General features: G+C 53.3%; 4 protein-coding genes across 5 annotated transcripts; 3 read left to right on the top strand and 1 right to left on the bottom strand.

The window, feature by feature from the left end:
• Window positions 1-18,081: 18,081 nt before the first annotated feature.
• Window positions 18,082-25,933, top strand: LOC136518264 (uncharacterized). Of its 2 annotated transcripts, XM_066511903.1 has the most exons (9): window positions 18,082-18,294; window positions 19,092-19,173; window positions 23,158-23,229; window positions 23,379-23,436; window positions 24,467-24,516; window positions 24,699-24,794; window positions 25,505-25,538; window positions 25,618-25,692; window positions 25,775-25,933. In XM_066511903.1, exons 5-9 carry the CDS (start codon window positions 24,500-24,502, stop codon window positions 25,787-25,789), a joined length of 237 nt encoding a protein of 78 aa, XP_066368000.1. In that variant the 5' UTR covers window positions 18,082-18,294; window positions 19,092-19,173; window positions 23,158-23,229; window positions 23,379-23,436; window positions 24,467-24,499; the 3' UTR covers window positions 25,790-25,933. The 2 variants fall into 2 exon arrangements, 1 of the variants encoding a protein (XP_066368000.1); XR_010774456.1 differs by lacking the exons at window positions 23,158-23,229; window positions 23,379-23,436; window positions 24,467-24,516; ... (2 more) ...; window positions 25,618-25,692; window positions 25,775-25,933 and adding exons at window positions 19,580-19,679; window positions 20,430-20,441.
• A 5,500-nt stretch (window positions 25,934-31,433) lies between these two features.
• LOC136517785 (receptor-like protein kinase HSL1) lies at window positions 31,434-35,251 on the top strand. The gene is made up of 2 exons (XM_066511427.1): window positions 31,434-34,458; window positions 34,550-35,251. Exons 1-2 carry the CDS (start codon window positions 31,770-31,772, stop codon window positions 35,005-35,007), a joined length of 3,147 nt encoding a protein of 1,048 aa, XP_066367524.1. The 5' UTR covers window positions 31,434-31,769; the 3' UTR covers window positions 35,008-35,251.
• A 38-nt stretch (window positions 35,252-35,289) lies between these two features.
• LOC136517786 (hexokinase-5) lies at window positions 35,290-40,366 on the bottom strand. The gene is made up of 9 exons (XM_066511428.1): window positions 39,935-40,366; window positions 38,395-38,545; window positions 38,127-38,309; window positions 37,689-37,763; window positions 37,286-37,441; window positions 37,036-37,134; window positions 36,811-36,941; window positions 36,071-36,152; window positions 35,290-35,987 (listed from the first exon to the last, which is right to left on the bottom strand). Exons 1-9 carry the CDS (start codon window positions 40,231-40,233, stop codon window positions 35,640-35,642), a joined length of 1,524 nt encoding a protein of 507 aa, XP_066367525.1. The 5' UTR covers window positions 40,234-40,366; the 3' UTR covers window positions 35,290-35,639.
• A 10,191-nt stretch (window positions 40,367-50,557) lies between these two features.
• LOC136516005 (uncharacterized) lies at window positions 50,558-51,256 on the top strand. The gene is made up of 2 exons (XM_066509428.1): window positions 50,558-51,009; window positions 51,175-51,256. The coding sequence occupies exons 1-2, from the start codon at window positions 50,558-50,560 to the stop codon at window positions 51,254-51,256; spliced, it is 534 nt and encodes a 177-aa protein (XP_066365525.1).
• The last annotated feature ends 18,954 nt before the right edge of the window (window positions 51,257-70,210 follow it).

The raw sequence follows: 70,210 nt of genomic DNA on the forward strand, positions 1-70,210 counted from the left end.
CTAAAGAAGTCAATTTATGGATTAAAATAAGCTTCAAGACAGTGGTACTTGAAGTTTGATCAGACAATAAAGAATTTTGGTTTTAAAGAGAATGTAGAGGATAATTATGTCTATACAAAGTTTAAGAATGGGAAGTTCATCTTCCTTGTCCTATATGTGGATGATATCTTACTTGCTAGTAGTGATGTCAGTCTACTACTAGAGACAAAGAAGTTTTTGTCCTCAAAATTTGATATGAAAGATCTTGGTGAAGCTTCGTTCGTTCTAGGGATCGAGATTCACCAAGATAGAAGTAAAGGGGTATAAGGACTGTCACAAAAGGCATACATTGAAAAGATCTTAAAGAAATTATGTATGCACAAATATAGTCTCTCACCTGCTCCTATAGTCAAGGGCGACAGATATGGGGATTTTTAATGCCCCAGGAACCAATATGAGATCGATCAAATAAAAACGGTTCCATTTGCTTCAGTTGTCGAAAGCTTACAATATGCTCAAGTATGTACGCGCCCTGACTTGGCATTTGTTACCGGGTTACTTGGCAGATTCCAGAGCAATTCTGGAACAGAACACTAGAAATTAGTAAAGAAAGTCTTGCGTTATTTGCAAGGAACGAAAGGCCTCATGATGACGTATACAAGATCTGATTCACTCCATATAGTGGGATATTCAGATTCTGATTATGTGGGAGATGATAGAAAATTCATGTCTGGATATGAATTCACTCTCGCAGGGGGAGCTATTTCATGAAAAAAACTCAAAGCAAACTGTCACTACCTCGTCCACAATGTATGCCGGGTTTGTAACGTGTTATGAGGCAACGGGGTAGGTGAACTGGCTAAAGAAGTTTATACCCGGTTTGAAGGTGGTTGACGACATGTATAGACCACTTAAATTTATATTGCGATAATAATCAGACAGTACAGTATGCTCACAACAATAAGTCAAGTGATGCTGCCAAACACATTGACATAAAGTATATTGTTGTGAAAGATAAAGTCCGGGATCATGTCATAAAGTCTTGAGCATATAAGTATAGAAAAGATGCTCGTGGATCCGCTTACAAAAGGCTTACCACCCAACGTGTAGCTAGCATGGGTTTAAGGGAAAGCCTAAAATTCCTGGACAAAAGAAGGCACAAAGATAAGTATTTATTTCAGAACAGAGTCGTGTGTTGTAGCTGTTAAATCCATCGGCAATGTACCGTGACAATAAGACATGATCTATGCGCTAATCTGTAATGGAATGAACAAAAGTAAATGATATAAAATTGAACGATAATAATGAGATAAATGGGGAGAATGTTAGTTGATCTCCACCAATAGGGGGGCCCTTGGATCTGTGTCCTGATCAGGGGCGTCCAACACTAATATGGTTGGTGGGCCCCTATCACACAACACTATAAATAGAGGAGTGGGGAACTAGGCTCGACTAACGAAGTTGACCGGAGCCGCCGTAATCCCACTACAGAGAAACCTAATCCGATCTAAAGGAGTGCTGCCAGCGACGGGATGCCCCACCGCACCGTCATCGCCCTTGCAGCGTCACCACCGGTCCACTGCATCGCCACCACGACGCCAACAACCCCACGGTACCGGTGTCTACCCAGCTATGGTGCAACTACGCAAAAGCGAGGAGGTTTACCCCGGATCTATGTGTCGGATACCGTAAGAAGGGGTACCCTAAGCAAGAACCAAAAAACGACTGCTTAGACTTCGTAAAGATCGAAACCAGCTAAACACCGCTGGCCTCGGCCGATTCTCCGACTCGCCCGAGGCCCTCTCACCGCTGACCTCGGGCGATCCCCCACCGAAGGCCTCGGCCGACCCCCTCCCGTCGCAGGGCTCGGCCGGGCCGCCGACCCTCCGTCTCGCGCGAGGCGAGCTCGGCAGCACTCTGCTGCCTCTTCCTTCACCCATCCCTCTGACAAAACGTCGTGTCGCATTAACTCAGCCAACTGCTGCCCCTGACGTCGGCCGCATGCTCGACACAGTACAGCGGAATGGCCGACGGGACAGGAGGCAGGACTAGGCAGGGGTTACCCGCCACTATGCCAACCACTATGCACATGGTTGACGCCCATGCCTCACTGAGCTGCCAACTCCTGCTCCAAGAACAACGCAGCATGGGGAGCCATGTCTAGGATACTGTGGCCTCGGAATCAGTACCCAGGACCAATAATTCCCTCCAAGGCCTCGGCAGTTGCTTTAGGGGCTCGGCAGCCTGAGGATCGATGTCCGCCGAGCCCCCACGATGGCTCAGCCTCGGCATCTACAGAGCCACGGCTCCCTACGACGTCATCGCACGATGACCAGCATGTCAGCGCTCTGCCATCCACGATGGGACTGTGTAGGGGCTACCAGCTACTGTGCCGCCTAAACTCCTGCACCAAGGACGAACACGACGTGGGGAGTCAGAACTAGGTTCATGTGACCTCGGGACCAGCAAACTGACCGAGTTCCGCCTCACCCGAGGCTCCCGGTAGGGCCTCGGGCGAGCTGGCCATGCCCCGCCTCGTTCGAGGCTGGGCTCATCCCGCAACCTCGTTGCCTTCGCCTCAAAGGTCGCTCTAGCGGGCTATCGCATCCAATCAATGCGCCCAGCTGCACCCACTACGTAAGCCACGATCGGCAGTGCACCGCGACAGGAGCGACGGGACAACGGTCAAATCGCCTTTTTACCATCCCTTACTAACAATACAGGGTACCATATCCTGTAGACACACGTTCCGCACTGTTCCGCCTAAATCAACTACGACGATGGCCGCCAAGACCCCGCATTGCCGCCTGCAAAGGCCTCAACGCGGCAGGTCTCGGCACAACCGACCACAGCAGCCACCAGGTCTCCGCACTTCACCAAGTCAACAAAAGTACAGGAGCGCAGCATGTCGTCAGCTTGGAGACCATACCGACTAGACACCGACGGGAACTCCCACAACGCCGCGCTGCTCCGGGGAGCGGAATACGTCAGCAAATAGTAAACTTCTCATGTACTTCTGGCTTCCTCCTTGTGGCTATAAAAGGAGGTAGCCGGTACATTTCTAGGGGGGCAACGAACGAAAAGACGAACACCCCGATAGAACTACACGCTTCCACGCTGCTTGGGAACAACGCCTCAAGCAGCCCGCACCACCTCTGCCAAGACCTGGGCCTAGCTCCCTCTCTCACCTAGCTTGTAACCCCCTACTACGAGCACTTCGGTGCAAGGAATACAAGATCGAACTCTCAGACTGGACGTAGGGCCTCGATTGCCTGAACCAGTATAAACCTTGTGTCTCTTTGCATCACCATCCGGTTCGGGAGCACGCAGCACAAATTTACTCGTCGGTTGAGGACCCCCCGGTTCCAAAACACCGACAGTTGGCGCACCAGGTAGGGGTCGCTGCGTGTCGTCTTCGTCATCCTAGCAAGTTCCGGATGGCAGACCCCATACGACCATTGCGTCTCGGCACTGTAGTTTGGTTTGGGAGCCTGGAGTTCATGTCTCTAGGGCATGAGTACGACATGGTGCTCCTCACTCCTCGAGCCCCACCGTCCGACGATGAAGTCACGCCCCGGCAGCCTAGGCGCAGGCGGCGCCCGGGCGGCCGCTCTCGCCACGCTCGCCAGGCACGACGCGAGCAATGCCACCCCGACGCTGCGCGAACCCGGGTCGGCACGCCACTCCCCGCCGATATCCTATGGCCAGCTGTTGGTACGGGGTCCCTGGCTGGGGACCTGTCTGGCCTGAGCATGGACGAAGGAAAATCGCCGGTGGCTCGCGCCGATGCCCAGTCATCTAGCTCCGCTCCACCACTCTCTGAAGAGCCGACCCCGGCGGGGCAGAATATGGAGACGGCACTGTCCCCATACCCCTTTGGGTTAAGAAATGCCGCCGCCTCTTATGCCAACGCTTACGCTGCCGCTCACGAGCACCCCTCGGAACGCCGCCAGCGCTTCGCTCTTGACCTGAGCACCCACTCCGACCCCTCGGACGAGGACAAGGCATGGCCCGGGGTGGATTTCTCTGAACTCCACAACCCGGGGGGCTTTGCGCCAATTCTTGGCCGCAAGCGACTACTGCCTCGGCTATTCCGACTCCGACGACGAAGGGCCTTACGATCCATCCCGTGAGTGCTTCCACGTCAGGCTCGGGATGCCAAGGGCGGGCGAAGAGGAAGAGAGGACAGGCAACCATTCCCCGCCCCGGGCAGGGGTGGGCGATGCCACACCTCCGCGTCTCGAAGCCCCGACAGCACGGAACGAGAATCCCGTCCGTGGGGGGCATCGACGCCCAGACCTGGAGCAGCTCCGCGAGCTTCAAGCCAAGGTCGAACAGGACTGACTCCTTCTGCAACAGCTTCGGGACACTCTCGAGCAGGAGCAGCAAGGGCGCGGTGAGGGCAGAGGAGCCCGAGGGAACTTGGAGTTCTCCAACGATCAGGTGATGAACTTGGAGTACGATGTCTCGATGTACGGGGTGATTCGCAGCTCGTCGTCGATCAGGTGATGAAAGAGTCAAGCTGCCATGACCCCAAAATGAAGGCGTACTGCGCGATAGTACGTCGCCTGGAGAACAAGTTTGACGGTCTCGAACTCAACCACGTTGCACGAAAGTTCAACGAGGCCGCGGACGAGCTGGCAAAGATGGCGTCAGCACGGACCCCGGTCCCCCCGAACGTCTTCGCCAGAGACCTCCACAAGCCATCCGTCAACTACGCCTCGGCGACGGAAGAGGGCCCATCGGCCGAGCCCACCGCAGGGCCCGAGGCCCCCTCTGTGGCCGAGACCCCGCCCGCCGAGCCCGAGGCCATGGCGATTGACGCAGAGCCTCCCAAGGCCGACCAAGGAATGGACTGGCGAGTCCCTTTCCTTGATCGCCTTGTTCGAGGAGAGCTCCCTGCTAACAGAACCGAAGCCCGACGGCTTGCGCGACGCGCCAATACTTACGTCCTCTGCGACGGCGAGTTGTATAGGCGCAGCCCATCTGGTATTCTCCAACGATGCATCCCCACCGAGGCTGGCCAATCCTTACTTTGGGACTTGCACGCGGGAGTCTATGGGCACCACGCGGCGCCTCGAGCGCTCGTAGGTAACGCCTTCCGCCAAGGTTTCTATTGGCCAATGGCGGTGGCCGACGCCACGAAGCTAGTACGCTCCTGCGAGGGATGCCAGTACTACGCTCGACAGATGCACCTCCCGGCCCAAGCCCTCCAAACCATCCCCATCACATGGCCATTCGCTGTGTGGGGGCTGGACATGGTTAGGCCTCTGCAGAAGGCACTCGGGGGCTATACCCATCTGCTGGTAGCTATCGACAAATTCTCCAAATGGATCGAGGCTCGTCCGATCGCTCAGATCAAATCCGAGCAAGCGGTGCTGTTCTTTACGGATATCATCCACAGGTTCGGGGTTCCTAACACCATCATCACTGACAATGGGACACAATTCACCGGTCGCAAGTTCCTAACGTTCTGCGACGACCACCACATCCGGGTGGCCTGGTCGGCCATAGGGCACCCAAGGACGAATGGCCAAGTAGAGCGTGCCAACGGCATGATCCTACAAGGCCTTAAGCCAAGAATATTCAATCAATTGAAGAAGTTTGGCAAGAAATGGCTTGCCGAACTCCCGTCAGTCATCTGGAGCCTAAGGAATACCCCGAGCCGAGCCACGGGATTCACACCGTTCTTCCTAGTCTATGGAGCCGAGGCCATCCTCCCCACTGACTTAGAATACGGTTCCCCGAGGCTACAGGCGTACAACGAGCAAAGCAACCACACTGCCCGCGAAGACGCCCTCGACCAACTGGAGGAAGCCTGAGACGTCGTGCTGCTACACTCAGCCAGGTACCAGCAAGCCCTACGACGCTACCAAGCCCAGCGCATCCAAAGCCGAGACCTGAAGGTGGGCGACCCGGTGCTGAGACTGAGGCAGAGCAACAAGGGCCGCCACAAGCTGACCCCACCCTAGGAAGGGCCGTACATCGTCGCTCAAGTGCTGAAGCCCAGGACCAACAAGTTAGCCAACAAGAAGGGCGAAATCTTCACCAACGCTTGGAACATAGAACAGCTACGTCGTTTCTACCCTTAAATTTCCAAACGTTGTTTACATTGTTTCTCGAAATACAATAAAGAAGCGTTCTTAGTTGTTATAATCTTTCGAGGAACCCCCCTTATAGACAAAGTCGATTGTATAGAACCTAAGGACCGTACGATCGTCTCAAGGGCGAAAAGGCCGGCCGAGCCGTGAGAACGGCCTACGCCTCCGGGCTACGGCAGCTCCCTCACCACCTTTTCACCCAAAGGACAGCGTAGGCTCTGAGGAAGTTCTGTGCAAAGAGCTTGTCTATCACTAGGGGCTTGACGTCACAATAGCGCTATAAGGGAGACTTGGCTCTGCCTCTGCAAAGCCGAGCCTCCCTCGGGGGCTAAAAAGGGGGAACCCCCCCTAAGTCCCGAACACCGTTTGTTAATGGTCTTTCAAAAAATTTCTACGCCAAACTCTCTCGCGCTCTGACGGGACCCTCACAAGAAACCCAAAGACCAAAAGCTTGTCTGGAGGCCAAAGGGCCGGTCGAGTCATGAGAACGGCCTACGCCTCTGGGCTACGGCAGCTCCCTCACCACCCTTCGCCGAAGGACGACTTAGGTCCCGAGGGATTTCTTTGCGGGTTCCCAAGATCGAGACAGAGGGCACAGGCTCGGAAGTAGAACAGAAAATGGTTAAAAGACGCACATACGCAAATACTTTAAAGGCCTCGACGGCCACAAAGATGTCACGGTATGACAACTAACCCAATCCGGTTACATGGCCCCTTCTGGCCTAGGTCAAAGCTCCAGGATCGGTGGCCAGCGCGGGAGGGACCACCTCTTCTTCAAATAGACTGGCCAGCGCTGTGCCAGGTGCCTCGGCCGCCTCCAACAGCTTCACGACCTCCGCATCAGCCTCCTCCTCATCTTCTAGCAACACGTAGCCGTCGCTGACAGCCTCGAGGTTGATGGCGTAGTGCGAGGAGACGACGGCCAGGGCGTGCTTGACACCCGTGTGCAACGCCCCCCGGAGCCTCTCGTGGACGCGGCCGCTCAACACAATCAGGCGGCTCCCAAGGGAGCTGGCTGATTGGACCTCCTCGACGTCCAGGGCCTCGCAGGCGGTACGGATAGCGCTGCGCAGCGCCTCGTGCTCCCGGACCTCAACATCCAGCGCCGCTTGCGCTGCGACGGAGGCCTCAGCTGCCTGGGAAGCCTCTTTCTCTAGATCTACGGCGCAACAAGGGGTCATGAGTCAAACGCGAACCAGAACAAATGAAACAAGGAACACGGTTTAGCGGAACTTACCCTCGGCCATGTTCTTCCAGGCTAGGACCTCGACCCGAGAGGCCTCGGCCGCCTTGGTAGCCTCTGCCAAGGCGACTTTCGTCGCCTGATGCTCGCTCTGCTCCGCACCCAGCTGCCCGGCTGTGACCTTGGCAGAGGCCATCACTTCTTGGGCCCGAGACCTGAAGGAGTCTCGCTCCTCCTCCAGTTCCTTGATCTTCGCCACCAGAGGGGCGGACTGCTCCTTAGCCGTGGACAACTCGGCCTGAATGTCAGCACAACGAAGGCGGAGGTCCTCCACTTCCGCACTCCGCGCCGACAAAAGCCCCTGGGCATCGGCAAGTAGGCCCTTCTGCCACCGGAGCTGGTCCCAGATATCCCTCTCATTTCGCAGGAACACCGATTTCCCAAGGGATCGGGTCTCGAGCTCCTAAGGAGGCAAAACAAAAAACGCACGTCAAACACTGCGAGGGGGCTCGGAGAGAAAACAACGCGGTATGAGAGAGGAAAGTACTTACCTGTGTGACACCGGGCAAGTCCCGCCCCATAATAGTCATCGCTGTCTGCAGCGACCGCACTGCCAGTTGGCGGTACTGCTCAAGGGTGTCCCAATGCCCCCCCCCCTCTGCGGTATCTTCAAGGGCAAACACAGGCTCCCCCTCGGGGTTAGCCCGGTTCCGCCAGAAAATACGAGGGAAGTTCCACCCATGGGGCTCAGGCCGTAGCCGAACAAGGGCCGAACTCCCCTCGGCGGGATCTGGGACTGGCTGCTCCATGGTACTAGCCGCCTCGACGTCCGTCGCCTCCTTCCCATGGGAGGAATCATCAGACGAGATTGCCTGAACCAGGGGTGGCGCCAAAACTTGCTCCGTCTCCACCTCCATCGCCTCGGCCTCGACGGACCCAAGGGCTCTGGCCTCCGCCATCTCTACCTCGGTGGCCCCGGCGTCCACCGCCCTGACTTCGGAGGTCTTGGGGGCTCCGGCCTCACCCTCAATGGCCTCGGCAATGGAGGACGCCCTAGCCTCCTTCGCCCCAAGACCCACAACGTCGCGGGGCATAGGCTCCTCCTCCTCCACTCGCTCCGCGGCCGCCTCGGCACCCTTTTCCTGGGCAGCCGCCTCCTCCAAAACGGCCCCGCCCGACGCCGCGCCACACTGCACGCCAGCCTGCGCCTCCGCTGCCTGATGGGCGGAGGAGCTAACGTTCACCTTGAGCACCTTACGGGGCGCCAAGGCAGGATCTTCCACCAGATGCTTCTGGCTGGAAGCAAAGACACTCCCAGGGTCAGCATACGACCAATGGGCAAACAAGAAGTACTACGAACTCCACCAGAAAAAGACGCTTACCGCGAACGGGGATGCAGCCGCTTCGACACTGCCAGCCTCCTCTGCAATGGCGGCAGTGGCAGCAGCAACACGGCCTCCGTGTCCACCGGTGCCAGCTGGCCTCCGTCGGACCCCGACACCTCCTCGACCCTTCACGGAGACAATGGGGTCGCCCCCACCGTCGCTCGCTCCACCTCCACCGTCGAACTCATCGGGCTGACGGCACGCTCCTCCGACACCCGCGCCTCGGGCGTGTCGGCCTCGGCCCCGGGACGGGCCGCCACCGGCCCCGGGACACCTCCTCCTAGGGGCGTCAGGCTCCTTGCTGGCACCCCGGGCACCAGCTCCCTAATGTCGGGGAGGTGTTCCAGGCAGGTCGTCCCCACCTCGCGCCCGTCGCCGTCGCCCGAAGAATCCGACACCGACGACGAGGGAGACGGCTCCAACGGGAGACCGTCGAGCCTCTGACGCCGGCGACGGACGTCCAGCTTTTCGCGCGCGAGGATCTTCTTCGTGCGCTTCACCTCCTTGGCATCTTTCTTCTTCTTCTCCTCCTCGGCGCACGCCCTGTTCACGGATCGCCGCCGGGCGTCCTCGGGAACGGGCGGCGGGGAGCCTCGCACGTCTCTTATCCCCTGTGGGAACGACGAAGTAAGACGACAGACAAAAAAAAATAAAAAAAGGGGCAAAAAACAAGAAGGCCGCGAAAGCCTCGGCAACATCCAACTTACCAGCGAGACATACCCCCGCGACGGGCGCATCGGGAATGGCACCAAATCGTCAATCTTCGGCTTCCCGTCTACCGCCTCTCTCACCCGACGCAGGGTCTCGTCGTTGGTAAGGGCGAAGGCGGACATCTTGATACCGGCGATCGGATCGCCCGGGGTCATCTCAAACAGCCGCCGCCGCCGGGCCATCAGCGGCAACACCCTCCGGCGGTGAAAAGCCGCCACAACCACGGCCGCCGAAAGGCCGTGGTCACGCAGCTTCCCCAAGGCCCTCAAGAGCGGTTCCAGCCTAGGCTGATCGACCATGATGACGCCGTATCCCCATTTCTCTGGTTGACTCTCTACAACCCGCCCGGTATAAGGGGGAAGTCCTCCGCCGTCGTTGCGGAGGTAGAACCAGCCGTCATACCAACGACGGTTGGACGATGACAGCTGGGCCGGGATGTAGAGGGACTGCCGGTCTTGGCGCACGTGAAGGGTGCAGCCGCCGGCCCTCTGCGCCTTCCGGGCCCCCCTCGTTCCCCCCGGCTTGGTGGTGAACGTCGCCCGGAACAAGTGGAGCCACAACTCCCAGTGGGGAGCGATCCCCAAGTACCCCTCACAGACGGCGACGAAGATGGCCACCTGCGCGATGGAGTTGGGGCTGAAATTGTGGAGCTCCACGCCATAGTAGTGCAGGAGCGCCCGCATGAAGCTATCCACCGGCGACCCGAGGCCTCGCTCATGGAAGACGACGAAGCTCACCACGTAGCCGTCGCGTGGCCTCGGCTCTGACTCGTTCCCCGGAGCAATCCACTCCGGCTCATCAGGGTCGGTGATCGGGCGAAGAAGACCGGCCTCCACGAGCGACTACAGCTTCTCCTCGGTGACGTCAGACCGCTCCCAGGGATCTGCCGGGAGGATGACGGGACCACCTGCCATTGCGCGGTGGGGGACGCTGCTACGGCGGTAATCTCTCTCTCTCTCTCTTTCGTTCGGTCTCTCTCTCTCGCCCTTCTCCTCCCCGCTCTATGCTCTCAACGACGGCACGGAGGCAGCGAAAGCGAACGCGGAAAAGGTAAGGAGGGGGAGGGTGAGGCTGTTTGCGTATTTATGCAGGGACGAGTCAAAACCACCGGGCGACGAAATCGGGGAAGTTTTCCCCAAAAAATCCGCAGCGGTTACCTAGATCCGGTCTTACCGCCCACGCGCCCACTCCCTCCTCATTAATTGCGCGTGCAGTTACGTCCCGTCAGCTGACGCCACGTCGCGTCCAACCGCAGCAGCAGCAGGCGCCGTTTCACCTCCCTGAAAAAGCCGCCTCAAAAGACGCACCTGCCGTTGTTAGCCGTAGGGAGAGAGATAGCCCCCACCCGATTCCTTTCAGGCAAAGGAACTGGGCACCGAGCCCGCTACGGTCCAGGGGTTCGAAGGCTAGGCCCTTAGGGGTTTCGACAGCCGCCCCAGGGCAACAGAGTCAGGGGTGACTACGGGCGAGCCTATGCGAGGCCGAGGCCCAAGCAAGCGAAACGCTTGGGACGCCCTGTGTTGCGTCCGAGACCGGCAGGGAGGTCTCCGAATGGGATCCCACCGTAGGGAGGCACCGAGCCACCGAGGCCCAGCGAACGGCCTCGGCACCCACTAGAGAAACCCACCGGTATTCTTGGAGCGCGTCTCCGGACCGCTAGCCGACCCCCAGCGAACGGGGTATGGGCCTCCACTCGGACTCACCCGATAACAGCTCACCGGAAATGTCATCGCTCGCGCCCACCGAGGGTAGCATGGCACATTCCACCCCTCCTTCCGAGCGAAAAGGAAGCGCGAGGGTCGAATAAAAAGTCAGGAGAATCCCTGACGGCCCTCCTGCTCCACGCAGAGGCTAAGGGAATCTTCCTGCAAAACATTGCCAAGGCCCAGCGACTTAGGCTCGCACACGAGGGGGCTCGGCAAAACAAACCCTCCTTCCGAGCGAAAAGGAAGCGTGAGGGTCGTTCAAAAAGCCAGAAGAACTCCTGACGATCCTCTCGCTCCGTGCAGAGGCTAGGGAGCTCCTTCCGCAAAAGACGCCGAGACCCCGCGACCTAGGCTCGCACCCGAGGGGGCCTCGGCCGACAGACCCTCATGCGCGAGGGGCGAACCAAAAGCCAGGGGACCTCTGACCGCTCTCTCGCTCCGTGCGAGAGACTCGGGGGCTCCTCCTACAACTTTGCCGAGACCCAGCGGCTCAGGCTCGCACACGAGTGGGCTCGGCAAACAGCCCCCGTCCGAGTGAAAAGGACGTGAGGGAGGCGGACAAAAAAGCCGGGAAGACCCCTGACCGCCCTCTCGCTCCGTGCGGAGGCTCGGGGGCTCTTCCTGCACCCAAGATAAAGACAAGCGACCCGAGCCCGTTACGGTCCAGGGGTTCGAAGGCTGGGCCCCTAGGGGTTTCGACAGCCGCCCCAGGGCAAAAGAGTCAGGGACGACTACGGGCGAGCCTGTATGAGCGCGCCCTGTGTCGTGTCCGAGACCGACAGGGAGGTCTCCGAATGGGATCCCACCGTAGGGAGGCACCGAGCCACCGAGGCCTAGCGAACGGCCTCGGCACCCACTAGAGAAACCCTCCGGTACTCTTGGAGCGCGTCTCCGGACCGCTAGCCGACCCCCAGCGAACGGGGTACGGGCCTCCACTCGGACTTACCCGATAACAGCTCAACGGAAATGCCGTCGCTCGCGCCCACCGAGGGTAGCACGGCATCTTCCACCCCTCCTTCCGAGCGAAAAGGAAGCACGAGGGTCGTACAAAAAGCCGGAAGAACCCCTGACGGCCCTCTCGCTCCAGGCGGAGGCTAAGGGGCTCTTTCCGGAGCATCGTCGAGACCCTGCGATCCGAACTCGCACCCACGGGCCCGGCAAACACAATAAAAACCCCTCACTCGAAAGAGGAAAAAGCCCCTGGAGAAGTGAAATCACTCCTCCAGGGCCTCGGGGGCTACACCCGGCGGGTGCGCTCGCGCGCACCCACCGAAACCTCGAGTACAAAACGCCATCCCGGCAGGAACTATCAAGAGCCAGTTCTCGTCAGAGCCTCAGGGGGAGTGCCTCCACTCCCCCCAAGGCTCGGGGGCTACTGTCGGATACCGTAAGAAGGGGTACCCTAAGCAAGAACCAAAAAACGACTGCTTAGACTTCGTAAAGATCGAAACTAGCTAAACACCGCTAGCCTCGGCCGATTCTCCGACTCGCCCGAGGCCCCCTCACCGCTGACCTCGGGCGATCCCCCACCGAAGGCCTTGGCCGACCCCCTCCCGTCGCAGGCCTCGGCCGGGCCGCCGACCCTCCGTCTCGCGCAAGGCGGGCTCGGCAGCACTCTGCTGCCTCTTCCTTCACCCATCCCTCTGACAAAACGTCGTGTCGCATTAACTCAGCCAACTGCTGCCCCTGACGTCGGCCGCATGCTCGACACAGTACAGCGGAATGGCCGACGGGACAGGAGGCAGGACTGGGCAGGGGTTACCCGCCACTATGCCAACTACTATGCACATGGTTGACACCCATGCCTCACTGAGCTGCCAACTCCTGCTCCGAGAACAACGCAGCATGGGGAGCCATGTCTGGGATACTGTGGCCTCGGAATCAGTACCCAGGACCAATAATTCCCTCTAAGGCCTCGGCAGTTGCTTTAGGGGCTCGGTAGCCTGAGGATCCATGTCCGCCGAGCCCCCACGATGGCTCGGCCTCGGCATCTACAGAGCCACGGCTCCCTACGACGTCATCGCACGATGACCAGCACGTCAGCGCTCTGCCATCCACGATGGGACTGTGCAGGGGCTACCAGCTACTGTGCCGCCTAAACTCCTGCACCAAGGACGAACACGACGTGGGGAGTCAGAACTGGGTTCCTGTGACCTCGGGACCAGCAAACTGACCGAGTTCCGCCTCGCCCGAGGCTCCCGGTAGGGCCTCGGGCGAGCTGGCCATGCCCCGCCTCGTTCGAGGCTGGGCTCGTCCCGCAACCTCGTCGCCTTCGCCTCAAAGGTCGCTCTAGCGGGCTGTCGCGTCCAATCAATGCGCCCAGCTGCACCCACTACGTAAGCCACGATCGGCAGTGCGCCGCGACAGGAGCGACGGGACAACGGTCAAATCGCCTTTTTACCATCCCTTACTGACAATACAGGGTACCATATCCTGTAGACACACGTTCCGCACTGTTCCGCCTAAATCAACTACGACGATGGCCGCCAAGACCCCGCATTGCCGCCTGCAAAGGCCTCAGCGCGGCAGGTCTCGGCACAACCGACCACAGCAGCCACCAGGTCTCCGCACTTCACCAAGTCAACAAAAGTACAGGAGCGCAGCATGTCGTCGGCCTGGAGACCATACCGACTAGACACCGACGGGAACTCCCACAACGCCGCGCTGCTCCGGGGAGCGGAATACGTCAGCAAATAGTAAACTTCACATGTACTTCTGGCTTCCTCCTTGTGGCTATAAAAGGAGTTAGCCGGTACATTTCTAGGGGGGCAACGAACGAAAAGACGAACACCCCGATAGAACTACACGCTTCCACGCTGCTTGGGAACAACGCCTCAAGCAGCCCGCACCACCTCCGCCGAGACCTGGGCCTAGCTCCCTCTCTCACCTAGCTTGTAACCCCCTACTACGAGCACTTCGGTGCAAGGAATACAAGATCGAACTCTCAGACTGGACGTAGAGCCTCGATTGCCTAAACCAGTATAAACCTTGTGTCTCTTTGCATCACCATCCGGTTCGGGAACACGCAGCACAAATTTACTCATCGGTTGAGGACCCCGTTCCAAAACACCGACACTATGGTTAGAGGTACACTATGATTCTAACGTAAGTTTCTTTTCTCCGGAACCAGATTATTCAGTCGTCCGGATCCGGCATTGCTCGTTTGTTGCTATTCACAGTCCTTCTGCTGAGAGTGTGCAAGTGAAATCCGCTGCGAAAAGTCATCAACTGCTGCGGTAGTGTCGGCCGGGCCACTCGAATGAAAACACAGACCATTGATACAAATATCAAAAGAAAACGTGGTGTCTCTCTTCAGTGCTGCTCCTTTTTCTCCCTCTGCGGTTAGTGCGCTATCCTGCTACTGCTTCTAGATGATAGACATGTTTGTTTCCCAGACGTATTGGACTCAAATTCATCGACACAGCATGCTGGTACAGGCTTACATTTCAGTTCTGTGAATCTCGTGATGCTAACGCCTAACAGTACACCTAGACATACGTACAAGAGTCTTTCCATTCTACTAGAAGGTGTAGGTTTCTTCAGTACGGTCCTTATCCGACGAGTGGTTTACCTCGACAGCTTGTCCGCTCCCCTTGTAGCCATCTAGACTCCGACGAGCACGAGCAGAATCCAAGATGCCAGAGAGTACAGGAGCTTGACACCGGAGAGCGGAGACGGACAGCTCGACTCACGGCCGCATATCTCCTCTGTCTGCATCCATAGCCTCGTGCGGTTTGCTGTCTGTTCTGTAGCGTGTAGTCAAAACTCAACAAGAGGGGCAGGCTAGTCTTCTTCTCGAAGCCAATTATTCAGTCTATAGGTAATTAATAAATGGGTGGATATGTCCGTCCACTGATTTACACCATGTTCGTTTGGACTTGTTTGGCTTATAAATCATATTTTTTCAGCCAACGAACAATATTTTTCTCTCACACTAAATCAGCCAACAGTACTTTCAGCCATGAGTTATCAGCCAAATAAACCCAAACGAACAGAGCACTGGTACCTTATCTCTTATGACGTCCACACCATTTTGCAAAAAGTAAATAAATAAATATAAAATATAAAAACAAAAAGAATGAGGAGGAATGTTGAATTCGCACTGAAAACGCACCATTTCAAAGTGCTGCATCAAAGACAGTGACATGTTTGAAAGACTGAATCTTTTTTCACTCGAACAAATGATAGTATATCAGAGACGGCTAAGAGGCACGCAAGACAATTTTAAGTTCAGTTGTGATGGATTGGCACAGAGACATTATTAGTTGGTGGGTGTGCTAAGAACAGTGGGCGCTGGTGCGACTTTCTGTTCCCGTGGACAGCAGCCACTGCAGCTTTGAGAAGCCGGTCCTCGCACGGCGACTCCACCATGGTCGTCATGGTCAGCAAAGGCGAGCCGGCCACAGAAATTTCCTCGGGTGCCTGACGTCGCACTTGCAGGCGACGCTTCGCACTCGTTTCGCCTTCCCCGCACGGCCGCACCAGCTCACCCTCTGCAATCTGTAGAGTCCGTATCACGGTATGAGCGGTGGTGGGATCGGCAGTTGGCAATCACTGTGGGAGCCTGTCAGTTGGAGACCAGTCAATTCAAATGATTTTGCTAACTTTCTAGAAGCAGCAGGTAATTGGCGTGGAAAACTGTTTTGTCGCCGCGTTTTCGTTTCTCACTTTGTAAGGCCGCGTTTAGTTCGCTGCCGAATCGGCATTTTGCACAGTGTGAGGTGGCGGCAAACACTGTAGCAACTTCGTTTGTATTTGTGAATTATTGTCCAAACATTGATTAATTAGACTCAAAAGATTCGTCTCGCAAAGTTCAACCAAACTGTGCAATTAGTTTTTTATTTCATCTACATTTAGTACTCCATACATGTACCACAAATTTGATATAACGGAGAATCTTCTTTTTACATAGTGTCAAAGTTGGGAGTTTGGGTGAACTAAACAATGACTGTGAGAAATTTTACAGCCTGCTGTTCTATTCCAGAAGACATGACAACTTCACCTATAAATTTTACAGGGCATGCGTTGCTTCGCGGCGTGCTCATCGGCACGTCAATCCAGCCACGAGACGCTGAAAATTGACAGCTTAGGGAGCTAACTTTTTTTTTACAACATCTCTCTTTTAATATTAAAGATATGAAGACACGCCGAATCGACGGTCTTCTAGGATGTCCATGTCAGTTTTTTTATTTGGTGCGTTAGATCGAAATTCCATGGCTCAGATGAGACGCGTCTCAACCGGCCAGGTGAAACAGGTGGCCGCATCAAATGAAGCAGGTGACGATGGATTGTCGACATGCATGGCCGGTGCCTAACGCGTATATGCATGGCCGGTGCCTAACACGAACATGCTGCTGGGGCCGTCCTCGCTTTGCATGCATGCATCACTTGTCGATTTGTGTGCACCCTGGCCCCATCCCGTCCTCGTTTCCGGTTCTCATCCCATATACCCATCCCCATCTCCATTTCTCAGCCGCCTGCGCGGGTGGCAGAGCTCGGCGCGACACGCGCTCCCAAATCCAAACGAGAAAAGGCTCCGCGTCTGCCTGCGCCTCGCTGCGGTTTCCCCGAATCCTCTGGCCTCCCGTCGCCGCCATGGACGACGACCACGACCACGACCAGGACCCCGACGCGTCGCCATCGCCGGCCGCCGGGGAGCGGTGCCCGTGCTGCTGCTCCTCCTCGTCGGTCGTGCCGTGGCGGCGGTCCGTGAAGCGGAAGCTGGGCGCGGAGAAGGGGAAGGAGAGCGGGGAGGCGGGGGACGACGAGGCGGGCCCCGTGGCGCGGGTCGAGGCGGAGGGTGAGTGCGCGGTGCTGCAGGAGGCGGTGGCGTCGGCGCAGTCCGCGGCGTCGGTGCTGCGGGCCGAGGTCGAGGAGGAGCGCCTCGCCGCGGCCAGCGCCGCCAGCGAGGCCATGGCCATGATGCTTCGCCTGCAGCGCGAGAAGGCCGAGGTCCAGATGGAGCTCGGCCAGTTCCGCCGCTTCGCCGACGAGAAGGTGGCGCTCGACGCCACCGACATCGACCAGCTCCGCGCTCTGCTCGCGCAGCGCGCGCGCCACCTGGTGCGCCTCCGCGTGAGGCTTCGCGAGTACAGGCTGCAGTTCCTCCACCTCGGCATCCCACTTCCCGAGGGTGAGGGCGAGGGCGAGGACCTCGTCGCGCAGAGCGCTGCCGTGGAGGAAGAGGACCTCCTCCTGCTCGAGGGCGAGGACGGCTACGTCGATGGCGATGGCAGGTACTACCCTGAGCTCCGCTGCAACGACGGGGAGTACTACTACGAGGACGGGCAGGAGGAAGAGGATGCGGTTGCCCAGCGTTTTTCAGCCACCGAACGGGGCCACTGTCGGCGCTGCCGGTGGTGGTGGCTCGGTCGGAGAACTACGGCGTGGCGTCGGCGGCGAGCATGTCCCGGTACGTCTTCCTGATGACCCATAGCGGCCTGCAGCAGTCGCTCATGGCGGGCCTGTCCTGTCGGACGGGGGCCATGCACCGGAACGCGAGCTCCAGCACCATCTCCAGCGTGCGTTCCACGGCGAGCGTGCGGGCGAGGTGCGGGTCCAGCACAGCGGCGGAGGCGCCGCCGATGAACCTGCCCATGGCCCAGCGCGCGTTCCACGGCGGGCGTGCGGGCGAGGTGCGGGTCCAGCACATTGGCTGAGGCGCCGCCGATGAACCTGCCCATGGCCCAGCGCGCGGTGAGGCTCTCCTTCATCTCGCGCTTGGTCTCGATGGGGCGGCGCGCCGAGGCGAGCTTCACGAGGAGCACACCGAAGGAGTAGACGTCGCTGCGGTCCGTGAGCTGGCACATCTTGAGGTACTCCGGGTCCAGGTACCCCGCCGTGCCCTTCACCTGGGTGGTGACGTACGTGGACACCCTGAGAGGCCACGGTGCACAACGCCGCGCTGCTCTAGTCGGGCTCCTGGGACCGCACGCTCAAGGTCTGGCGCATCGCTGACCTCAAGTGCCTCGAGTACATCCGCGCCCACTACGACCCCATCGATGGCCACCGAAGAGATCCGACCGCCACCGAAGCACACAAGCAGCGTCGCCAGGGAGTGAGGGCACACCACTGAATCTCGAGAGCAGAGGCGATGGCGAGGTTGGACCCGTACGAGAACAACGGCGGCACGCCGTCGCCGGCGCCGACTACTGCGTCGTCGCCGCCGACACCCGCCTCTCCGTCGGTTACAGCATCCTCTCCCGTGACCACTCCAAGATCACCCAGCTGTATGTTTCTGAGCCTCTCTCTTGCCGTCCGTCCCATGTATGTATTGTTGATTTCAGAGTCCATACAGACTTGGGTCGAATTCGGTAGCTCTGAATTGAGATCCCACTCCCCGGCTTTGGGTTCGGTTAGTGCTGTAGGGCCTCGCGTGTGCTTCCAACTATGATTTGTGCCTCCTCTGCCACTGTTTCATTACGGCTGGAAATCAGTTATTCTATTCTGAAATTTAGTGTTCAGTATTCAGTTCGTTGAGAATTTGCAACACTTTAGGCTAAACTTCACTGCTACTAATCTGGTCACGATTTCGAGTGCCTCTGGATATGTTAATGGTCTTCGAAAATATTTAACCACAGCTTTGAATTTAATAAGTTGTCAAAATTACCATTAGTCGAATTGCATGTGTTCTAAAGACGGAGCTTATAGTGGTGCTATCATGACCTATAGTATTTTCTGTATGAATATAAAGAAACTCATATAATGGTGCTATCAGGATCTACCGTGTTTTTGAGCTACATTGTGGGAACAGAACAAAATATGGCGCCTAGTCCTAAATGGGATTTGTATTTATAGATGAAAAAAATGATTAGACCAAAACATCTATCATTATAAACAAATTTTAGAAGTAACCATCATATAATATTTGTTTTGGACTGCAGCTTGGTGATTTTAACATTCTCTCGGCAAATTTTCTTCCAAAGTGAACCTGCCTTATTTTTATAGTCACAGAAACGCCTCTCTAATATTGTCACTGAATCGATGTGATGATTTGCTAATGTTCTCTCTGTTTCCTTGCGAACAGGGCAGACAAATGTGTTTTGGCCTCGTCTGGGTTCCAAGGTGATATCAAAGCTTTGCAGAAGGCTCTGGCTACTAAGGAACAAGTAAGTCACTAAGGCTGTTGATTCCTTGAGCTGTTGAACTGGTTGTGAGACCTCCGTTAAGGTTATTGTGTTTTTGCGGTTGACCACATCAACCTTATTATATTGCAATAACGTGATATTCAGATGAATTATATGTTGAGTGTTGACCATGCCATGTGTGCCATTTTTCTCTTAAATTTTAAAACTGAGAGGTCGTGTATCCTAAGAAAGAAAACTCTGTGCTTGAACTTTCCCTGAGAAAAGGCCCACCAGTTCCTAAGAATGGTGTTTTCAACAGCTCTGTATTATTCAGTTTTGCTCATGACTACGTTGGCAATGTAGCTAGCTAGAATAATGCAGGTAAGTGTTCTGACAGCCAATCCTGTAGTCAAACTCTCTGCTGCCTTTGGCACTAAGGCTCTTGCAGCTGGTGCAGGTGTCTCACTTGATACTGCCACTGGGAACTTAACCAAATACAACGCTGGACTGAGGTTCACTCATGAAGACCTCATCGCATCCCTGACCCTGTGAGTTTTCAAAGTGTAGTAATCTTATATATTTAGGCGCTGTATGCGACTGTTATTTGACAACGCTTAAGCTTATTTGATACTTGTAATTACTTTTTTTATGGTTAAGTGCAAATCCCTGCTTAATGCGTCTCAACTTCAAGCCGTCGTGTACCTGGTTTGGTGCATAGAAGATAGTCAAAATATTAATATATTGTCACCAAGATTTCACCTTCTGAGACATTTCTCAGATGGAGTTTTTGGGAGAAGCAACTTTATAATTTTGCTTCTCTTATATTTGTTTGCAGCAAACACGAGTTTCTAGGTCACTCAGATTATTGCATGTACAGAAATTGGTGAAAGTTACTGACTTTGCTAGGTGTTTTTTTTGTTTCATTGAAAAAAAGGGATCTTTTGCAGTAAGCTGGTGGCAATATGGCTAATATTGAGTCGTGCCTCCAGGAAGGGTTTCATGCTCGGTATTTTGGTTTTCTAATTGAGTGAAAAGTCCTATGTATAATTTTGGGTTTGATGCTCAGTGTTTTGGTCTTCTAATTGAGTGAAAAGTCCTATGTATAATTTTGGGTTTGATGCTCAGTGTTTTGGTCTTCTAATTGAGTGAAAAGTCCTATGTATAATTTTCTTATATTAAATGAAACTGATTTCATAGCTCCTCAACAGATATAATCTCGTTTCTTTTAGGATGTTTACTATCTTATTATTGCAGTGACTTTCCAAATTTCATGTTGCTGATCCAACCTTCTCTTGCAGGAACAACGGTGGAGACAGCCTTACTGGAGCTTACTACCACAAGGTGAGCGAATTGAGCAACACAGATGTTGGGGCAGAGCTTACCCACAGCTTCTCGACCAATGAAAGCACCCTCACCTTTGGCAGGCAGCACGCTCTGGACCCACCAACCGTCTTGAAGGCCCGCATCAACAACTCTGGCAAGGCCAGCGCCCTCATCCAGCATGAGTGGAGCCCAAAGTCACTGGTCACCATCTCGGCCGAGGTCCACACAAAGACCATCGAGAAGAGCTCGAAGGTCGGGATTGCCGTGGCCCTCAAGCCCTGATTGGTTATCGAGACCATTTTTTTTCCTCTAAGCTCCTAGCATGCCTAGTCAAGTCATCAAGTGTAATGAGCCACACTTCTTGTGGCGGAGAATTTGGACTCCACAAAAGTGAAGTGTAACGCGCCACACTTCTTGTGACGAAAACTTTGGACTCCACAATAGCGAAGTTATGGCTATAAAATAAATCTACAGCATGTGAGACGGTGCTAAGAAAACATGACAGCTGAAGTGGTCAAACAGTTTAAAGAATCAAAGACTAAAGATCGCTCGGCGAGTTTGCCCATGAGCCCATGAACCAAACAAAGTCCATTTAGGGGCTGCAAAACTCTTATCCAATTATTTTGCTTGTAGAAAACGAAGAGAGAACATCCAACCGTTCAACCCAAATGTTAAATGACTACTAGAATTGCTCAAAAAGAGTTGACCACTGCTCCATCCAATCCAAATTAAAGATATGAAGGCACACCGAATCAACGGCCTTCTAGGGTGTCCACGTACGCACTTTTTATTTAGTGCGTTAGATAGAGATTCCACGGCTCAGATGAGATAGCTGAAGCAACTGCACCCATTAAATAAAGTATGGCTTCCTGCTGATTGTACGTGACACACAAATGGACGGTGACGCCTAGCAGAGGACAGGAGATTCTCGACATGCATAGTCGGTGCCTAACTCGTGGTGGTCGGTACGCATCCTCGCATGCTGCTGGGGCCTTGCTTGCATGCATGCAAAAGCTGCCGACCCACGCATGCGAGTACTCGAGTGCATGCTGCTGTGGGGCCTCGCTTGCATTGATGCATGCATGAGCTATCTGTTGTCCGGCACCGCGCCACGTAGCTCCGCGGCAAAACCACAAACGACGCATCGCACAGCAGGCTTCTGGTTCGTCGTCGACCATCTGTGTCGCCCGCGCTTCGTCAACCAACCCCTGATAGATGGTCCCGCCGAACGTCCCACCACCCTGCCAGTTGTCCGGCACCGCGGCTTCCTCGCCCCGTTCACACACCCTCCCTCCTTAGAAAACGGTGCACGGCCATGACGCCTCCCGCTTACACGCGGGGTCAGCCTCCCGTTGCGTCAGTGGTAGCCCACCAGTCGCTGACACTGATCTACCTCCTATACCGGTCGAGCCCGCCGTGCCTGCATCGAACGCGCAAAAGCCTAGCCCCGCCTGGAGCGCTCCCACTAACCCCGCGACGCCTATAGCAAAGAGACACCCCTTCCCATCCCCACCCAAAACCCCAGTTCTCCCAAACCCCGCCGCCCCGAATCCCGTTCCGATCCCGAATGGCTGCAGCCGCATCCTGCAGCGCGCCGCCACCGGACGCCGCCGGCGCACGAAGGGGCCGCGGCCGCCCCGGCGGGAGCAAGAGCGGGCGCGGGCGCTCGCGGAGCACGGCCTCAAAGAGGCCCCGACCGTCGTCGCGGTCCCCATCCGGGTCACCGACGGGCACCATTCCCCTCGCCCCGCGGTGGCCCTTTCCGCGCCGCTGCCTCCCGGCACCGACGTCGAGGTCCGCGTCGACGACGACGGGTTCCACGGGTCCTGGTTCGAGGCCAACGTCCTCGACTTCACACCAGCCCGCGGGTACCGCCACCCGGCGTGGTACACCGTCAAGTACGCGCACCTCCTCGCCGGCGACGACAAAGGCGTGCTGGCCGAGCCCTTTGCGCCGTCCCACATCCACCCGCGCCTGCCGCCCCCGTCGCCCCCGCCGTGCTTCCAGACCCACTACATCGTCGAGGCGTTCCAGTTCCACAACGAGGGGTGGTGGTCAGGCATCGTCGTGTCCGCCCCCGACCCCGACCCCCCAGCCGGCTCTGGCTCCGGCTCCGACGCCGCCGGGGTCACCGTCGCGTTCCCCATCACCCGCGAGGTCATCGAGTTCGCGCCCGACCCCGACGCAATATGGTACAGTTGTTGACGTCGACCTGAAGGTCCCCCCAAGGCCACCTGGTTATGCTTTTGTTGAGGTAAGATTCATCTGGATGTGTTGAATAACATGGTCATCTTTTCCCCTCAAAAGATTATCGTGTTTTGGTTGATGACTTTGGTCACGAACAACAAATTTAAGGTGCTTTGCTAATCTTGTAGTTTGAAGATCCTCGTGATGCTGAGGATGCAATTGCTGGGCGGGATGGATACAACTTTGATGGACACCGTCTAAGAGTAAGCTAATCAGTGCTCCGATAAGCTACATGATTGCTCTCTTTCTCTTCAATCTGTTGATCCAATGCCTACTTCTGTGCTCTGGTGGAGGCTGCTCATGGGGGTAGAGGTAATACTTCCTCGTATGATCGTTCAAGTGGCTTTGGTGGTGGTGGTGGAGCGCGTCGTGGTTTGTCGAGATACTCAGAGTATCGTGGTATGGTTTCTATTCATGTTGAACACCAGTGATTGCTCTTCTCTTGTCTGTCTGTAGCCTTTAGCTTGAATCATGGCAACAGTTCTTGTCACCGGACTGCCTTCTTCCGCATCATGGCAGGATTTAAAGGTTTGAGGCAAAACTTTTTCCCTCATGTTCTTCCATAAGACTGTATCGCTGCTTCGTGATTTTGTGTTTTTTATAAATTCATAAATAGATGGGATTACCGAGAACAGAAAATTTCACTTACTTTATTGTTTTTATGGCTTCATTCCTAGGATCATATGCGGAAGTCTGGTGATGTTTGTTTCTCTGAAGTCTATCGCGAAGGCGGTGGTAAGTAGCATTTTGGTTAAAGCCGCTGCCTTTATTACAGTTTGGAAATGGTCAACAGAAATATTTAGAAGCAGAGGTGCACAAATATTTTTGGGGTGCATTTCTTTTTCAAAAGCAATAAGGTTTGATCTTTCTGCCCCTTTGGTGTCATCATCGTGACAAAACTAGTGGCACGTATCCTGTTACATACTGGGGATCCATATATGGCTATACCAGTTGCCCTGTGTTCCATTTTATTTTTCTCTTTGTATTTTCATTTCTCAGAACGGGAAACTATTAGCTCTTGATATTTTGAAATACTGATTGATAAAATACTAACTGTTTAGTTGAAGGTAATTTAGGAACGGTTGAAAAATGCTTGGGGTTGCAAGGATGCTACTGCCACAAGAAAGTTCAAGCTTGCTTGGGTACACAATAACCCAATGTACTACAACAACAATTTTAGCATGCTAGCACCGCTTGAATGGATCAAATGTATTGGGACAATAACTAGAGCTCATAGCCATTATTTAAGTAATGTGCTTGCCATACCTAATCCCTATGATTCAAGCAGCTTGAGAACTGAATGGTTGAGGATATTGCGTTCGAAATTTGCAAATGGGCTCATTTTGTTGGTGAAACTGTAGGCTGGCCACAATTTATGGGGACATTCATCACACATCCTATATTCTCAGTCCCCATAAAAGACATCGTTTCATCAATAATCTCTCTCCCCTTGATCTGGAATACGGACACGTCCATTTTGATGACATCTTATAAAGTTTTAGAAAGAGCGCCTACTTAGCCTTCCCGTATCTGGTGTGTCCAAAAAAAGTACTCATCGTTGCTGTTTATTCTAGGATTTGGGTGCATATAAATGCCCCATAACATGATTACTAGCATCTCTTATTATTTATTGTGGAGGTTTATTTCATTCGGTTGCTTGGTTTCCAACCTTATCTTCTTCAAGGAATATGATGTAAAGCTATCTATGTTCTTAACACTTCTTTTCTTTTTCAGGTTCTTATCATATATTTCTATTTTGTTACAGGCACCATAGGAATTGTGGACTACACAGATTCTGATGATATGCAATCTGCTGTAAGTCCATGATACATTCCCTTCTGTCTTAGGGTGAATCATTTCATTCTATACCTTTTTTTTCATGTATCTACTTTTGCCCTTCTACAATCCCTGATCTTTGATATGTATATCATGTCAAGGGATATATGTCATGGGTAACCTTGTTGATAGCTAATACTAACACGGAATATACTTTTCAGCAAACCACCCAGGACTCGCTGTCCAGCATCTAGATCCCGGTCGAGGTCTGTTTGTTCCCGTTCAAGGTCTGCATCAAAAGGACGTTCTCTGTCTAGGTAACAAGCACTGTTCCAGCCTTTGTGCTTTGAATCCTTATGTGTCGAGTTCTTTTCTACTGTTTTGCCAAAAGCGCAATATATATGCATTAGTGGAGTATCTGGCCAAATTACAAATATGCCTACCTCTGTATCGTAATTACCTATTGCCGACTTTGGGCCCTTTTCCCCCCAAAGATTGCTGCTGCCTTAGCCTAGAACAGTGGTTACCAGTCTTTACTGAAGTATCATCTTTGTTCTGTATCCTTCATTGGTCTGAATATTTGGTATCTAATCATTCTCTAATAAGCAAGTCAGTTAAGCTCAGGTTAACATAGCTACACTCCCAGGCATGCATCAATGATGATGGCTTGCTGTACAGTCTGGTTTCTTTGGGGTTCCTTCTCAACTGCTCAAACTCTCAGTGAACGATATGAACTGCTTGGTCTGTTCTATTTTGTTTTTGAAGACTCAATTATCTCGCCCTTTTATCTGGGATTGTGCGGTCATCTGGGGATTGCGCATTAGGATATTGAGGATGGGATTTCCACGATTTTCTATAGCTCAGTTGGTTTTGTAAGGTGTGGTTATTAATTGAGAGCTTCTATGGAAAGCTAAAATCGTCCCATTATTTTACCTAGTGTCCTGTAACTGGGATTGTGCCTTTTGGAACCAAGTTGTTAAAGATGCGTTTTGGATATTGAATCAGTTGTTTCTGGAACATTTTGCAGATCACCAGCAAGATCCAAATCTCCTAATGCTTCTGTAGGTTCCCTTCATCATTTTGGTAATTTTTTTGTGATTTTTGTTGCTTAATTTTATATCTGCTAAAATGTCTATATAGCCCGCAAATGGTGAAGCAGCGAGCCCCAAGAAGCAGAGTCCAAGCAGGAGCCCATCTGGCTCGCGCTCTCCTGATGTAAAATGTTTCTATTCTTATTTTCTCTACTTGTTAATAGCGAACACAGCTGAACTGACAACAATTCAATCAAACTTTGCAGGCGAAACCTGAATAAAATTGATATGCTGTTGAGGATTGCAGATCGAGTCTAGAGATCGTCTTTTCTAGAAGCTTGTCCTCCATATTGGTCTGCTTCCATCTTTGTCTTACCAACAGTACCAGAGTGGCTGGTATTAACTATCAGTATCAACTTGTATCGATCGACCCCTGTGTTGGCACTGTTGTATTGGGTAGTTCGCTGACGGGCCCATCTACTTTTGCTTAGTTTTATATTAGCGATTGTTGACTGCATGCTGTGGGTTTGTGCTATTGTTGACAGAATCATGTTGTTCTCGACCTCATGCATGTTTTCTTCATTTCCGTAATTTACTTGGCGGTTGCTGCAGATTTTGGTTTTTCTAAAAATGTTGAAATAGGTTGGCATTTGGATAGGGGGCTTATGCGGGTGGTTGGTGTTGAGTGTGGAGTGTATTGTTGTGAAGGGGGAGCTGGGGGGGGCTTTTCATAGGCGGTTGACGGCGGGTTTAGAGGGTGGGTGCACTCCATTATCGTCGGCACTAAGCAACATCGGGGTCTGAGGGAATCAGGTTTGTAGGGGACAGCAGCGGCAGCATCGGCCCAATGGACGTGCCATCACGAGCGGTGTCGTGGTGCGGCGTGTGGTGGGTGGCGATGCATAAGAGACAGTGGGTTTGGAGTAAATATAGCTAACTCAGGCACACCCAAGCAACCGGGAAGTGCAGGCGGCGTGGAAGGGAAACACTGGCGGGTCACGAGGTAGGGAGAGCGTCAGCCATGGTGCGTTCCTTGCATGAGCTTGGGTGGAGGGAGGAAAAAGGAGGGGAGAGGGGTTCGCTCGACGAGAAGGTGTGCTAGCGGCCATGGCCAAAAAGCAGAAAAAGGGATGGGTTTGGTACGGGGGCGAGGGCGAGAGTCGAGAGCCGACAAAGTGTGGAATAGGGAGAGGAAACGAACTGTGTGAGTGAACAAGGCGAGCGCGCATAGCTAAACGAGAGCTGAACGCAAGTGGGCCCCGGTCTCGACAACGTCCGCACGTGTCGATGCGTGCGTAGCGTGGTCAAACCGGACATTGGGATTGGGGCATGGCGATAGTTTAAGCATTTCGATCACTCCAGAGTACTCGAATACTAACTTTTCCTTGTTGCTCTTCTCTCTCTTCAGAAACTGTATTAGCTCAGTTACTTCGAAAAAGCACTACTTCATCAACCAATTGTGGATTTCCCATTAGAACACAAGGATACTTTTTCAAAGGAGAATATTCTGTTGCGAGAGCGATACCGTGGTGTAGCTTGGCAAAGGTGTCTGGCTAACCACCTCAGCCTCGCCATGTGGTAGCTATTCCACAGGGGCCCTCTGTTTCGTCGCGGCGCCATAAGCATTTAACTAGGCAACTTTACCAAATTACGCACGTCGGGTCGCTGTCACCGCGTGCCCCGCGCACACCGTCGGTGTCAGGCGCATTAGCACCCTGTCCTCGCATGGCCGCGACATCGTGCTGCACTCGCCGTCCTCGCGCATTGTGCGCCTCTACTTTTCTCGGCCTCTCGTCCGCTCTTGATACTCGCCCTCGTCCCCGTACCGGACCCCCTCCCTTCTTTCTTCTTTTGGGGACAAGGCCGCCCGCACGCCTCCCTTGTCGAGTGAACCCTCTCTCCTCTCCTTTATTCCCCCCTCCGCTCGCTTGCGTAGGAAGCACGCCATGGCCGGCTGTATCCCCACAGCGTTAACCAGCAGTGTATCCCATCCATGCCGTCTCCACTTCCGGTGAGCTGCGCCACATCTCCGTTCGCTACTATAAGATGCCCTTGGTCCTTGCTCTTCTCCTCCATCCTCATCCTTCTCAAATCCGCATCAGAGCTACGAGATCCAGTCGTCATTGTGGAACTGGGTTCGTCTGACAAAGGTGATGGTGTAATCTGAGAAGAAGGGATCTGATTTTCAATGAAGTTCAGGTCTACCGTTGGTTAGTTTGGTCTTAGGGTTCACGATGTTTGACTTCTCAGTATCCTGTTTCTGGATCTATTGGTCATACGCCATGTTTTGGATAATCATTATCTTGTTGTTTCTCTATTGTCCTCGTCTATCCCGACTTCTGGAGTAAGCCTTGGTTGTACTAGGTTGCTCCTGACCATGTAACTTTAAATCCCAGTGTAATTTAGTGTTCGACGCCGTGTAATCTTTCGTGTGGTTCCAGATTTACGAAATGTGTTATAGTTTCGCCTAAGGGGAGTGAATCGTAATTCACTCTTTTGTAAACCCTCGCGTTATGAGACATACTTGTATTGTAGTTTTTGCTCTTTCCACCTATAATGTAATGCTAGCCAATGTTGTACTTCAAATCTAAGTGTGTTAGTTGCTTGAGTCCAACTCCATCAAATACTTCTTTCCACTAACATGTCATTTATTTGCTGGCCTAGAATAGGCACCATATAATGACAACCAACCTCTATGTTCGTTTACAGTATTGATACCAACCTTCAGTACTAACACGATGAGAAAACATATTAGACATATGAGGTTTCCTATACCAAGCACATCACCCGCAGCGAAGCGCGGGCAGCAGTGGCTAGTATAACGTTAAAGTGCAGTACAACGGTGTGGAAAAATAATTCCCAGATCACAGAGAGAATATATAAATAAAAACTATTGCTGATCTGCTTGCTTATGTAGACATCGGTAATGTTTCCCTCAGGGGTGCGGGGCTGTCAGAGCCACAGGGCCCATGAGAAGTGGTCATGATAGAAGCATTTACGGTCCTCGTTCTCGCACTCCGATAGCACAGCCGACTCTTTCTTCAACTGTCTAATTGGTCTGTGTCTTCGAAGATAAGTAGTCTTAAACCGTAGATAAGATAGCCCGGATTAAAAAAAATAGATCACAGCCACCGGTGCCAAATCTGATGACCTGTTTCGACTTACCTTGGTGCCCGAACACCGATAGCTGCTTTACCGCTTCCATGTTTGCAGAGAAAAGCAGATCGAAGAAAACCATAAACTCGCTCTGTATACGTAGCCTGCCTGCCAAGGTGATCGGAACCGAGCGTCATGAAATATCTTGGCATATCTTGGCAGGCGTGAGTCACCAACGGCTTGCCCCGCTTGCATGTGTCGCACGTAGCATAGACGTGGCCTTCTGCCCAGCAGCAGGGCCCCACAGGATAGGAACCGGGTCCCACCACGAAGCACTGTCGCTCCGACGAGCGTGGGCGCGGCCAGGGAAGTTGGGCGTGGGGTCGCCGGCACCGCCGCCAGCAGCGCCCGCGCCATCTCCAGTGTTGGTCTGTCTGTCGAGGAGGAAGGAAGCCCAGGAGGTTCCCCTCCGCTCTGCCTCCACCACGCGAGTCGGCTCGGCACAGCTTGCAAGCGCCGGACCCCAGATGCGCCGCCGCGACCACGCACGGCCTCGGCGTGGCTCGTCCCGGTCCCGGCGCGGCCTCGAAGCAGCCACCGCAGGCACCACGGCACTGAGCCGCAGCTCGGCGCGGCGGATAGAGGCGTTGAGCCCGCGGCGCTCCGCGTGCACCGGCGCGGCCACGGGGTCGTCGATGTAGGTGACCTTGGCGCCACTGTTGTTGGAGCTGTTTCTGAGCATACTTCTGCCTTGACTCGGAATGGATGCGGGCGGCGCCGTGCAGCCCGCATGGCCATGGAGAAGACAAGGAAGAAGCATACGTGAAGAAGAGGGCTTTATTGTATTACACACCTCGTCGCTGTGGAGGAAGCTCCTGCCGGCCACCATGGCCGCAAGAAGCCTGCCCACCTCCGAGAAGACAAAGGTGAGGAGGAGTGAAGTCCTCGAAACGCCCATCCGGGCTGACTTATTTCACTAGGGAACTCTACTGAAAGGGAAAGGGACCGGCCCACCTGCCCTCAACGCCGGCGAGCTCGCCGGAGAAGAAGAGCAGGGGGGGCCGGGACTGGAAGCCACTGGGGCTCTCACTCACTCGGAGGCTCTGAGGGGGACGCGGTGGCGTGTGCTCAGGCACGGGACGTGACGACCGAATGGGGTGCAGGTTTCGTACGTGGCTGTTTGTGGTGTTTGAAACGTGGCCTAATGGGGTCTTCAAACGTGGCCTAATGGGATGCAAGAATGCAAGATAGCATGGTACAACTTTCGTCACCCACTTAAATTTATCGACCGGCTTATCAAATAAAATCTATAGTATTTTTCTCTCACACCAAAAATAGCTTCAGTCGACTTATCTATGGTTTTTTTATCAGCCCAACAAGAACAGAGCCTAACTTGCAGCCGCCCTTCTTCAACGAATCTACGATAACTTGCAGCTGCAGTCGTTGCACCCATGACAACTACAGTGACAAACAGTGACAAGTTAGCCGCCGCTGCTGGAAAAACTGGCAGCTGAACAGTTATGTAGACTTGTATTAAAAAAGTAATCTCAATGCGTCCTTGATCCCTTGTTTTAAATTCTCGATCAGAAAGTTTTGATCCGCCAGGACCGCCACGAAGAACAGCGAGCTGGCCAAGAGCACACTCGTCTCGTGTCATGATTGCCAGTTTTGCCCCTGCCCTACCACTGCCAAGCCGACCTCCACCTCCCAACGAGTAATGTCACCCTTTGCATACTTAGTGCCTACCACCATCTGCGATGAAAACGGATCGGATACGGACGGATATCACCGATATTACATTTGTTTTCATATTTCTGTCCGGATTTGGATTCGAATACAGACAGTGTCAACTATGTCGGATATGATACGATTGGATATCGACATCATAAATATACGATTTGAGTATTTAGATACGGATACGGTATCGGATGTTGGATATCTGGACTCAGATACGGACAGATCTCAACCCCTCTAAACGGATTCGATTTCGAATACGGTCGGAAAATATCCGTACCATTTTCATCACTACCAGCAGACCTCCTTAAACCTACTAGGGTCCTGTTTGTTTTCCGCTTATAATCGGATTCTCAATGAAAAATACGAAAATTCCACTAAACAATTCGATTATTTCCTGTTATTTTGGCTGCCGCTTCAGAACTTCACTTTGAACTAGATCAATTGAGAGTAAAAAATACCTATGGTACGGCGATTATAGTCAAATCAAGTATAAGCGGTTCCAAACAGAGTCTAGCTTCTATTATCTCCTCACCCAAGCCCTGGACCCTAATTTCTCATTAGAGTTAGAGAACAAACAAGACAAACATACCCAAGAAACACACGGTTGTGAAATAGAATTTTACTTTAAACAGGCACATTCACGTGTTTGCCCCGTTCAATGATAATAACGAAATGGTGAATGCCAAATCTCTTCGGACCGACAGCTACCGGACCATTCCTTTTTGTCGCAAGCGGTCGATCTCATCCCGCTGATCGTTGCAGGGGAATAGTTTGGCCAGTTTTCGTGCAGCCTAGAAAAGAGCCCGCCGCCGCACCATTCCAGTCCAAAGAACCAGAGCAGACTGTGCTATTTTCTTCGAGATGGCCACAAAATCAACGAAGTTGATCTAACAATACACAGTACACAATACTCAACCCTTGCCACTTAGCCACGTACCTACAAGTTTGGCCCGTAGTTTAGCAGGCACATCAAACAACTTCAACTCGAACATATCCTCTCTTCTTTTCATTATTATCATATCAAGCAAACAAACATATTCCTTTCAACTAACCTAAAACTTTGACCCGTCTAAACCCCCTGAAAACAACGTGCACCAGCCTTCCAATGACACCAGCGACTCTGAAGCTTCCGAGCAACCATCGCCCAACAGACCCGCCCAAACGAGCCAATAATTAACGGGACAACGCAAAAGGCCGGGCGTTACCATCCCCGGCCCGTTCCCAGTGACCAGTACATAATGTGTGCCCGCGCACGCTCCAGGGTTCACAGTTCACACACACCGCGTCGCACCACACGGTCCGCGATGGCAGGCCACCACGGCGCCCGCCGATCAAACTGAACGCGCGCGCACCCGCGCCGGCGGTCGTCGGAAAAAAAAAATCACGCGGAGCCAGAGCCATCCCCAAAAGCCACGCACGCCAAATACCATGGCACGCGTCCTGCCCGTGCTGTGCGCCTGCGTCTGCCTCGCCTTGTTGGCGCTGTGCCTCCCGCGCCACGCCGCGGCGCAGCAGGACGCCGAGGCGCGGCTGCTGCTCCAGATCAAGAGCGCATGGGGCGACCCGGCGCCGCTCGCGTCGTGGAGCAACGCGACGGCCGCGGCGGCGCTGTGCAAGTGGGCCTACGTGATCTGCGACGGGGCCGGGCGGGTCACCTCGCTCAACCTCACCAACGTCGCGCTGGCCGGCACCGGCACCGGCACCACCATCCCCGACGCCGTTGGCGGGCTCACCGCCCTCACGGTGCTCGACCTCTCCAACACCAGCGTCGGCGGCGGCTTCCCTGCGTTCCTCTACAACTGCGCCGGCCTCGCGCGCGTCGACCTTTCCTACAACGAGCTCGTCGGGGAGCTCCCGGCCGACATCGGCCGGCTTGGGGGCGGCAATCTGACTTACCTCGCCTTGAACCACAACAACTTCACCGGCGCGATACCGGCGGCGGTATCCAAGCTCACGAACCTGACGTACCTTGCTCTCGGAGGGAACCAGTTCACCGGCACCATCCCGCCGGAGCTCGGTGAGCTGGTTAGCCTTCAGACGCTCAAGATCGAGACGACTCCCTTCAGTGCCGGCGTGCTGCCGGAGTCTTTCAAGAACTTGACGAGGCTGACGAACGTCTGGCTGGCCTACTGCAATCTCACCGGCGAGATCCCGAGCTATGTCAAAGAAATGCCGGAGATGGAGTGGCTCGACCTGTCGATGAATGGGTTCACCGGAAACATACCACCCGGGATATGGAACCTCCGGGAGTTGACGAATTTGTATCTGTACAACAACAATCTCTCTGGCGACCTCGGCATCAATGGCCCAATCGGAGCAACAGGTTTGGTAGAGATCGACCTGTCCGAGAACCAGCTGAGTGGAACCATCTCAGAGAGCTTTGGAGGCTTGATGAACCTAAGGCTCCTGAATTTGCACCAGAACAAGCTCACCGGCGAGATACCGGCAAGCATTGCCCAGCTACCATCCTTGGTATTCTTATGGCTGTGGAACAACAGCCTCAGTGGAGAGCTCCCGGCGGGGCTCGGAAAACAGACGCCGGTGTTGAGAGACATACAGATCGACGACAACTACTTTTCCGGCCCAATACCGGCGGGAATCTGCGACCACAACCAGCTGTGGGTGCTCACCGCCTCCGGCAACCGCTTGAACGGCTCAATTCCATTCAGTCTTGCCAACTGCACGAGTCTCATATGGCTGATGGTCGGAGATAACCAGTTGTCCGGCGAGGTGCCGTCCGCTCTATGGACGGTACCGAAGCTTTTGACCGTGTCAATGGAGAACAATGGACGGCTGGGCGGAAGCCTGCCGGAGAAGCTGTATTGGAACCTGTCGAGGCTTGACATCGACAGCAACCAGTTCACCGGGCCGATTCCGTTATCGGCCACTAAACTCCAGAAGTTCCACGCCAGCAATAACTTGTTCTCCGGCGATATACCGGCGGGGTTCGCCGCTGGGATGCCCCTTCTGCAAGAGCTGAACCTGTCGGCGAACCAGCTGTCTGGGGCAATCCCAGAGAGCACTGCGTCGCTCAGTGGCGTGTCGCAGATGAACTTAAGCCATAACCAGCTCACCGGCGGGATACCGGCGGGGTTAGGCTCGATGCCGGAGCTCACCCTGCTGGACCTTTCGTCAAACCAGCTTTCCGGCGGCATACCGCCGGCGCTGGGATCGCTGAGGTTGAACCAGCTTAACCTGTCGTCCAACCAGCTCACCGGCGAGGTCCCGGACGTGCTCGCCCGCACCTACGACCAAAGCTTCATGGGCAATCCAGGCCTCTGCACCGCCGCGCCGTTGTCGGGCCTGCGCTCGTGCGCGGCCCAGGCAGGCGACCATGTCTCGCCGCGTCTCCGCGCGGGCCTCCTCGGCGCGGGCGCCGCGCTCGTCGTGCTCATCGCGGCGCTCGCCGTCTTCGTCGTCCGCGACATCAGGAGGCGGAAGCGGCGGCTCGCGAGGGCCGAGGAGCCCTGGAAGCTCACCGCTTTCCAGCCCCTGGACTTCGGCGAGGCCTCCGTGCTGCGCGGGCTCGCCGACGAGAACCTCATCGGCAAGGGCGGCTCGGGGCGCGTGTACCGCGTCACGTACACCAGTCGGAGCAGCGGCGATGCGGGGGGCACCGTGGCCGTGAAGCGCATCTGGGCCGGCGGGAGCCTAGACAAGAAGCTGGAGCGCGAGTTCGCGTCGGAGGTGGACATCCTCGGCCACATCCGGCACAGCAACATCGTGAAGCTCCTGTGCTGCCTCTCCCGCGCGGAGACCAAGCTCCTCGTCTACGAGTTCATGGGCAACGGCAGCCTGGACCAGTGGCTGCACTGCCACAAAAGGCCGCCCGGGACCGCCGGAAGCGCCATGGCGAGGGCCCCGTCGGTCCGGCGGGAGCCGCTGGACTGGCCGACGAGGGTCAAGGTGGCCGTCGGCGCCGCGCGCGGGCTGTTCTACATGCACCACGAGTGCTCGCCGCCCATCGTGCACCGCGACGTCAAGTCCAGCAACATCTTGCTCGACTCGGAGCTCAACGCCAAGGTCGCCGACTTCGGGCTCGCCCGGATGTTGGTCCAGGCCGGCACGGCCGACACGGTGTCCGCCGTCGCCGGATCATTCGGCTACATGGCTCCCGGTACGTGTCTCGTCTTGCTGATCAGTGATCCTGATGAACGAACGCCAGTTCCAGTGACACGTCAGCTTATCTGTCACGTTCCTTTGTGCAGAGTGCGCATACACGAGGAAGGTGAACGAGAAGGTCGACGTGTACAGCTTCGGGGTCGTTCTCTTGGAGCTGACCACCGGCAGGGAGGCCAACGACGGCGGCGAGCACGGCTCCCTGGCCGACTGGGCGTGGCGGCACCTGCAGTCCGGTAAAAGCATCGCCGATGCCGCAGACAAGTGCTTCGCGGACGCCGATTACGGTGACGAAGTAGAGGCCGTCTTCAAGCTCGGCATTATATGCACCGGTCGCCAGCCGTCGTCGCGGCCGACGATGAAGGGTGTGCTTCAGATACTGCAGCGGTGTGAGCAGGCGCACCAGAGGACCTTCGACCAGAGGGTCGCCGACTACGACGCCGCTCCGCTCCTGCAGGCGCATGGAGGCAGCCGCCGGAAACAACTCTCCGATGCCAAAGCGATTGACGACGATGGGAAGGTCGGTTTCGACGACTGCGACGTCTGAAGAAAAGCAGAATGAGCAATGACTATAGGAATCCTGACCACCTGAGGCCTGAACCAAGGAATCTAGGATATAGGACCGTTACACCAGCAACCTTGTGCTTGTGCACGGTCTTAGCCTGACAGCAGAGAAAAGGATAGTCATCACAGCTCATTACAACAACACTGATTGATGGACAGTGCCAATACTATAGGTGTGTATGTACTGTAACGGCAAAACTATATAATTTTGAAACTATGAACCTAAATCAAGTCATATATTTAACGAAGCAATGAAGAGAACACATGGTCAAATTGGATCGTGTCCTCCTCTTTATTACCAACACAAAAAAGGTTAAAATTTTCGATTGGTTTACAACACCATACAAGGGGAAAAATGGGCAGAACATGAATGGCACTGTTCAGCTTCCATTTCCATGCTCCTGCCGTCCAAACCTTATGCCATTAGATAACCTCCAAACTCATTGGTTCTATACTAGCTATATCCCGCTGCAGACACTTATGTGCATCCACAGAATAGCCAAGAAAGGAAGCCAAAAAATTCCCCGAGGAGATCTGGAATATTAGGAATGTTTGAAGGGGAAAAAAAGAAAATGAGAGCTACACTCAAAGTTCGATCCACGGCCGTTTTCAAGACTAGTGGCTCTCCCCATACTGGGAGTGTGAGGCTGCAAGAAGAGCAGCTCCAATGCCAGAGCCATCGTTGGCCAGCTTGGCAGCCACGGAGGAAGAGGCCTCTTCGCCTAGCAAGTCTGTAAGAGTTGATTCTACGCAACTGCTGAACTTCTTGTAATGTTCATAGAGCCCACCATCCAAGGCAACTACAGTCCTTGGCATTTTACTGCCACTGCTTGGTACTTTGTCCCGGCCTATCTTCTTCAGGATGCTATATATACCTGCAGCGGCCAAGCGTGCTCCACGCTCTGCAACAAGGTCACAGATGTGACGAGTAATGTATCTTACTTCCAGGGAAGTATCTGCGACCTGAGCATGAGAGCAAATATTTCATAAGTAACCAATAGGCACTGACTATTTATAATAACCAATTTGGCACAATCAAGTCATACCCCAACTATATCCTTCAGTTTAGCTCCAAGAGTTTTGAGGTCATGTGAGGAGTCATGATGCATGGCTGACATATCTGGCGTCCTGTGATACCACAATGAATGTATTCATAAAACATGTCCTATAGATACATAAGAAGTTTCAACTTACTAAGCATAAAACAGCACAGAAGAGCTGGTATCAAAGAAAATGTTAAGCATCACACAAAGATGATGTTACTAATGGCATGGGGGGTTCAACATGCCTCAAATATGCTATAGAACCCAATACAAGTACCTGGTAAATACTTTATTAGCCCTGAAATATAATATAAAGCTCCCTGAAGCAAGCTGTTTCTAGGCACACAATTTCTCATGCCATCACGATAGTTATTCAAAATTTGCAGCATATAAGAGACCATGTTTATTCCAACCAATTCAAACAAAACAGAGTTGACCAAAAATATTTTATCATGTCGCATTCTTTGGATTACTTACTGATGTGACATGTAACTTGATAAGACACGCAACCCCCTGTCTGTTCAAGTACGACTTTATTGCCAGACTAAATATTATCAAGGGAAAAATCCAAACTCTAGATGTCATATGCGTTACAATTCAATGCCCAAGATCATGGAAGCTGACAAAACTCTTAACCAGCTCAAGCTGGTTAGCTAAGTCGAGAAAGAGAAACAACTTTTCCACGCCAGCAACGTAGCAAACAGGCATGGACAGCTCAATGTCCATAGGACAAGAAAGCATACCTCAATATAAATGGCTGCTCCAGCTTAGGTGGAACAACATCCCCAAATAGAGAAGCGTCATGTGCCAACTTCAGTAAAATTCTTCGCACAATCTCTCCCAGATACATCCCAGAAATCATTTTTTCGTATATCTGTCGGAAGCCATACATAAGTTATCCACATATATTCATGCAGTAACCTAATAAAAGACAAAAATGGGAAAGTCAACAGCCAAGGCAACAATACCTGCTCTCCAGGGTTCAAACTTTCAAAGTCCATGGCTTTGTCGTATTCTGAAAGAGGAAGCTTGTCGGATTTGAAGCTCCCCCATTCTGTATTAATTACCTAGAGCACCAAGAACAATTTCAAGGTTACATGCTTCTCATGTGGGTGAATTCCACAACAGCGAATATACAGTGCATTTCTAATGGTGTAAGACCATATGATGGTTTCATAAAACTATGTTATTCCTAGTATAAGGAATTCAAGCACTAACCATGTTTCCAGATTTAGGCAGTAACCCAGTCCATTTAGGAATTGCATTTGCATGCTCCACATATGCTGCATTTGTACCAGTGCCCAATATTACGGCTGCAACTACATCGTTATCCATATATCTCCCACCAGCCAATGTGCCGACCGTATCATTGACCTACAAAATATCAATACTCAGTCTAAACGTTGGAGGTTTAAAAAAAGCCTCCGAAAGAAATGTTTTTCATCATTTAACAGTTTTGGCATCAGGAATTTTACAAAGATATTGTGCAAAAAGTTCAATGGTTTAGGGCCTGTTTGGAATGCAGGAATTTCATAGGAATCAGTTCATTTTCACAGAAAAAACACAGGAACGGATAAAAAATCCCACGTTCCAAACAGGGCCTTAACTGGCAGCTACTTACCAACGCCGTAACTTTCATATCTAGCCCCTGCCTCTCCATGGCCCTGCTCAACTCAGAAACAACATCTTCACCAACCTGATTCAGGGGCAATCAAATACCCAAATCAAAATTATATTATTATGACACTTGACAACTAACAGAGTCACTAATCTATACTAAACCAAACTCTATAATAGAAAAAATGTAGGAGAAACTACATATCATTTCTTTGCATAAGGCGAATGTGGTCAGGATATCAAGTGGTACAACCTGTGCTATACATAATGCTACATAGGTACCCCTAATCAGGTTTATGAGGGAAATATGGAAGAGAAATTCATGTGCTATTAAGAAATTACACTTTTTAGGCAATAAGAAATTCCACTTTGATCCCACCCTACTGAACTACAGGAAGGCATTCAATAGATGGGGTTAGGTAAAAATGTTTGGAAATTTTACCGTGCCGTTGATGGAAAAGCCCTTTGTCCACTTGATGAGTGTTCCTGATGATATTGATGTTTGGTTCACTGGGAAGGAAAAAGTGAAACCAAGTTCTCTCTGCCTACCCTCTGGGAGGTGGAAATCTTCACCTTCAGTATCAACAAATTTAGCCAATGCAGCAGCAATGAAATCAAATAGTTCCTGTATCAATAATTCAAGATACATAAGACAAACAGTGTTGAAAACGCACAACTTCGAGAAACTAAATAGAACAGGGAGTACTCACCATGGAAGTCCCGACCATCAAATGCGGTGGAATGGAAACCTCCTCATACTGTTGTTTGACAACACGTTTCTCCCTTCCTCCTAGTTGGACTCGCAGCACACGGAAGTTGGTACCTCCAAGATCCAGTGCATAAAATAGCCCATGTTCATCTCTGCAGAAGCAAAACCAATATGATTGATGAATGAGGTGTAGCACAAGTGCTAGAGTTAACATTCTGCACTCAGGAGTGGATTGCCTTAACAAACTGGTGTGATAGAATCATTAGAGTAACTCCAAGAGCCTCTTTATACCTTCCGTATTGATAGGAATATAGACTTCGGTGAAAGAAAAAAAAACCTCCAACAGCTCCTCAATTAGATCTCCAAATATCGTCATCATCTATTCCCGGTTTCTCACTAGCCAAAGATGGAGAGCGGGGATGGCTCTCCAAGGTGCGTACAAAATATAGAGAAACGGTTGGAAGGTGGAAGGATATAGAGAGCGGTTTTTATTCAAACGGCTCTCCAAATGAGGATTTAGAGAATTAAATTAAGAAAGGCTCTTGGAGATGCTCTTATATTTAATAAGATTTATTTTTCTGGAGTTGATTGACCATTTAACTACAATGCTTCTTGAGATCATAATGATTTTACCAATTCATTGCACCAGATAAGCTCAATTAGTAGATATAATAAATGCACAAACTGCTAAAATAAACCACAAGTCCTGGAACAACACATTCACATTTCTACAGAAGCAATATAGATAGAGTGATATTAAATCTAATATCTATAGAGCCTGCTTGGATTGCCAAGACTCCGGAGCTGCCTATGCGAGGCTCCAAGCAAACACGCCCATAAGCACATCTGTGCCATAAACTGGCAGTTACCCACGAAGGCCCCAGAATTGCAATGCAAACACAGTACCCAGCTTGTTAGAATGCTTAATGTACCAAAACGGGTACCATCCTCATTGATTCCTATAGTCCTACAAATATCGAAACGTAACAACCCACAGTTTGGCCCATAGCCATGGGAGAAGCGAGGAACATCATATTTGAGGTGGTGTTCCCAAATCGCTTAATCATGATTTATGACAAGCGCAGCCTTCGCGTAAAAATCACAAGGAATCAGCAGATCTCAATCAAGGTTTTAAATAGCCGGACATGCCATTTAGCTTTCTGTGTCCGAAAACAGGCTATAGCCAGCTATAGCGGGCTATAGCGGCAGCTAAGGGCTAACTTGTACATAGAAAAACTTAGCTAAATCCTTCTCAAACAGCTATAGCCGGAGATAGCGGAGGCTATAGCCGGAGATTTAAAACCTTGATCTCAATCCAATTCAGCAAAAGCCATTCCATTGACGATTCAAAAAGTTTCGCCAGGCTTACGCGATCAAGGACGCGCTTTTGAGTCCAGATCACGTCCGTATGTGCCCTTTTCCCACCAGAAGCCGGCATGTCTCGGATCACAAAGCTCACGGCCCAGATCACAACCCGAAGGAAAAGAAAGGCAAGGAAAAGGAGATGCGAGATCAGACAGGGCAGCGGGGGAGCCCTTTACCCAGTGGGGAGGTTGTCGACGTAGCTAATGAGCATCTTGAGCTGCGCGTGGATGTCCCCGCGCAGGCCGCGCTCCATCTCCGTGACCATGGCGTCCGCGATGCTGCGCAGCAGCGCCGTGGGCGTGGCGAGGCTGCTCTCCACCTCCTCTATCACGGCGGCGGCGCGCCTCTTCCTCTCCGCCTCCGCGGATCCCAGGAGCTCGGCATCCCGCTTCCGCCGGCGGCGCGCCAGCACCACGGCCACCCCGACCGCGGCGCACACCACCACCGCCGTGCCCACCACCACGGCCTTCCCCATCGCCGTCGGTCCTGAATCTCCTGATCCCTCTACCTACCTCGCGCGCCCGCGGCCTCCGAGCGGGTCGATCCGAACGCCGCACGAGTTTCCGCGCTCTGGATCCGAGGCCAACTCCAGCGAACCACTTCCTCCTCCTTCCCGGTCCGTCCGCGTAGGAGAAGAGGAAGACGGGAGCCACTGGCACGGGCGTTTTAACCGGTAGCCAACCACCCCTCGTCTTTCCGGAATTCACGGGTCCACCCTCGGATTTGGACGGCCACGATCCGCTTCGCGTCAAAATGGACGGGCTGGATCGGGGACGAGAGGATATTTGGATATATGTGTTAATTACCGGATTGGTATGAGATTAGTTGGAGGACGGAAATAGATAAGCGATTGCGCTCGGCAAGAAATGTCTCACCAAACAAATCGGTGGCGCGTCGTGGTGGCCAGTAGACACTGACAGGTGGTTCCTACCGTCTCGGGGCCACATATCAGTGAGGTAACGGAGATGGCGTTGTGAACTATGAGCCCAAAGCGGAGGGTCTCATCCCACGTGGACGGCCGGGCCCAACGGAGATTCCGGACGTGAGGACGGGATGTCTCGCGGGCCTGTTGGAGATTCGTGTACGGTGCAGCCATCCACGCGGCGGTTGCAAGGTCAACTGCCAGCGACTGTCCGGCTGTCCCCGGTGGACGAACAGCTCTTCTTCAACCATCGATCACGGCAAACACCACCGACACCTGGGCCGTGCAAACCCTAGATACGGTGGATACATATTGGTGAATGGGATCTCCTCAACTTTTTTCTTTTGCAGTGGCACGACATGTTGTGCCTGTACCTGTGTCGAAAAAGGGGTAAAAGAGAGATGAACGTGGATACATATACTGTACTAATTTATTACTCACAGCAAAAATGGCAAGCTTCCTAATCAAATAAAGAAAGGTTCCTTTTTGTTGGAACGATCTTTTACAATTGTTGCACAAATACAGTGGGTTAGCTTCAGTGAACCTTTAAGATGGCAAAAGGTGCCTCTTTTGTAAAGATGAAAACGGACGGGATGAATCTCGTTCCCTCCGCAACCATATACCGTATTTTTCTGTCCGTTTTCGTTTTTGCGGTATAAACGAAAACGGGGCCGAAAACAGGACGGAATACACCGGACCGAAAACGGTTGAGCATTTTTCTGTGCGTATTGCCGGTATTCCGTTTTTTGACCGGGATATTCCCGTTTTCATCCTGTTTATACATTCACCGGGACAAGCGCAGAGGCCGTTGAGCAGAGCTGTGCCGTGAGCGGGCGGTCAGCCAGACTTGCTTCTGCGGTCTGCACTATTCGGCTGCATGCAGAACATGACGTTACTTGTAACTCATACATGTATTTAACAAAAAAAAGAGAGTCTCGTACATGTATGTATATATGTTACGCAAAAACATGTGTCAAATGTCTCTTTTTTCTATGTGGTATGCGTGAAAGCTGCCTACCATAAAAGGGTTAAGCACAAAAAGATTAAGCATGGATATACACACGTGTATTTTAGCAAGTGACGTACACGCAAACGTATCTGAAAAAAAATGTTTAAAAATCATCTTAGCATGATATGTCACGTTATCACAAACATAGCAACATTAGTTTGTTGATTACAATTTACATCATGCATGCAAGTTAGATCTAATAGGATATGGAAATTAGATCTAATTGGAAGATATTTTACCTATTTTGCTAATATATATTTCTGCATTCTGTTACCTCCTAGAAGGTAATATGCGATAAAAATCATCTAGATCGACGGCTCGCATTTATTTGGGAGTAACGCGGCAAGCCCTTTGGTTTGTCATACGCGGCATGTAATTCCGGCTTAAGTTCCCGCATACCGTCCGTTTCCGTCTATTTTCTGATGGTATTTATCCGTTTCCGCATTACCGTTTATCCCGTTACCGTTTCTGATCCCGGTTGTTCGGCTCCCGCTCCTGTTTCCGTTAAAAAATATGAATATGAAAACGGTAGAGCCATTTTCCGTCCGTTTTCATCCTTACTCTTTTAGGATGATGTCTAGGGAGGTTGGAGTGTCGAACCAAATGTTTCTAGAGTTGCTCTCATTTGCCAATAATAGACCAATCTCTTTTCACAACGCGAAAAGAAAGGGATGCACTCGATCTGTTTTCCCACACTTATTGGTTGAAACTTTTCAACAAATGAAATCCTTGGAGCAGCTATGTTAGGCATTTGATGTAACTGGCAAGTAAGACTAGTGGTCATCTATTTGGTGCAATCATCTCTTTTCTTCAATCAAATCATACAGACATTTTCTGGGCAATGATCTATGCATCAGACTTATAATTGGTTATGGAGGTCATGCTATCCAAAAGCAAAAGGTCTTTTTCTTCTTGAGTCTCTTTAAGGACCAGTTGAGCATTTTGTGGAGGACATGACATATGGGTATCACCACAGAGGATGAACCCGGCCTACCAGCTACAAGCTGGGTATCTGCTTTTTACGATGGGCCCAACTTTGGGAGATGTGCTCCTCCTACGCGCGTATGCCCGGAAGACGCGACCACGCACGGAGCCTTCCCGCGCCCGCTTTTCCCTTTTTTTGCAAGCTAAGTTATTTGTTTCCCAAAATGGAATGTGCTGCCGGAAGGTGGGTTTCCTGCACGCCCACACTGTAGTAAAATTCAAGTTTTTTTGTTGGCTTCTCATGAAAGATAAGTTGAGCACCGGAGGGTTACCACAACGCCATAATATGGGCCTGCCTTTCTACCTGTTGGGGGCAAGCCCCGCCTCTGGGCACCCCACGTAGCTCGGCTGCCGCCCCAGCATCTCGCGTAGGCGAAGGGAAGGTGAAAAGGAGTGTACTTGAGTATTGATCTCGCTGGGACGAAGTGGGCGCGTGTGAATCCTCATTTCGCCAAGGAGAAATGAGCGCACTCGGGCCCTCCTCTCACCGAGGCGAAAGGAGGCCACGCAAGCGCGTGTCTCGTCCAGGCGAAACAACATTCGTTTTGGGTTACGCCTTTTCGCAAGAGCAAAATAGGCGACGCCGTCAAACTCAGCGCAGTGCGGGACTATTCGCTTAGGCGAATAGGTGCTAACCGTTTACATGGCAGTCCCTTTGCAGGTTTTGCCATCGGAGGAGCTATGCGCCGCATGTAGCCGATAGGTTCTATCGGCTAGGGGCCCACCTTGTCGGTCGGTGGGGCGACATGACGCCCATGCCCGGTCTGGTCACCTCGGGCAAGCGCTAACTGAGGAAGGCGGAAGCTCCAGATGGCAAGCATGCCCCCGGCGGCGAGGAATATTCTTCGAATTTGTAGTGGTTGTAAGGGTATTTGTGTCCCATGAAAGACCTATGGTGTGTATAAATAGCCCCCGATGAGGGATTGTAAAAGGAGAGAGCAAGTGGAATAAAAGCAACCTACTTATTTCGCTTGTGTCTCGTATTCGCCATCTTTCATGCTCGATTTCGCTCGCGCGGCAACCGATGTTTAGAGGCTTCTGGCCTAGAACAACATTGGCGCCCACCATGGTTGTTGCTCGAGCTTATCATGCCACCACGGAAGATGAAGATGACGATGGATAAAGCAGGACCATCTGTGGCTGCAGCCACCGCGGTGGCTGCGGAAGCAGCCACGTGAAATGATGCAGCAACCGCTCTGGAACCATCCGTGCCATAGCCGCAGATGCATGATACCGCAGCGCTAGGAGGGCGAGAGAAAACGCCGGAAGGTGACGTCCAAGAAGTCGAGATCGACCAAAATGGCGATGAGGTCAAAGAAGACAAAGATGGTGAAATCACTGAGCAAGCAAGAAATCTGAAGACGTTGAATCAGTACCAGCAAGACATCCAGACTCCAAAACAAGAAGGAGCAGCTACTTAGGCAGGCCACTGCCCGTAACAGAGCCAAACAGACACATACGACAATTAGGGAAGCCAAAATCCAGAAGAATAGACTAGTGAGAGAGATTCAAGGACTACAGGGAGCAGGAGTATGAGGTGCCATTCGCGCCGGTGAAAACATTGTAATACCTGGTGACAACCTCCTAGAAGAAGATGAAAGTGCATATGACCCCACCTCACCTTTGTCGAAAGAACTTCAGTTGTATCCGTGGCCAGCCGGCTACAAGCCTCGTATTCCGGCTTTCGACGGAAAGACAAACCTGAGGAAGTTCCTTGCAAGTTATGAGACCACGGTAACTTCAGCAGGGGGAGATGCCCAAATCCTCACAAAGTCACTCATCATGGTGGTCGAAGGTATCGCACACGATTGGTATACCTCATTGAAGCCCTTATCCATCAGATCCTGGGGCCAAGTTAGAGCAGAGCTAGTGTCCACCTTCCAAGGATATCAATCGGGAACGAAAACAACAACAGACCTGCTAAATTGCATTCAGCGAGACGACGAATCTCTGTCTGAGTTTTTGGAAAGGTTCATTCAGACCAAAGCTCAGGTGCCAAATGCGCTAGAGGAGACAGTCATAGTAGCAGCCGTGGAAGGATTAGCCATAGGCCAGTGTGCAGCTCACATCGCCAGGAACTACCCCACCTCCGTAAGGGAGCTGTTCGAGGTGATGCGACAATACGTGAGATCAGATGATGACTTGAAGAAGCAAAAGGCGACAAGGAATTCATGGAGGCAAGCAGGCAAGGCCCATAGGCCTCTACCAACCCTAGGCTAATGAAATATGAGACCATTCCGCACAATCAATGATCTGTAAGAACAACCAGAACACAACTCAGTGGAACCGAGTCTCCAAGGGCCATCGCCTAACCAACAATGCAGAAGTTTTGATTAGTCTCTGCGTCGGGCGAGGAGGTCAAACTCCCCATGGTGGACGTGAGGGCAGAGGAAGGGGACGAGCCCCAAGAACACCCTATTGCGCCGTTTGTGGTGAAAACGCAGGATATTTCATAAAAAGACTGCAAATACAACAAAATGGCTAAAGAACTTAAGGAGAAAGATGTGGATGCAAGGAGCAGTGAAACATCTAACCACATGTTCCACAACACTGGTCACAAAATTGTAAGCAACCAAGGTTTCAGTAGCCACTATTCGTTGGCAAACAGCAGTGCTTTCCAGCACCCTACCGTTTCACACGGATACAGTCAGCATCCGTACATCTGGCAGTAGCCACTGTTTCTAGTATACCAGCATTTCGCCTAGCTCCTAGGGTAGTCAACGGATGCATCCTCGCTAGTTCAACAAGAGTAGCAACAATCAAGTCAACCTGAACCGGCGAAGCAAGAAAGCGCCTAGGAGCATCAAGATGTAAACAACATCTTAGCATCGCAAGGCCACATATTCGCAATCACTGGCGGGTGAAACCAAGAGCACAAAAACAGGAGAGCTAGAAGAGAATTTGAAAAGAAGAGTGCACACTGTCTCGCCAAGAGTACCGCTCAACAGGCTAGCTTGGTCCATGGTGCCCATTACTTTTGACGAAAATGACTTTCAAGTCTGGGACTTTTCGCACACTGACGCTTCTGTAGCAACAACGAATATAGCTAGGTTCACTGTACACAACATTATAATTGACAATGGAAGCTCCACCGACATCTTATTCATCAAGCCTTTCGAGCAGATGAACCTCGACAGGCGAACGTTGGAACCAGCCGGGAACTCGCTCTTCGGCTTTGGTAGGAAAAAGATAGACGCCTTGGGAAAGAAGGCAATCCCTGTCTCCTTCGTAGAGGGTGAAAAGGTCCGCACAGAAACCATAACTTTTGACATAGTCAACATGGATTATCCATATACCGCCATCTTCGGCAGAGGAGTTCTAAGGAGATTTGAAATCGTGATAAAGCAAAGCTACCTATGCATGAAGATGCCATCCCCTTTTGGCATTATCGCCATACATGGAGATCAGGCTGCATCCAGGCGAATAGAGGGCAAACCAATCCTGGGCTACAGCCTCATCAATAAAATCTTCAAAAAATCACCTATCGAAGAAACAAACAGTGAAAACAAAGTTGAACCAAGGGCAGAAGTAGCCGAAGACACTCAAAAGGCCCCATTGTTGAAATTAGTAACAAAAAAATGGGTACACATAGGCTCTAACCTCGTAGAGGATGAGAAAGATAGGCTGTTGCTTTTTCTACACGAGAATCAAGACGTATTTGGCTGGTCAACAAAAGACTTGCAAGGTGTCAGTCGTGACCTCGCGCAGCACTCCCTGAACATGGCAAAAGGGGTGAAACCCAAGAAGCATAAATTGAGCAAGATGTCTGCGAAGAGAGTGGAGGCAGAAGTGCAAAGATTACTCGACGTCGGCGTTGTCAGGCCAGTTCAGTACTGTCGGGTACCTTAAAACGGGGTCCCCTAAGCGTATACCAAAAAAATCGCTTAGACCCCATTAAAATCAAAGCCAAGAGACGAACCATTGGCTAACCCCCGGCCTTGTCTGAGGCCACCGGCTCTCCGCCTTGCTCGAGGCCTCGCACGAAAGGCCTCGGACGGCCTGCCAAATCTCCGCCTCGCTCGAGGCCTCGCACGAAAGGCCTCGAATGGGGGACCGATTCTCCGTCTCGCCCGAGGCCCCGCACGTAAAGCCTCGGACGAGATGCTGATTCTCCGTCTCGCTCGAGGCTGGCTCAGCAATGACCCATCGCCTCTACCTCAATCGATCTCCCCTACAGAGCGTCGCGTCCAATTAATGCGACCAACCACTCCCGCGATGTCAGCTGAACGATGGCTCGACACAGCGGAGCGGCCGACGAGACGGGAAGTTGCATCAACACCATACCATCTAGGACAGGACGGGGCAGGGGTTACCGGCAACTGTGCTCTGGTGCTGTGCCCACGACCAGTGCCCGCACTACACTGTGCTACCTAACCCTTGCCCTAGGAACAACGCGGCATGGGGAGTCAAGTCCGGGTCACAATAGCCTCGGAATCAGTGTACGGGACTAACTGCTCCCTCTAAGCCTCGGTAATCCACTTCAGGGTCTCAGCAACCTCGGGATTCACGCCCACCGAGCCCCCACGACGGCTCAGCCTTGGCACCAACTGAGCCTCGACTCATCACGCGGTCAACACACAGTGACCGGCACATCGATCGCCACGCCCTGCTTCAAGCTATCACTGGAGCTCCCACGTCGCACAGGATCGGATGTGACCGGCGCGTCGCCCAGTGCATCAAGGACAGAACTACATCGTCGACCATGCCGCCACAGCAACAGGCTACATGGCTCGGACATGCCACCTTTGTTCACACGACGCCGCGTAGCTAACACATGTATCACCCCTGTCCCTCCTTCAACTATAAAAGGGAGGGACCGAGGCTGTTTCTGGGGATGGATAGAATTGAACGCCTACGATTAGGCCTACGCCCATGCGATGGGCTCACGCTCTCATGAGATAATGAGCACACACTCGACACTCTGTAACACACATGCTTCCCCGCTGCTTGAGATCAACATCTCAAGCAAACCACGCCACCCCACGTAGAGACCTGGGACTAGCTCCCTCTCTCGCCCTGCTTGTAATCCCCTACTACGAGCACCTCGGTGCAAGGAATACAAGATCGATCTCATGGACTGGACGTAGGGCACCTATCGCCTGAACCAGTATAAACCTTGTGTCTCTTTGCATCACCATCCAGGATTGGGAACACGTAGTACAAATTTACTAGTTGGTTGAGGACTCGCCGGTCCAAAACACCGACAGTTGGCGTGCCAGGTAGGGGAACTACTGCGTGTCATCTTCGTCATCCCGACAGGTTCCGGATGGTAGACCCCGTGCGACCACTGTGTCTCGGCATGATAATTTGGTTCGAGAGCCTAGAGTTCATGTCTCTAGGACATGAGCATGATATGGTACTCCTCTCACCTAGAGTCCCACTGACCATCGACGATGTTACGCCCCGGCAGCTTGGGCACAGGCGGCGCCTAGGCCGCCGCTCTCATCACGCTCTCCAGGCATGGCACGGGCGGGATCACCCTGGCACTGCGCAAGCTCAGGGCGACGCACCACGCTCCACCGGTATCCCACGCCCAGCTGTTGGCACAAGGTCCCTGGTTGGGGACCTGTCTAGCCTGAGCTTGGACAAGGGAAAGACGCCGGTGGCGCACGACGACGCCCCATCATCAAGCTCTGCCCCGCCACCTCCAGAGGAGTCGTCTTCGGCGAAGCAAAGCCTAGCAATGGCTTCATCCCCGTACCCATTCGGGTTAAGAAATGCCGCCGCCACCTATGCTTTCGCCTACGCTTCTGCTCACGCAGAGCCCTCAGGACGCCACCAACGCTTCGCCCTCGACTTTGACACCATGACTTCGACCCACACCCATGCTGACTCCTCGAAGGAGGACGAGGCGTGGGCTGGAGCGGATTTCTCCGGACTCCATGACCCTAAAGCCATGCACCGCTTCTTGTCCGCAAGCGACTACTGCTTCGGCTACTCTGACTCCGACAACGAGGGCACTTACGACCCCATTCGCGAGTGTTTCCACATCGGGCTCTGGATGCTGAGAGCGGGCGAGGAGGATGAGGGGGTAGGCAACTGTTCCTCGCTTCGCTAGGGAGCAGGCGACGCCACACCTCCGCGCGTTGTCCCACCAGTAGCGCGGAATGGGAACCTTGCCCCCACACAACCTCAACGCCTAGACCTGGAGCAGCTCCGTGAGCTTCAGGCCAAGGTCGAACAAGACTGACTCCTTCTGCAGTAGCTTCGAGACACTCTCGAGCAGGAGCAGCCAGGTCGTGGTGATGGCGGAGGAGCCCGGCGGAGGGCCCACGATGTCCACCACCGCATCAACAATGACGAGGGGAGTGAGCAACCCCCAATCTTCAATCGTGCTAGCCAGAATGTCGTGGCTGCGGCGATGCTAGTCCGCATGATGCCCGAGCCCTCTACCACGGAGGGGCGACGGGTCTACGGCAAGCTCTGAGATCTCCTCGAGACTGCCGCGGTACAGCAGGCCGAGAGTTCCACCTCCCGATGGTACGGAGGCACCTCGGAGTTTCCCACGGCACCGCCTCGGTAGGATAGGGAGGCCTCGGTTCGTCCCGAGCCCGCTCGGATGCCGACAGCCAATAGGGTCCCCTTGCTGCACGACTGCCTCGGCAACCGACGCGAGGCGCAGGGCGACCACGAAGTGGTCAGCAGGCGACGGCGCCACGACAATGAGGGGCCCGCCCGGGGCTACCGTTCGCACCGAGGTGGCCGCTATGACAGTGGGGAAGACCGTAGTCCTTCTCCTGAGCCGCCTGGCCCTCGGGTTTTTAGCAGAGCCATCTGCGGTGCTCATTTCCTGGCCCAGTTTCGGCAACCTGCCAACCTCATGAAGTATAGCAGCGAAACTAATCCTGAGCTTTGGCTGGCTGATTACCGCCTGGCTTGTCAGCTAGGCGGCACGGACGATGACCTGCTCATCATCCGCAACCTCCCGTTGTTCTTGGCAGACTCGGCGTGAGCCTGGCTCGAACACCTTCCTCCCTCACAAATCCACGACTGGCGCGACTTGGTCAGGGTCTTTGTCGGGAATTTCCAGGGCACATACGTGCGCCCTGGGAACTCCTGGGACCTTAAAAGTTGTCGCCAGAAGCCGGATGAGTCTCTCCGAGACTTCATCCGGTGCTTTTCCAAGCAATGCACTGAGTTGCCTAGCGTCGGCGACTCGGAAATCATCCAGGCTTTCCTCTTTGGCACCACCTACCGAGACTTGGTTCGAGAGTTAGGTCGGAATGTGCCAACCTCGGCCGCCACGCTCCTTGACATCACCACCAACTTTGCCTCGGGCGAAGAGGCCGCCGGTGCCATCTTCCCCGACAGTGATGCCAATGGGAAGCGGAGGGACGAGGCCCCCGAGACCTCGGCGCCCCACCTCCCCAAGAAAAAGAAAAAGGGTCGCCAGGGGAAATAGGAGGTCCTCGAGGCCGGTCTAGTCGTGGCCGCAGAGCGCAAGAATCTCCGAGGCCCCAGAGGCCCTAGGCTCTTCGACAACATGCTGAAGAAGCCTTGCCCTTACCACCAGGGCCCGGTGAAGCACGCCCTCGAGGAGTGCACCATGCTCCGGCTTTACTACGCCAAGCTCGGGCTCCCCGACGATGATGCCAAGAAGAAGGGCACCGGTGACAGGGACGACGACAAGGATGACGGGTTCCCCGAGGTGCACAATGCCTTCATGATCTTCGGTGGGCCCTCAGCGTGCCTCACGGCGCGCCAGTGAAAGAGGGAACACCGGGAGGTTTTCTCGGTTAAGGTGGCCACTCTCGATACCTCGACTGGTCTCGGGAGGCGATCACCTTTGACCAGGATGACCACCCCGATCATGTCCCAAATCCTGGGCAATACCCACTCGTTGTTGACCCAATCATCGGCAACACCCGACTTACCAAGGTGTTGATGGACGGAGGCATCGGCCTCAACATCCTCTACGCCAACACCCTAGAGCTCCTAGAGCTTGACCGGTCGCAACTTCGGGGTGATGCCATGCCTTTCCACGGCATCGTGCTAGGGAAACGCACACGACCCCTCGGGCGCATCGACTTGCCCATTTGCTTCAGCACCCCCTCCAACTACCGCAAGGAGGTCCTTACCTTCGAGGTGGTTGTATTCAAGGGAACCTACCATGCCATCCTGGGGTGGCCGTGCTACGCCAAGTTCATGGCAGTCCCCAACTACACCTACCTCAAGCTCAAGATGCTGAGTCCCAATGGTGTCATCATGATCGAGTCCATGTACGAGCATGCATACGACTATGATGTCGAATGCATCGAGTACGCCAAGGCTCTCATGGAGGCCGAGACCCTCATCGCCAACCTCGACCGACTTGGCAGCGAGCTGCCCAAGCCCAAGTGTTGTGCCAGGACTTTCGAGCCCGCGGAGGCCATCAAGCTCGTCCCAGTCGACCCCACCTGCCCCGATGACCGGGCGCTGAGGATCAGCGCCACCCTCGACATCAAATAGGAGGTCATGCTCGTCGACTTTCTTTGCGCGAATGCCGATGTATTCGCGTGGAGTCCCTCGGACATGCTGGGCATACCGAGGGAGGTCGCCGAGCATGCCTTGGACTTCTGGGCCGGCTCCGGACTGGTGAAGTAGCACCTACGCCGATTCGACGAGGAAAAGCGCAGGACCATCGGTGAGGAGGTGCAGAAACTTTTGGTGGCCAGATTCATCAAGGAAGTATCCCATCCGGAGTGGTTAGCTAACCCTGTGTTAGTCAAAAAGAAAATGGGAAGTGGAGGATGTGTGTAGATTACACCGGTTTGAATAAAGCCTGTCTGAAAGTCCCTTTCCCATTACCTCGAATCGACCAAATCGTTGACTCCACTGCGGGGTGCGAAACCCTGTCTTTCCTTGATGCGTATTCCGGTTACCATCAAATCAAGATGAAAGAGTCCGACCAGCTCGCGACTTCTTTTATCACACCATTCGGCATGTACTGCTATGTGACTATGCCTTTCGGCCTCAGAAACGCAGGGGCCACATACCAGCGGTGCATGACCTAGGTCTTTGGCAAGCACATTGGGCGAACCATCAAGGCCTATGTGGACGACATTGTGGTCAAGTCTAGAAAGGCCGGGGATCTCGTTGACGACCTGGAAATAGCCTTCAAATGCCTCAGGGAGAAGGGCATCAAGCTCAACCCCGAGAAGTGCGTGTTTGGGGTTCCCCGAGGCATGCTCTTGGGATTCATAGTCTCGGAACGCGGCATCGAGGCCAACCCAGAGAAGGTCTCTGCCGTGACCAACATGGGACCAATCCGAGACCTCAAGGGAGTACAGATGGTTATGGGATGCCTTGCGGCCCTGAGCCACTTCATCTCGTGCCTTGGCGAAAAAGGCTTGCCTCTGTACCGACTCTTGAGGAAATCCAAACACTTTTCTTGGACCCCCGAGGCCAAAGAAGCCCTCGCCAAGCTCAAGGCACTGCTCATCAATCCTCCCGTCCTGGTACCACCAGCCAGGGATGAGGCCCTCTTACTCTACATCACTGCAATGACCCAAGTGGTCAGCGCGGCCATAGTAGTCGAGAGGCAGGAAGAAGGGCATGCTCTACCCATCCAATGACATGTTTACTTCATCAGCAAAGTGCTCTCCGAAACCAAAATATGCTACCCCCACATCCAGAAGCTGATCTACGCCATAGTCTTGGCTCGACGCAAGCTGCGTCACTACTTTGAGTCCCACCCGGTGACTGTGGTGTCGTCTTTCCCCCTAGGAGAGATAATCCATAACTGGGAGCCCTCGGGTAGGATAGCCAAGTGGGCCGTCGAACTCATGGGGGAAGCCTTGACTTTTGCGCCTCGGAAAGCAATCAAGTCTTAGGTCTTGGCCGATTTTGTGGCTGAGTGGACCAACACCCAACTGCCACCTGCTTAAGTCCAGACGGAGTGCTGGACCATGTACTTCGATGGGTCCCTGATGAAGACCGAGGCAGGCACGGGTCTGCTCTTCATCTCGCCCCTCGGAGCACACATGAGCTACATGGTTTGGCTCCACTTCGTCGCCTCCAATAACGCAGCCGAGTACGAAGCCCTCGTCAATGGCTTGCAGATCGCCATCGAACTTGGAGTACGACATCTCGATGTCTGGGGCGACTCGCAGCTCGTCGTCGATCAAGTCATGAAGGAGTCGAACTGCCTCGACCCCAAAATGGAGGCGTACTGCAAGTTGGTACGTCGTCTAGAAGACAAGTTCGATGGTCTCGAACTCAACCACATCGCGCGGAAATACAACAAGGCCGCAGACAAACTGGCAAAGATGGCGTCGGCGCGGGCCCCGGTCCCCCCAAACGTCTTCGACAGAGACCTCCACAAACCTTCCATCAATTACGCCTTGGCAGCGGAAGTGGGCCCACCGGCCGAACCCACCGCAGGGCTCGAGGCCCCCTCTACCGCCGAGACTCCTTCGGCCGAGCCCGAGGTCATGGAAGACGACACGGAGCCTCCCGAGGCCAACGAGGGCACGGACTGGCGAGTCCCGTTCCTTGATTGCCTTGTTCGAGGAGAGCTTCCTGCAGATAGGACCAAAGCCCGATGGCTTGCGCGACAAGCCAAAACTTACGCCCTCAGTAATGGCGAGTTGTACAGGCGAAGCCCATCCGACGTCCTCCAACGATGCATCACCACCGAGGCAGGCCAAGCCCTACTTTGGGACTTGCACGCGGGAGCCTGCGAGCACCTTGCGGCGCCTCGGACGCTCATCGGAAACGCCTTCCACCAAGGGTTCTACTGGCTGACGACGGTTGCTGACGCCACCAAGCTAGTATGCTCCTATGAGGGATGCCAGTACTATGCATGGTAGACGCACCTCCCGGCCCAAGCCCTCCAAACCATCCCCATTACATGGCCATTCTTTGTGTGGGGGCTCGACATGGTTGGGCCTCTACAGAAGGCCCCCGGGGGCTACACCCATCTACTGGTAGCGATTGATAAGTTCTCCAAAAGGATCGAGGCTCATCCAATCAATTGAATCAAATCCGAGCAAGCAGTGATGTTCTTCACTGACATCATCCATAGGTTCGGGGTTCCGAACACCATCATCACCGACAACGGGACACAGTTCACCGGCCAAAAATTCCTGACATTCTACGATGACCACCACATCCGTGTGGCCTGGTCGGCCATAGGACACCCTAGGACAAATGGCCAAGTAGAACGTGCCAACGACATGATCCTACAAGGCCTCAAGCCAAGAATATACAACCGGTTGAAGAAGTTTGGCAAGAAATGGCTTGCTGAACTCCCGTCGGTCATCTGGAGCCTGAGGAACACCCCAAGCCAAGCCATGGGGTTCACACCATTCTTCCTGGTCTATGGAGCCAAGGCCGTCTTCCCCACTAACTTGGAATACGGTTCCCCGAGGCTACAGGCCTACAACGAGCAAAGCAACCGCACCGCCCGCGAGGACGCCCTCAACCAACTAGAGGAAGCCCAAGACGTTGCGCTGCTACATTCGGCCAAGTACCAGCAAGCCCTATGATGCTATCAAGCCTGGCATATTCAAGGCCAAGACCTAAAGGTGGGCGACCTGGTGCTGAGGCTGAGGCAGAGCAACAAGGGCCGCCACAAGCTGACCCCGCCATGGGAAGGACCATACATCGTCGCCCAAGTGCTAAAGCCTAGGACCTACAAGCTAGCCAATGAGAAGGGCGAAATCCTCACCAACGCTTGGAACATAGAACAGCTACGTCGCTTTTACCCTTAAATTTCCAAGCCTTGTATACATTGTTTCTCGAAATACAATTAAGAAGCGTTCTTTAGTTGTTCTAAATTTTTGAGAAACCCCCCGAGCCCATCGCGGGCCTCGGCATTACGATAACACCATAAGGGAGGCTCAGCTCTGCCTCTGTAGAGGTGCCCACTGCGGGGCTCGAACAGGACACGGCTCTGCCTCTGTAGAACCGAGCCTCCCTCAGGGGCTAGATGGGGGGGCTCCCCCCAAGTCCCACGCACCATTTTTTAGTCATTTTTTGAAAAAATTTCTATGCCAAACTCTCTAGCGTGCTCTGACAAATCAGTTGTAAAAAACCTAAGGACCGAAAGTCTATCTCAAGGCCAGAAGGCCGGTTGAGTCATGAGACGGCCTATGCCTCCGGGCTACGGCACTCCCTCACCACCTTTCGCCCAAGGGGTAGCTTAGGCTCCGAGGAAGTTTTTTGCAAGAGATCTGTTCAGAGACAAGACAGAAGGTAGAGGCTCGGAAATACAATAAAAACGATTAAGAAGCACGAGTACTTTAAAAAGGCCTCGATGACCACAAGCGTTACGATACAAAAATAATCCCTATTTTATTTACATGGCCTCTTCGGCCCAGGTCAAGGCTCAGGGCCTCTAGCATCGGCGGACGGCGTGGGAGGAACCACCTCCTCTTCAAACAGCTTGGCCAGCGCCGTGCCGGGGCCCTCCGCCGTCTTCATTAGCTTCACGACCTCCTCATCGGCCTCCTCGTCATCATTCGGCAGGACATAGCCATCGCTGGTGGCCTCGAGGTCGACGCCGATGTAGTGCGAGGAGACAATGGCCAGGGCGCGCTTGACGCCCGTGTGCAACGCCCCTCGGAGGCGCTCACACACTTGGCCGCTCAACGCGATCAAGCGGCTCCCAAGGGAGCTGCCCGACTGGACCCCCTCGACCTCCAGGGCCTCGCAGGCGGTACGGGTGGCACTCTACATCGCATTGTGCTCCCCGATCTTGGCATCGAGCACTGCCTGCACCGCGACGAAAGCCTCGGCGACTCGGGAAACCTCCTTCTCCAACCCTGCGCCAAGACAGGCAGGATGGGGTTAAGCGCAAAGGGAAACAAGCCAAACAGGGGCTAGGGCCTACGAGACTCACCCTCGGCTTTCTCTTCCCAGCGCTGGGCCTCGACCCGAGAGGCCTCAGCTTTCTCCTTCAGGTGCTGGACCTCGACCCGAGAGGCCTCGGCCGCCCTGGAAGCCTCCTTCTCCAGCACTGCATCACATGGGGGGGTTAGGGGTCAAGCACAAGAAAAACAAATAAAAACAAGAGGCGCGGCTCAACAGGACTCACCCTCAGCCTTCTCCTTTAGGGCTAGGGCCTCGACTCGGGAGGTCTCGGCTACCTTGAGCGCCTCCGCCAGGGCACCTTTCGTCAGCAGGTGCGCACCTTGCTCCATCCCCAGCTGCCCAGTGATGGCCTTGGCAGAGGCCTTCGCTTCTTCAGCCTGGGACCTGAAGGTGTCCCACTCGCTAGCTGCCCGGGTCAGCTCCTCCTCTAGCTCCTTGACCCGTGCCGCCAAAGGGGCGACCTACTCCTGAGCCGTGACCGCCTCGGCCTTCATATCGACACAACAAAGGCGGAGGTCCTCCACCTCCGCGCTCTAAGCCGACAGAAGCTCATTGGCATGAGCAAGCAAGTCCTTCTAACGCTGGAGCTGATCCCAGACGTCCCTCTCCCACCGGAGGAAGATCAACTTCCTGAGGGACCGGGTCTTGAGCTCCTGGATAAGCAGAACAGGGGTCACGCAACGCAAGAAAACTCAAAAAAAGACGACACCACACGAGAAAGGAAGGCGCATACCTGGGCGACGCCGGGCAGATTGTCAGCCACGACAGACAGCGCTGTCTGCAATGACCGCTCCGCCAACTGGTGGTACTGCTCGAAGGTGTCCCAGCGCCCCCCCTCGGCCATGTTCTCAAGGGCGAACAGAGGCTCCCCCTCAGGGTCGTCCCGGCTTCGCACAGGACACGGGTGATCCCACCCATGGGGCTCGGGTCGTACCCGCACAAGGGCCGAGCCGCCCTCGCCAGAGGTCGGAGCGGGCAGCTCCATGGTGCTGGCCGCCTCGGCATCCACCCCCTCCTTCCCCGGGAAGCATTGTCGGAGGAGATCAAATGGACCTCCTCTTCCCGGGTGCTCTCCTGCAACCGCGGCGGGCCTTGGACCGAGGGCGGTACTGAGGCTTCCGTCGCCTTCATCTCCATTTCCTAGGCCACCAGCTTTGCCGCGCTCACACCGGCCTCGATGGTCCCAGGGGCTCCGGCCTCTGCCACCGTGGCCTTGGTGGTCCCGGGCACCCCGGCCTCCGTCACCTCAGCCTCAGAGGTCCGGGGGGCCTCGGCCTCGATGGCCTCAGTGACCAAGGGCGCCTCGGCCCTATCTGACCCATAGGCCTCGTCCTCGTGTGGCGTAGGCGCTCCCTCCCCCACCTGTGTCGGGGCCGCCTCGGCAACCTCTCCTTGGGCGACCGGCTCCTTCGGGTCAGCCCTCGCTGACGCCGCGCCACGTTGTATGGTGGCTTGCGCCTCCACCACCCGGTGGGCGGTGGAGCTAAGGCTCACCTTGAGCGCCTTAAGGGGCGCCAAGGCGGGCACCTCCACAAGTCGCTTCCAGCTGAAGACAAAATACTTACGGGGTCAGCGTACGACCGAAGAATGAACGGGAAATGCTACAACCCTACTGAAAAAATGCTTACCTCGAGCGGGGCTACAACCGCTTTGGCATGGCGACACTCCTCTACAACGGCAGTGGCGGCGGCGGTAGCACAGCCTCTGTATCCGCCGGTGCTGGCCGACCCTCGCCGGACTCCAACGCCTCCTCGGTCCCCTACGAGGGCAGTTGCGTCGCCCCCGCCTCCACCTGCTCCACCTCTGCCGTTGAGCCCACTGGGTTGATGGCGCGTTTTCCCAATGCCCGCGCCTTGGGCATGTCGGCCTCAGCCCCGGAGCGAGCGATCGCTGGCCCCGAGGCGTCCTTTCCTCCTCCTGGGAGCACCGGGCTGCTCGTCGATGCCCCAGGCGCCGTCTCCCCAATGTCGGGGAGATGGTCTAGGGGACCCCGCCCCCTCTTGCTCTCGTCGTCTTCACCCACAGAGTCCGTCGACAGCGACGACGACGGAGACGACTCCAGCGAGAGACCGTCCTGCCTCTACTGTCGGCGGCGCTTCTCCAGTTCCTCGTGCTCAAGGATCTTCCTCGTGTGCTTCTCCACCTTGGTGTCCTTCCGCCTCTTCTGCGCCTCAGCGTGCTCCCGGTTCACCGCCCGCCGCGCTGTGTCCTCAGGAACGGGCAGCGGGGAGGCTCGCACATCCCTCATCCCCTGCAAGAAAGGCGAACACGGGTAAGGAAACAAGAAAACAGTGAGGAATGGGGAGGCCTCAGGAGCTGCAGCGGCGCGTGACTTACCAGCGAGAGGAACCCCCGTGACGGGGGTCAGGCCACCGCTCCTCAGCTTCGCCTCCACCGTCTCCCTCACCCAACGAAGAATCTCCTCATCGAAGAGGGTGGAGGCGGACATCTGGATGCCCTCGATAGGGTCATCTGGTCTCATCTCGAACAGGCGCCGCCGCCGAGCCATCAGCGACAGCACCCTTCGGCGGTGGAAGGTAGCCACGACCATAGCCGCCGTAAGGCAGCGGCTTCATAGCCTCTCCAGCCCCTCCAGGAGCGGCTGCTGCTTGGGCTGATCCTCCCTTGGGACGCCATACTTCCACTTCTCTGGACAGCTCTCCATGATCCACCCAGTGTAGGGGGGAAGTCCACCATCGTCGTTGCGGAGATAGAACCAGCTGGTGTACCAGCGGCGATTGGTTGACGCGAGCTGGGTCAGGATGTAAAGGTGCTGACGGTCTTGGCGCACTTGGAGAGTGCAGCCACCAGCCCTCACCGCCTTCCTTGTGCTCAACATACCTGTCGGCTTGGTAGTATGCCCCGCCCAGAAGAGGTGGAGCCACAGCTCCTAATGGGGAGCAATCCCTAGATACCCCTCGCAGACGGCAACGAAGATGGCCGCCTACGCGATGGAGTTGGGGTTGAAGTTGTGGAGCTCCACGCCGTAGTAGTGTGGGAGCACCCGCATGAACCGGTCCTCCGGCAGGCCAAGGCCACGCTCGTGAAAAGATACGAAGCTCACAACGTAGTCGTCGCGTGGCCTTGGCTCCGGCTCGCCCGATGGAGCAATCCACTCCGGCCTGTTGGGGTCGGTAACTAGACGGAGAAGGCCGTCGTCAACAAGCATCTGGAGCATCTCCACGGATACGTCAGACTAACCCCAAGGGTCTACCTCGATGGCGACAGCGCCGGCCATGAGTGCGATGGAGAATACGACTACAGCGGCAAGTCTCTCTCTCTCCCTCTCTCTGCCTCGCCCTTCTCCCTTCTTCTCCTCGGTGCTCTCTGTTCTAGCAATGGCTCAAGGGCGGCAAAGGCGAATGCAGGCAAGGTAAGGAGGGGAGGGGTGAGGCTCGTTGCGTATTTATGCAGGAAGAAGGCGAAACAGACGGGCGACAAAATCGGGAAAGTTTCCCTTAGATCCGGCACAGTTAATCCAGATCCGATTTTACCGCCCACGTACCCACCTTTTCCTCATTAATCGCGTGAACAGTTATGTTCCATCCGTTGACACAGCATCACGTTCGACCGCTGCAGCGGTAGGCGCCATTCTGCCTCCCCGAGAAAATTGCCTCAAAAGGCATGCCTGCCGTTGTCAAGCCGATGGGAGGGGGGCTATCCCCCACCCGATTCCTTTCAGACAAAGGAACTAGGCGCCAAGCCCGTTACAGTCCAGGGGTTCAAAGGCTAGGCCCCCGAGGGTTTCGACAGCCACCCCAGGGCAACAGAGTCAGGGACGACTACGGGCGAGCCCATGCGGGGCCGAGGCCTAAGCAAGCGAAACGCTTGGGATGCCCTAAGTCGTGTCCGAGACCGTCAGGGAAGTCTCCGAATGGGATCCCATCGTAGGGAGGCACCGAGCCACCGGGGCCCATCGAATGGCCCTGGCACCAACTAGAGAAGCCCTCTGGTACCCTTGGAGTGCGTCTCTGGACCGTTAGCCGACCCCTATCGAACGGGGCATGGGCCTCCACTCGGACTTACCCGATAACAGCTCACCGGAGATGTCACCGCTCACGCCCACCGTGGGTAGCCTGGCATATTCCACCCCTCCTTCTGAGCGAAAAGGAAGAGCAAGGGTCGCACAAAAAGCCAGGGGAACTCCTGATCGCCCTCTCGCTCCGTGCAGAGGCTCGGGGGCTCTTTCTGCAACCTTGCCGAGACCCTACGACCCAGGCTCGCACTCGAGGGGGCTCGGCAAACAACCCCTCCTTCCGAGCGAAAAGGATGCGTGAGGGTCGTACAAAAAGCCAGGGGAACTTCTGACTGCCCTCTCGCTCCGTGCAGAGGCTAGGGGGCTCTTCCTGCAAATATGCCGAGACCCCGCGACCCAGGCTCGCACCCGAGGGGGGCTCGGCAAACAAACCCTCATGTGCGAGGGGCGCACAAAAAGCCAAGGGAACTCCTGATCGCCCTCTCGCCCCATGCAGAGGCTCGGGGGCTCTTCCTGCAACCTTGCCAAGACCCAACGACCCAGGCTCGCACTCGAGGGGGCTCGACAAACAACCCTTCTGTCCGAACGAAAAGGATGCGCGAGGGTCGTACAAAAAGCCAGGGGAACCCCTGACCGCCCTCTCGCTCCGTGCGGAGGCTCGGGGGCTCTTCCTGCACCTAGGACGAAGACAAGTGACCCAAGCTCGCACTCAAAGGATCGGAAAAACACGATAAGGGCCACTGAGCCCATTACGGTCTAGGGGTTTGTAGGCTGGGCCCCCAAGGGTTTCGACAGCCGCCCCAGGGCAACAGATTCAGGGACGACTGTGGGCAAGCCCGCGCATAGCCAAGGCCCGAGCAAATGATTGCTCACAACGCCCTAAGTCGTGTCCGAGACCGGCAGGGAGGTCTTCGAATGGGATCCCACCGTAGGGAGGCATCGAGCCACCGGGGCCCATCGAACGGCCCCGGCACCCACTAGAGAAGCCCTCTGGTATTTTTGGAGTGTGTCTCTAGACTGCTAGCCGACCCCTATCGAATGGGGCATGGGCCTCCACTCGGACTTACCTGATAATAGCTCACCGGAGATGTCACTGCTCGCGCCCACCAAGGGTAGCATGGCACCCTCCACCCCTCCTTCCGAACAAAAAGGATGCGTGTGGGCCACACAAAAAGCCAGGGGAACCTCTGACGGCCCTCTCGCCCCATGCAGAGGCTAGGGGGCTCTTCCTGCAACCTTACCGAGGCTCAGCGACCTGAACTCGCATTCACGGGCTCGACAAAATAAAACCCCTCTCACGATGTAAGAAAAGCCCCTAGAGGAATAAATCCACTCCTCTAGGGCCTCGGGGGCTACACCCGGTGGGTGCGCTCGTACGCACCCACCGAGGCCTCGAGTATGAGACACCATCCCGCCAGGAGCTGCTACGAGCCGAGTCTCGTCAAAACCTCAAGGAGAGCACTCACACTCTCCTTGAGGCTTGGGGGCTACTGTCGGGTACCTTAAAATGGGGTCCCCTAAGCGTATACCAAAAAAATCGCTTAGACCCCATCAAAATCAAAGCCAAGAGATGAACCATTGGCTAATCCCCGGCCTTGTCCAAGGCCATCGGCTCTCCGCCTCGCTCGAGGCCTCGCACGAAAGGCCTCGGATGGCCTGCCAAATCTCCGCCTCGCTCGAGGCCTCGCACGAAAGGCCTCGAACGGTGGACCGATTCTCCGTCTCGCCCGAGGCCCCGCACGTAAAGCCTCGGACGAGATGCCGATTCTCCATCTCGCTCGAGGCCGGCTCGGTAATGACCCGTTGCCTCTACCTCAATCGATCTCCCTGATAGAGCGTCGCGTCCAATTAATGCGACCAACCACTCCCACGATGTCAGCCGAACGATGGCTCAACACAGTGGAGCGGCCGATGAGACGGGAAGTCACATCAACACCATACCATCTAGGACAGGACAGGGGTTACCGGCCACTGTGCTCTGGTGTTGTGCCCACGACCAGTGCCCGCACTACACTGTGCTACCTAACCCTTGCCCTAGGAACAACACGGCATGGGGAGTCAAGTTTGGGTCACAATAGCCTCGGAATCAGTGTACGGGACCAACTACTCCCTCCAAGCCTTGGCAATCCACTTCAGGGTCTCGGCAACCTCGGGATTCACGCTCGCCGAGCCCCCACGATGGCTCAGCCTCGGCACCAACTGAGCCTCGACTCATCACGCGGTCAACACATAGTGACCGGCACGTCGATTGCCACGCCCTGCTTCAAGCTATCACTGGAGCTCCCACGTCGCACAGGATCGGATGTGACCGGCGCGTCGCCCTAGTGCATCAAGGACAGAACTACATCGTCGACCATGCCGCCATAGCAATAGGCTACAGGGCTCAGACATGCCGCCTTTGTTTGCACAACGCCGCATAGCTAACACATGTATCACCCATGTCCCTCCTTCAACTATAAAAGGGAGGGACATGGGCCATTTCTAGGGACGGATAGAATTGGATGCCTACGACTAGGCCTACGCCCACGCGACGGGCTCACGCTCTCATGAGATAACGAGCTCACACTTGACACTCTGTAACACACGCGCTTCCCCGCTGCTTGAGATCAACATCTCAAGCAAACCACGCCACCCCACGTAGAGACCTGGGACTAGCTCTCTCTCTTGCCCTACTTGTAACCCCCTACTACGAGCACCTCGGTGCAAGGAATACAAGATCGATCTCATGGACTGGACGTAGGGCACCTATCGCCTGAACCAGTATAAACCTTGTGTCTCTTTGCATCACCATCCGGGATTGGGAACACGTAGTACAAATTTACTAGTTGGTTGACGACTCACTGGTCCAAAACACCGACAAGTACCCAGAATGGCTAGCCAACGTCGTAATGGTCAGAAAGAAGAGCAAAAAATGGTGCATGTGCGTCGGTTTCACTGACCTAAACAAGTGTTGTCCAAAAGACCCATATCTGCTCCCAAGAATTGACAAGTTAGTTGATGTCGCCGCTGGTTGCGAAGTAATGAGTCTGTTAGACTGCTTCTCTGGGTATCACCAAATCTGGTTGAACCTGGATGACAAAGAAAAAACAAGCTTCATCACCCTAGGAGGAACTTATTGTTATTGGTGAATGCCTGAGGGACTGTGAAACGTAGGCCCTACTTTTTCTAGGATGGCAGATGGTGTTTTTGACAAACAGAAAGGGAAAATCTCATCGCATATGTCGACGACATCGTGGTCAATAGTGATAAGAAGGAGACTCATATTCAAGATCTTCAGGAGACATTCGAAAACCTAAGAAAGGCTAGCCTCAGGCTGAACCCAGACAAATGCATATTCGGCATCAAGAAAGGAAAAGTGCTTGGTTGTCTAGTATCAGCAAGGGGCATCGAAGCAAATCCTGAAAAATAGCAGTAATAGTAAATATGAAACTGCCAACAAGCAAGAAGTAGGTACAGAAGCTTATAGGAAGATTAGCAGCATTGAACAGATTCATCTCGAGATCAGCCAAAAAGGGCCTACCCTTTTTCAGAATTCTTCGAAGCTCAGACCATTTCGAATGGGGGCATGAGCAGCAGTAAGCTTTTGACGAACTTAAAGCATACTTAACCATGTTAACAACACTATCCAAGCTTTTGCCGTCAGCAACCCTATTGCTATATCTAGCAACTTCACCTACAACAGTCAGCGCTGTGTTGGTCAAAGAAAAAGAACACGAAAACAAGATGAAGCAATTCCTGGTATATTTCGTATCAGAGGCTTTATCAGGAGTAAAACTCAACTACTCCAAACTGGAGAAAATCGCTTACATAGTGGTCATGGCATCAAGAAAGCTAAAGCACTATTTCCAAGCTCATCGTATCAAAGTCCTATCAGCACAACCGTTGGAGGCGCTATTTCGCAATAGCAAAGCCATCGGAAGAATTGGGAAGTGGGCCATTGAAAGGTCCTTGTGTGGTTTTGGTAATTGAGTGACAACCTAGGTGGACTAATTGTGTTTATGTGAGATACATAGGTGATTAGTCCATAGGTACATGTGTGTGAGCAACATATGCCATGAAGGTGAAAATGGCTTGGAGATGTTGCAAAGCTCACACATGTGATGATGAAGGAGCTCATTGCAAATGAGACATGGCATTGAGTCATGTGATCAAGGTGGAGAAGATCAAGATATGACTTGGCTTGATGGACCGGTTGCAAGCATGAAGGGCAAGTTGGAGGCTTTGGAGCGATGGACCGCGTGGCGGTGAAGCTTAAGCAAGACTTGGCACCGATGGACGAAGGCAACAGTGAAAAGCAAGTGAAGTCAAGATCGATGAACCAATATGATCATGTGATGATATGAAGTGGATCATATCATTGTTGATCATGTTGGTGCATGTGTTGCATCGATATTGGAGGAGATGGAATGGAATGCGCAAGGCAAAGGTATAACCTAGGGCATTTCATTTCACCGGTCATAGGTGTGTAGAGAAGTTTATGACCGGGTTTAGGATAGATGGCCATACTATCAAGAGGGGCAAACTTGTTTGCATATTGGTCATCTAGTGCCAATCGAGTGATCTAACTTTGCATCGTCGCTAGGATTGAGTGGCATGGCAAGTTGAGTGGTTAATCCTTTGGAAAATGATTGTGAAAATACTAACACACATACACATGGTGGTGTTGGCACATTTACAAAGGAGAAGAAGTTGGAGTTGATGTGGATCAACTCGGTGAAGGAACGGAGGCAAGGGTTCGAAACTCCACCGGCGCCCTATACAGAAAGGATAGGGTCTCACAGAGTGGACCGAACGTTAGTCATGTGGTGACCGGACACTAGGGTCTTGCGTCCTATCAGTGGCAGCAGTGACCGCGTGGTCTCGGTCTCGTGACTGGATGATGGCGCGAAGAGTGACCGGACGCTCAGGGTCTATGTCCAGCCAGTGCTAATGTATGGTGACATAGGTGGCGCTGGAGTTAGGTGCGTGTGCATAGAACTGATTGGACACAGGTCTGCATCCGGTCATGGTGGACCGGACACGTTTGATCACAAAACAGAGGCTCAGGGAGCTCTCTAGAAATGACCAGACTCAGGTGCAGCAGCGTCCGGTCATTCACTTTGAGCAGCTGTGTCCGATCATCACTTGACCATTGAGATCAAGCAACTGAGGTTGAACAAAGGCAACATGTGGCGAGCATCCATTGACCGGACGCTGAGGTCTAGCGTCCGGTCGATATGAATGGCACGTCCGATCAACCCAAAAAAACGCCCAGTGAAGGGGTAACGTCTAGTTTAGCCCATGGGGCTATAAATAAAAGGGGGTCTCGGCCATGGCTTGTGCTGAGCACCTCGGGGGACTTTGTGTCCATGCTTGAGAGTGCTTGGGAGCCCTCCATCACATATGCTTGATAGTGATCATCCGATTGTGTGAGAGAGCGATTCTAGTGCGATTGCATCATGAGGTTGCATCGAGTAGCACTAGGTGATCGAGCTGCAAGCCAGTGGTGCTTGTTACTCTTGGAGGTTGCCACCTCCTAGATGGCTTGGTGGTGGTCTCCATCAAAGCCCACAAGAAGCTTGTGCGGTGCTCCGGAGAAGAGCTTTTTGAGGGGCATTATGCTCGCCCCGTGGGAGCCACGAAGAGCAACTCTAGTTGAGCGTGTCATTGAGCTACCCTCACTTACGGGGTAGGTTCTTGCGGTGCCCGACGTGCAGGCTTGGCGGGTGATGCCAATTAGCCGCCGAACCACTAAGTGAGTGGTCGACACAATGGGGACGTAGCGTGTTGGCAAGCACGTGAACCTCGTGAGAAAAACACCGTGTCAACCTTATTCTTCTCATTGGTTTGCAATCCCCTTTACACAAGCTTGTGATTACTTTTATATACATTGTGCTTGTGTAGTTTCTCTTGTAATTAGTTAGCTTATGTAGCTCACTAGTTACCTTCTTGCTTGTGTAGCATAGAAGTAGCTCCTTTGCTTGGCTAATTTGGTTTGTGTAACCTTGTTAGTCACATTGCTTAGTTTGTGTAGCTAAGTAATTGCGCTCTCTAATTTGGCATTGGTTGCCTTGTTATTGAGCATTGCTAGTGAGCATTAGGTGGCTTTATGCTTTTGCTTACTAGCATGTGTAGGAGCTCTCCTGTTGCTTAAAGTACTAGTGGCATAGGTTTGTGTGACCTTACTCCTAGAATTAATTAGGTGAGCTCTAGCTAGCCCGGCACCTTAATTGCTTAATTAGGATATTTGCATGGTGCTAGAGAATATAGATAGAGGGGTGTAGTCTTGGCTAGACCGATAGTTTTAATTCTGCATTTGTGTCTGTAAGCCGACACGATTAATTTTAGTAACGACTATTCAACCCTCTAGTGGCCATCTCGACCTTATAGCCATAGAATTGAATGACTTTGTAGTGGATTTTGAATACATATCTACGATCAAATCTCAAGTACTCGTAGATTTCGACGCAAATTAGACCCCAGCAGCTTACGATACCACAGCACAATTCGAGGAGCCAGCTTGGATTGTACATTGCGATGGAGCATGGGGCATGAACAGTGTAGGAATCGCAGCAATCCTAACACCACCGAAAGGTCCAAGATTGTGCTACGCGGCAAGGTTTGAATTCCTTACAACCAACAACATAGCCAAATACAAGGCAATACTCCCAGGGTTGTGAAAACTCAGAGCGTTAGGCGTCAGAAGATACACAATCAAATCAGACTCGCATATCATAGTAGGGCATGTCGAGAAGGAATTCACCGCCAAAGAGCTCGAATTGATCAAATACCTAGCAGTAGTAAGGAGGATGGAAGAGCATTTCGCTGGTTTCACATTTCGCCACGTCCCAAAAAGCAAAAACACTAAAGCTGACGAACTGGCAAAAGCAGCCACGCAAAAAGCCCCAATGCACGTAGATGTTTTCTATCAGGAGCTGACAGCCAAAGCAATATGAGAAGAAGAGGAGTGACCCAGCACCGTACATGTTATCGCAAGCAAGGATTGGAGATCACCAATTTTCGCCTACCTAAATGGGACCTATGAACAACAAAGCAAGCATGAAACAGACATAATGAACTCTAGGACAAAGCAATACTCCATCATAGCAGGAGAGTTGTACAAGAGCGGAGTAGTCACACCAATGCTGAAGTGCATAAGCAGAGACCAAGGAATCGAATTACTAATCGAGATGCATGCCGGAATGTGTGGAGCTCATAGAGGACCCCATGAAATCACCCATAGAGCGATAAGGCAAGGGTTTTACTGGCCAACAGCAGTAGAAGACGCCAAAGAGCTAGTCCATAGCTGCGAAAATTATCAAATGTTCACCAAGAAGCAGAGAGCCCCAGCCAACCTGACCAAGTCAATCATCCCAACATGGCCCTTATAGAGATGGGGGGTCAATATAGTCGGGCCACCACCGATAGCACCTAGGAACCTGCATTTTGCCGCAGTGGCTTTAGAGTATTTCATGAAATGGATCGAGGCCAAAGCATAGGTGAAAATCACTTCGGGCACCCTAATTAGTTTCGTCTAGCAAAGAATTATCTGCCACTTCGGAGTCCCATCCTACATCACATTCGACAATGGAAAACAGTTTGACTGCACGGATTTCAAAAAATTTTGCAGTGAATTGGGAATCAAACTAGCATTCACATCCGTGAGTCATCTAGAGAGCAACGAAGCAGTCCAAAGGGCAAATGGTTTGATTTCCAATTCAGTGTCAAAAGCGTTGTTCAATATGCCTAAAGGAAAATGGACGTAGGAGCTAATCACATCAGTCTAGGGTCACAACATCTCACGCACCAGGACTACAAGGTTCACCCTATTTCGTCTCATGTATGGCGAAGAAGCCATCACGCCGGAAGAACTCATGTTAGGGTCTTGTCGCACAGAAATCGCAGCAACCACTCTAATACAGCAATATGTGGATCTCGAAATAGTAGAAAACACCAGGTTGCAAGCCGCGTCTAACCTGGATAGTTACCATCAAGAAACGAAGATCTAGAGAGACAAGAAAGTGTTCTGAAGGAACATCAACCCAGAAGACTTGGTGCTAATTTGGCATCCCGACAAGCAGGGCAAATTGCAGTCATAGTGGTACAGGCCTTTCGTAGTGGCGAATATGGTCAAGCCAGGAGTCTACAAACTACCGAATGAAGAAGGAATCGAAACAAGTCACACGTGGAACGCAGACAACCTGTGATGTTTCTACCCTTAACATCTTCGCCCCTTGAGGGTTGTAATTTTTTCTCTTTTTGTTGGTTATGTAAACATGAAATAAGGATTCACGCTCCTTTTCCTCACAGGGGGAGCCTTTACGAAAAGGCATGAGGTTTTTAGTGAGGCAATCCTATGTACCCTTTCTAAAATTAAATTGAACCTTTACCCACACAAGGTCTAAGAACTAGACGTCGAAACAAAACCTAACCTCGGCAGGATATGAATATCGATGAGGGTCAGCCCCATTATAGGTTGCGCCATTCCGCGCTTGTGCGAAACGTCACGACCAAAAACTCTACAACCCTAAGCAAGCCTATAGGCTGCAACAACCTCTCGCCTCACCAAAAAGGAGTGAGCGAAAGGAAAAAGGCCGAGAAGCCTAAACAACGCTACATTAGACCAAAAAGGAGTCTGGGCGGAATCAAAAGCCGAGTAGGCTGTAAAATATTCCACACCACCAAAAAGGAGTGGTAGCGGAAAGGAAAAGCTCAAAAGCCAATAGAATTGCGTATAGCACAAATCTGACCCCCAAACGAGTTCCAACAACCCAGTATGTGAGAAAGGACAGAGGCATTAACCCAGTAGAAGTTTAATAAACAACCTACCACACCAATCAAAATTTAAGACCCCACCAGGCAACCTGCACTATATAAACAACCAGGGGCCATCCGCTCGATCCATAAGTCGGTAGGAAAGATAGGAAGCATAGACACTCCAACTCAAGAACAAGAGAGTAGGGCACTGGAGAGGAGAGCCTTTGTGCATTTCGCACAAAGGCAAAGCCCTACAACTGTGCGAGAGCAGTAGACAACAAGGTATTGACCACACACGAAAAGAGGGAAGTGAGATATGAGAAGCTAAAAATGCATAAGGAGAGAGGTTGTAAAGCCAAAAGCGCCAACATCTTAGGAATAGGAAGTGTCATGATTTCATGGCACACCAGGGCAACTGGTCCGGCCTTAGACTAGAGTCGGCTAGCCACACGGACCGCCGATAGAGGGATACCACAAGAAAACTTGTAACACTCCCCCTCTAGGTGAAGCCACGGCCAATGCACCCGTGGCATTGACTACTTTTCAGGGTATAGCCGTACTAAGGGCGAACGGGTTAAAAAGCACTTCAGCCTCTTAGAATCGCCATCTTCCACAGTCTTCGATGGTCATCGCCCCATTGTTTGCAACTTTCCAGCCCTGAATGGTGAGAGTAGATGTTCAACCCACAATCATCAAAGGGATGGGCTAGAGCCACTTTGACCAACTTAGCTGATTCACCCCCATTGCTTCCAACTTTCAAGTGTCGTGCCAGGAGCAGACTTCCAGACGAAAGGGAAGCAATGCAAACCAGTGCAACCAAGAAAGCACATAAAAATACCACTCAATGATGTAATCTTGGTGAATGAAGCCTGGTCCAACGCCACCATTAGTAGTAAAAGGAAAAATTGACAAGGAAAGTATTTCGTGCATGAATTGTTTGGAGGCAGCCTTTACATTTTTGCCTATCCGATATGCCAAAGGGCTAGCAAAGCAGTCGCTCGAGCGTTATGCCCCTATTCTATCCGCTTGCCTTAAAAAGTTGAGGGGATGGCGTTTCTCCATTAGCCTATGCGATATGCCGAGGGGCTAGCAAAGAAGCTGCTCGGGCGTTATCGCCCTATTCTATCCCCTCGCCTTAAAAGGTTGGGGGGACGGCATGTCCCCATTCGCCTATGTGATATGCCAAGGGGCTAGCAAAGCAGTTGCTCGGGTGTTATCGCCCTATTCTATCCTCTCTCCTTAAAAGGTTGGGGGATGACGTTTCTCCATTCGCCTATGCGACATGCCGAGGGTCTAGCAAAGAAGTCACCTCGGTCGCAGCATTTTTCACTATTCCTTAGTCTCCGTAAAGTTGAGGTACGGCGTCTCTCTTTTCGCCTACACGATACGCCGAGGGGCAAGCAAAGAAGTCACCTTGAGTTGTAGCAAGCCGCTATCCCCTCGCCTCCAAAAGGTGGCAAGACAGCAACTCTCTCTTTCGTCCATAACAATACACCGACGGATTAACAAGAATAGTCCACGAGTGTTCAAAAGCACAATGCAGTAAAAAACGAGACCAAGAAACAAGGCAAATACACTACATACATAATCCTTTTTACAATACATCTCGAGCAAGAATACACAATGTGGTGCATCGCACTCGCGCATAAACAACCTACACTTCGTCCCCTCTGGGCGAAGATAAAAACTATACCGGCGGTTTTCCATGTCTAAGATCGTATCTTCAACCGGTTCCTCTTTTGGATCTTTAAGGCCAGATGTCGAGGGCTGCCCGTCGACGCCCTCAGATCGCTTGCGGTGAAATTTTTGCTCTTCCAAAACACTCGGATTAAACTCCGAATAGAAGAACCTATTAAGAAACTCTTCTCTCCTAAGGTACCGCCGGAATTGAGATCTCAAAATACCAGTCATGCTGGATCCCAGGAACCCCTCACGATGGCGAGACCAGGAGACGCCCCCAACATAAAAACCGTTGCAGATAATCATTAATGGATAAACATCCATTGGTTGCGCAAGCTTCACATCAGGAA

Source organism: Miscanthus floridulus, chromosome 17, assembly GCF_019320115.1.
Source record: "Miscanthus floridulus cultivar M001 chromosome 17, ASM1932011v1, whole genome shotgun sequence".
In the NCBI taxonomy this organism is placed as follows: Eukaryota; Viridiplantae; Streptophyta; class Magnoliopsida; order Poales; family Poaceae; genus Miscanthus; species Miscanthus floridulus.

What these genes read in the sequence shown, in the direction of transcription:
- LOC136517785 (XM_066511427.1), top strand. Translation starts at nt 31,770, where the DNA reads ATGGCACGCGTCCTGCCCGTGCTGTGCGCCTGCGTCTGCCTCGCCTTG. An exon ending in ATTCGGCTACATGGCTCCCG is followed by an intron (nt 34,459 to 34,549) that starts GTACGTGTCTCG and finishes TCCTTTGTGCAG; the next exon opens with AGTGCGCATACACGAGGAAG.
- LOC136518264 (XM_066511903.1), top strand. An exon ending in AAAGGACGTTCTCTGTCTAG is followed by an intron (nt 24,795 to 25,504) that starts GTAACAAGCACT and finishes AACATTTTGCAG; the next exon opens with ATCACCAGCAAGATCCAAAT. An exon ending in CCAAATCTCCTAATGCTTCT is followed by an intron (nt 25,539 to 25,617) that starts GTAGGTTCCCTT and finishes ATGTCTATATAG; the next exon opens with CCCGCAAATGGTGAAGCAGC.
- LOC136516005 (XM_066509428.1), top strand. Translation starts at nt 50,558, where the DNA reads ATGGACGGAGGCATCGGCCTCAACATCCTCTACGCCAACACCCTAGAG. An exon ending in AGCGAGCTGCCCAAGCCCAA is followed by an intron (nt 51,010 to 51,174) that starts GTGTTGTGCCAG and finishes ATTCGCGTGGAG; the next exon opens with TCCCTCGGACATGCTGGGCA.
- LOC136517786 (XM_066511428.1), bottom strand. Translation starts at nt 40,233, where the DNA reads ATGGGGAAGGCCGTGGTGGTGGGCACGGCGGTGGTGGTGTGCGCCGCG. An exon ending in ATATGAAAGTTACGGCGTTG is followed by an intron (nt 37,442 to 37,688) that starts GTAAGTAGCTGC and finishes GATATTTTGTAG; the next exon opens with GTCAATGATACGGTCGGCAC. An exon ending in AACTGAAGGATATAGTTGGG is followed by an intron (nt 35,988 to 36,070) that starts GTATGACTTGAT and finishes TCTCATGCTCAG; the next exon opens with GTCGCAGATACTTCCCTGGA.